Source organism: Delphinus delphis, chromosome 1 (assembly GCF_949987515.2).
Source record: "Delphinus delphis chromosome 1, mDelDel1.2, whole genome shotgun sequence".
Lineage (NCBI taxonomy): Eukaryota > Metazoa > Chordata > Mammalia > Artiodactyla > Delphinidae > Delphinus > Delphinus delphis.
The window spans coordinates 24,818,487-24,876,970 of record NC_082683.1 but is presented as its reverse complement, the minus strand read 5'-3'; the positions used below and the strand labels follow the sequence as shown (position 1 = coordinate 24,876,970).

General features: G+C 58.6%; 1 protein-coding gene across 12 annotated transcripts; it reads left to right on the top strand.

The window, feature by feature from the left end:
• Positions 1–20,887: 20,887 nt before the first annotated feature.
• Positions 20,888–57,094, top strand: ADGRB2 (adhesion G protein-coupled receptor B2). Of its 12 annotated transcripts, none has more exons than XM_060018043.1 (31): positions 20,888–21,106; positions 27,926–28,730; positions 39,559–39,642; positions 39,897–40,061; positions 41,272–41,436; positions 42,041–42,205; positions 42,288–42,455; positions 42,530–42,631; positions 42,791–42,897; positions 43,684–43,878; positions 44,052–44,120; positions 44,197–44,305; positions 44,633–44,963; positions 45,331–45,436; positions 45,606–45,649; positions 45,925–46,051; positions 46,510–46,613; positions 46,729–46,831; positions 47,521–47,671; positions 47,847–47,916; positions 48,293–48,359; positions 48,490–48,575; positions 48,880–48,978; positions 51,076–51,247; positions 51,566–51,661; positions 52,007–52,046; positions 52,669–53,288; positions 55,649–55,684; positions 55,947–56,042; positions 56,142–56,198; positions 56,612–57,094. In XM_060018043.1, exons 2-31 carry the CDS (start codon positions 27,941–27,943, stop codon positions 56,795–56,797), a joined length of 4,710 nt encoding a protein of 1,569 aa, XP_059874026.1. In that variant the 5' UTR covers positions 20,888–21,106; positions 27,926–27,940; the 3' UTR covers positions 56,798–57,094. The 12 variants fall into 12 exon arrangements, with proteins under 12 accessions (XP_059874026.1, XP_059874017.1, XP_059874062.1 ...); XM_060018034.1 differs by having other exon boundaries at positions 55,944–56,042; XM_060018079.1 differs by lacking the exon at positions 39,897–40,061 and having other exon boundaries at positions 55,944–56,042.
• Positions 57,095–58,484: the final 1,390 nt, after the last annotated feature.

The following is a 58,484-nucleotide window of genomic DNA, read 5'->3' as shown; positions in this document are numbered from 1 at the left end:
AGGTCTGGGTAACTGTGTGACGGTACCTCAAAGTGGCTTTATGTGTGTCCTGTCTCTGTGCTGGGGCAGATGAGGGAATTCTCTATGGGATGCTTCCCCGGGGAACCTGCGACTTCTGCTGACCCCAGGGTCTACCTCCAGGGATCGAGGCTCAGAGACTGTCAAACATCCTCTAGGCCTCCTTGGTTTTCCTCACAGGGACTTCCAGCCCCTCTAGTGGGACTCAGCACCATTGGGCCTCACCCAGGTAGGAGGAGAGAAATGAGAACAGTTTCTAAAGGAATGGACTTGGAGGTTAATTTTTCCTGGTTGAAAGCCAAGTCAGGAGTTCACTGAGAATGCTCACTGTCCTCTCAAAGCCACAGCTCCAGTCCCCACCGGGCCCTTCTCACTCCAGCCTCCACCTTGGAGCTTCCCATGGAAAACCCCCAGACCCAAGACTCATGCACTTAGCTCCCAGCCTGGGACATACGCCATCATACACAGAAACCCCAGACCACAAGGATACAGTCATGCAGACACACAAACAGAGACAGTCATGAATATAAATACATAAAATTCGACTCACAGTCACACCCAGACCTATCTGCCCACGCACAGTCTCACCTCACACACAAAATCACACACACGGGCTCCCACACAGCGATGCCCACACACACCTGCACTCCCACGTGCCCACACTCCCATCCCTCTCTGAGATGAGCCTAGTGCCAAGCCCGAGGGCCCAGAGGGTCGTCCTGAGACAGGTCCCCCCACTTGCCCCAACACTAGTCTGGCCAGACGGCGGAGGCCTCCAGGCCCCAGGAGAATTCTCCCTCACTGCTAACCCGCCCGGCTGACAGGCGGGCACATTGAGGCCTGGCTCTGCCAGAGGGGTCATGGTGTAAATAAGGGGGTAATGAGGCTCACCAACATCCCCCATCCCCCGCCCGAGACCCAGATGCGGCCTGCCCCATCTGGGTCTCGGGATTTACAGGGATTTACACAGCCACCCACACAGATGCAGACCTCCACAGGACACAAAAGGACCCAGACACACGCAGTGTCTGGCGCTCCCCCTTTAGCAGCCCGTCAGTGGCACCCCCTCCCAAGGCATGAGCCACTCGCCAAAGCCAGGGCTGACCTTGCAGATCGCCTGGCGAGGCCCCTCACTCCCCCTCGGCCTCCCACCATATAATGAAAGCAGACAGGAAACAGATCTGAGGGCCCCCAAAGCCAAAACATCTGCCTGTCAGTCTCTCCTTTTGTCAGTCAGTCGAGCCTTCTGTTTGACTTTTATTCATTCAGTCTTTGTTTTTCACTTGTTCATTTGTTCACTCACTCATTCAACCAATAAGGACGTTAAACAAATCATTACTTTCAGGCTAATAACCTGGCTGGCCTCCTGGCCTCCTGGCCTCCTGGCCTGGGGATGCAATTGCTGGGAAGGGAGAAAAGGTGGGTCTGAGGGAGAAGGGGAAAGAGTGGAAAGGGTATCCCCCATCCCCTACTTCTTCTTCAGTCTCTAAAAGTGAAAAAAAAGGTGTTTCTTCTGCAGCTGGAAGGAAAAAAAGCCAAGTCCCAGGATAATAGATAATAATGGCTAACACTTACAGGCTCTTACTCTGTGCCAGGCACCGTTCTAAGTGCTTTACATGAATTAACTCAGTTCATCCTCATAACAACTCTATGAAGCAGCTACTATTATTAACCCCACTTAGGGGCACAGGGAGGTTAAGTAACTTGCCCAAGGTCAAACAGCTTGTCAGAGCCACCCCAACTGTTTGAAGAGCCTAGGGCAGAGTACAAAAGGAGGCCTCTAGCCCTCTACCCGGTTCCCTTCTCTCCCATCCCTGGGCTCCCTGTGGCTGCACGAGGGGCCTTGTGTGCATGCCTGTTGATGCCCCGACACTCGAGACCCTGCTTGCCACACTCCTGGCAAAGAGCCGCCCTTCTGCCACCCTTCAAGCTTGAGGAGAAATGACGTGGGAAGAGGCCACCAGGCCCTGGCGGCCAGTTTAGGGCTGTTTGGGGAGGGAATTCCAGGATCCTGGGTCAGAGTATAGTTTAGAAGGGGGCTGGGGCTCCAGGTGGGCACAGCCCTGTGGCACTGTGGACCTTCAAATTCTTCACCCCATGCAGAAGAGGGCCAAAGTGGGGTCCTCTAAAGTGGGGGGTCCAGGGCAAAGGTCTTGGTTGCCCAGGTCTGAAAATATTGGAGCTAGTAAATGGCAGACCCAGCATACGATCCCAGGCTCTCTGGTTAGAGGCAGCTCTTAACGGACTGATGGGGGCTGAGGGGGGCAGGGGGCTGGTGGGATGGGCAGAGGTTGCTAAATTTTTACTTCTCCATCCCCACTCCCAACCCTGCCCTGACCAAATTCAGGCCGTCCCCGCCATGGGAATGCTCTGTGCCCAGCTCCATCTGGGCGTCGGGGGCTCCCAAGGATGACTTGATTCTCAGTCTTGTTGCCCCTCGCATCCCATTCTCACTGACATCCCCACCTCTCCTGCAGCAGGGATTAGGGAAGGAGTGGAGGCTTCTGGGATTGAATGGGTACCAGTAACACCAACACATCCAGCTCCCTGCCTCTGTTTCCCTGGCCCCAGGATTCCTGCTGGTCTCCAGAGGCTTTTTCACATAATTACCCAGGCTAGGAATTTCAATCTCTGGTGCCAGCCAGGTCCTTGTTATGCAAATATAGGCAAATGAGATGCAAACGGAGCAGTCCCAGATTAACAGAGAAATCCCCAGCAGCTGGAGGAGTCGCCATGAAGTCAGCTCACTGGAGCTTCCCCGAGCTCCCCTCATCCAGCCTCTGTCCACCTGGATGTGTCTGGTCCCTCCCATCCTTGACGCCACTCTTTCACCCCCCTCAGGAGCTATCTGCGCAGACACAGAGAGGGTCTGGACAAGAGGGGACACCAGGGCCCAGGCCCCCCACGACCTTTCCATCTGAGGTCTCTGCCCTCTCCCCACTCTTAAGACATCCAGGCAGGGGTGGAGGTTGGGGGGGGTGAGTGGGGCTGAGAGAGAGGGAGAACTCTGTCTTGCCCCTGCAGAAGAGAGAATTCACACACACACACACACACACACACACACACACACACAGGCGTGCAGAGTTGAGTGCGAGAGTCACCCTTAAGATGTACACACGTATGCACTATTCAGACACAGGTGTCACGCACACCACCACACAAATCTGGCCAAGCTTCCCACCCTTTCTTTCCCCAGCACACCAGAAATTAAGCCAGAGACATCAACAGGCTGTGGTAGGAGGGCAGGCTCTGTCCCCATTCCTGGGGCCTGCAGGTTAGATGCTAGTGCCGGTAGAAGGAGCCTGGGTCTGCATGAAGACAGAAGGAAGTAGAAGATCCTGCCCAGGGCACGTCCCTGCGAAGGAGGCTGGGTGTATGTGGAAGTCTCAGCAGGAGCACTGCCCACCTGAACCCCCGGAGACAGGGTTGAGGCTGGTGTCTATACCATCAGGCGCTGCCTGGGGGAACCTGGCCCGCTGGCTGGTCCAACCAGCCCAGGCCCAACTTCTAAAAATAAGAGTCAAGAATCTAAGCTCCTGGTTGGTTCTGCAGGAGCCTGTTGCCTTGGCAACCCCTTCTCAGAGGCCTCCCTCCCGGCTGCCCCGTTTGGCTGCTGGTCTCTGTGCCAGTCCCCTCTGCTGGCCCCTCTGTCCCATCCTCCTGGGGAGGGAGGTGGGGTGGTAGGGCTGGGGGTGGAATAGCCTGGAGGCCCTTGGGGGCTCCAGCTGAGCACAGTGGCCTGAGCGTGAGCCCTGTCTGGGGCTGACCGTGTCGGAGGCTGTCTGACTGTGGATATGCGGCTGTGTGTGCGACAGGACCCGCATCTGACAGCCTACATCAGGCTGTGCCTCTTGTATCTCTGCCTGTGCTGTCTGTGACTCTCAGAGTCCCTGTGGACGACTGTGCCCTCTCTCTGTGGATCCTGGTCCATGTGTGTGGCCGTGTGTATCTGAGTCATGAGGGAAGGCCTAGCCTTGGCCTTTCTGTGCCTGCCCCCGCCCACGGCCCCCCTCCATGCGGGCTTCCCCTTAACCCTGCCCACCTCCATGTTCTGGCGCAGCAGGCTGGGCACACACAGGGGCACAGGGGTGCCCGGCATGAGCCAGAGGTCAGGTGGCGACTGGGCCAAGGTCAGCTTCTTCCAGGGTCTGCAGCCGAATATTGACTAAGCCCCAAATCTGCCCCTTTGGGAGAATGGGGGAGAAAGCCCCCCCTGAAATCGTGCGATCTAAACCTGAGTGCCTGCGTGTGCGCTACAGTCACGGTCAGAGGCAGAGCCTCCCCTCCCCCACCCTGCCTCCCCTCTCCAATTAATCACCGAGTCCTGTCAAATCTCCTCATGATCACTGCCCCAGCCTGCCCCTCCTCTCTTCCTCTCTGTCACCACCGCCCAGCCCAGGCCAGCCCCCTCTCTCACCCAGATGGTGCAACAGACTCTGAATGGCTCTCCCCAGTTCCTGGCCTCATCCTGTCTCCCATGCCCCATTCTGTGGCCACAACAACGATCTTTCTAAAACACAGCTTGGATCTTGTTATGTTACAGCCCCTGCAGAGGACCATCCACTTTATTCTCACAGCAAAGCGCTAGCTCCTCAACCCGGTCTAGGTCTCTGCTCACTGACTGGGTTTACCTGTTGCCCCTTCACTCAGCTACACAGCTACTAAGAGTTGCCAGAAGAGGTAAGGATCTCTCTTTCCTCTGTGCTTTTGCACATAATGTTTCCTAGCCTGGGAACAATCCTCCCTCCTTTTTTTTTTTTCAAGAGGAAGACAAAATATATATTTCTTATTATAAATCACAATTTCACACAAACCAAAAGAGTTTATAAAAACACATGAGATAACCCCCACATCCCTTTTATACCTTCTTAAGTGGCAGTTTGACTGGCACAAAGAACTAACTACTTCACAACATATAAAAATAAGAAGCGGGGCTTCCCTGGTGGCGCAGTGGTTGAGAGTCCACCTGCCGATGCAGGGGACAGGGGTTCGTGCCCAGGTCTGGGAAGATCCCACATGCCGCGGAGCGGCTGGGCCCGTGAGCCATGGCCGCTGAGCCTGCGCGTCCGGAGCCTGTGCTCCGCAACGAGAGAGGCCACAACAGTGAGAGGCCCGCGTACCGCAAAAAAAAAAAAAAAAAAAAGAAGCAAAGCTAGATATAGACTATACCTCATGACCAATGTTTGAGCATCCTATCTTTCTTAGAAATTACCCATATATCCAAAATTATACTTACCATTTATACTAGCCAATCCTCCCTCCTTTGGATAAACTTTCACATTCTGAGACTCAGCATAGGCATCACCTCCAGCAGGAAGCCTTCCCTGACTGCCCAGGCTGGGTTAGGAGCCTCTGTGTTCTCATGACATCCTGGGCTGCCCCCTTCCTCCCCTGCACACACACTGCACATATTTCTAATGACTTTTCCCCAAAAATTTTGTAGAAGATTTAGAAGAAACAAAAAAGTGTTAATTGAAACAAAAAAATCACCGATAATCCTCTCTTCAGATTTAACTCTCTGTTTATTTCCTTCCAGACTTTCTTTAAATGAATTGATTGAATATTTTCGTTATAATATTTTCGTTATAAAATTAAGAATATCCTATATGTACAGTTTCTTTTCCTGCTTTGTTTCACTCATCATTATATAATGAGCTTTTCCCCAGGTTATTAAAAATTCTTCAAGAACATGACTTTTAATGTTTGTATAATATTCTTATATATGGATATATCATAAGTTATTTAACCAACCCTCTATTGCTAGACATTTATGGTGGTTGTGACTTTTCACGGTTATAAATAATGGCAATAAGCATCCTTATGCATGGTTCTTTTTCAACATCTTTGGTTACTTCTTGGATTGAGTTCCTAAAAGTAGATTAAGAGCACCAAGGGGTCTGTCTGTTTTAAAAGCTCCTGACACCATAGCCCGATGGCCTTTACCCTTCCATCAATGGAGGCTGAGAGCGCCCCAGATTTCAGTTCTCATCAACACTGGTGCTATCTTTAAAAACAACTATTCATTTCAATAGGTAAAACTACATCATATTGTTTTAATTTGCATGTCTTTGATTACTGGTGAGGATAAAGCTTTTGTATCTCCTCTTTTGTGTCATGCACAGATCACAGTGAGCTATAATTATATTTTTACATCCTGCCTCTCCCTCACCAACCTCAGCTCTTGAGGGCAGAGCCTGTTTGGGTCCAATTCTCTGTATCAGGAGCAGGGACAGAGGAGGTGTTCCCAGTGTACTGGATGGATTTCACTGAAGACTCTGTCTTCAGCCTGAACTTTGATGTTGGGAAGACCTGGAGTCAAGCTTTAGCTCGGAGGATTGAATTTGGGCAAATTACTCACCTCTCTGGGCCTCAGTTTCCACATATGATAAGTGGGTCTGAGTGAGGGTTAAACACGATGAAGAGTGTGAAGAGGCATATAAAGGGCTGTGAGGTATTGTCTGAGGTCTGCTCATGTTTATGTACACGGGGCCGAGGGAGGAAGGAATGTGTGGCAATGGCCAACTCCCCCTTCCCAGAGACAAGATGGTGCCCAGATGCCTCTTGGTCCAGAGGTGGGCAGGGAGCTCAGAGCACAGAGTCCAGGTAAGACGGGGAAGGCTTGTGGCAACCGTCAGGCCTGAGTTCAAGTTCAGCTGACTCAAGGACGTTTGTGTCCTTGTGTAAGTCCCAGAGGGGAATTGCTGGCTCTGTTCACATCTGGCAGGGTTTCTGTGTTGTGAGCTGTTGCCCACACCATTGCCTGGTATGGTTTAATCACCATCACCAGAGAGGGAGAGCACCTCTGCCCTGGTGGCATAGCATCTCTTTCTGAGATCGGCCCTCTGCCACATGGAGTGTCTTAGAGACAAGCCCTCACTGGGGGCACCCTCACCCATTCTGGCTCAGGAAACGTTCCAAGACAGACACACACAATTTCTCTGAACATTACCAGCCTAATGATACTGTCATTTGAGGTCTGGAAATGAGGAGAAATCAGCTTTTTCTCAGTAATTAATGTGAATGATGGGCCTTGAGATGGAGTGGCAACCCCCCAAAGTGAGAACCAAGCTCTCAGAAAAGTCAGCCAGGTATCCCCCTGCCTCCAGGAAGGTCTGCGTATCCATCCCTGGCGTCTGTTTGGTCTCCCTTGGATGGGCCAAGGCCCCCCGCCCCTTTCCCTTTGTCATTCCTTTAGGGATCACTTTAGTGGTTGAGCTCTGATGGTCAGGAAGTTCCTCCTTGAGTCTGCCCACAGTCCTTCCTGCTGCAATTCAGTTTACTGTGCCATTGCCCTCCTGAGAACTGCCTTTTTTGGGGGTGGGTATCCTTGGGTTAGTAGGGGCTGTCTTTATCTCATGTGTTGAAAGCAGAGGTGAAAACACCTGGGTAAGAGTGGACTGAAGTGAGGTACTCCAGGCTTTGTAAGGATGGAGGGATGGGGGCAGGGCTTGGCTCTAGCAGACAGAGGGCTAAAAGCCGACCCAGCTTTCCTTTCTAAGTGAAGTATCACCAGATTCATGAATATTACTCTGGGGCCCGCCTCAGCTTCCCTACCACCCTCAGGGGAAAATGTTTTTCTCCCATCCCTTTGTCTTCTTCATTTGTTCACTTTTGGTGCTGAGGAAGGAGACACGGAGTAAATCAGCTCCAGGCCCTGCCCGTGAGCAGCTCTGAGTCCAGTGGGACAAGCAGACGCTGGTGCTAACAGCTCTGAAACAGAGTTTACGGTGTCACAGAAGGAGGTTACAAAGGGATCCCAAAGGAGAGAAGAACTGATGCTTTCTGGAGGAATCTGGGAGGTAGAGGAAGGGTCCTGGAAAGATTCACTGAGAAGTCCAGGCAGAAGGAATGGCACGGTCAGAGCCCGGGAGGTGAGAGAGAGGCTGGTACGATCAGAAAATGGGGTCTAGATCCTGGGACATGGGGTGGAGGCAGGAAGAAAGGGAAAGCTGGGGGGTCTACAGGGGTCAGATGGTAAAGGGCAGTGAATGCTGAGGTGAGGAGTTTGAACTTTATCCCGAGAGCGCTGGGGAGCCAGTGGGGGTTTAAGCAAAGGAGGAATATGGTTGAATTTGTTCTTCACTTCACTTGGGGAAAATACTGTCAGAGGCTGAGGGACAAGACTAATAGCTACTGTCACATGTCTGTGGTCCTGAACAAAGGCAGTGGGTTCCAGAGATGTTAAGAGGGGAGATCAGATGGGACCCCACAGCAGCTGTGGGTGAGATGGTAGTTGCTGGTGGTCCAAGGTCAGGAAGCCAAGATGAGTCTCAGCACAGTCTCCTCCTCCTCCCCTGAGCCCCCAGTGGCTCCCTAGGCCTCCAGGAGAATGTTTCAGTCCCTTGGAATGGCATTCCCAGTCTGACCCTACCTACCTCTGTGGCCTCAGCTCCTCCCACCCACTGTGCTCTGGCCCGACTGGTTTCTCCATTAGTCATGAGCTCACATCACCCACTCCAGCATCCAAGCCTTCGCTCATGTTAATTAGTGTCCCCCCCACCCCCCGCCCCATGTCTCCCCTCCTCCCTGCCTCCCCAAACCCTCCCCACCTCCTCAGTGAAGGAGGCCCTGTCTGCCTCAGCTCCCCTCCGTCCCCACTGCCCACTCTCCCTCCTTTCCTCTATAACCGTCACTTAGCAAAGGCCTGGGCAGACCATGTCATCAGCACAAAGTTGTTCAAAGAAAGATCCTTAAAGGAGAACTGTAGTCTTGGGCTCAGGTCAGGGCTAAGAGCCAGCTCCCATCCTGCAGGGGCTCTGATGGGGCCAGGCCTGCTGAGCAGTCTTGTCTGCAGCTGTCTCGCCTTGGCCAGTGGAGATGTCCAATGGAATTGCTGTTATTGCTTCAAATTAGGCACCAATTTTCCCGTGTAATTGCTTGCTAATTGACATGAAATTCTAATATAATTAGTTGGGCCCCTTATCGGGGAGCCTGGGGAGCCAGAGGCAGTGGGGGGCCACTGGAGCCGGGAGGGTCTAGGAGGCTGGGGAAATGTGTCTGAGAGAGGAGGCCCTGAGCTGCCATCAGGGCTGAGACAAGGAAAGGTAGAGACTGCAGAATCTCACAGTTGAAAGAGCCTTTGGAGACGCCAGCACTTGCTACCTATCTTTCAGATGGGGAAACTGAGGACAGGTAGAGGGAAGAACGTCCTGGGAGCTGGTGGCAGAGCTGGACCAGATATGTGGGTCACCTGTCTACAGTGACCACAGCTGTGGCCTGACTACGGGTCCTTATGACATGGCCTGTGGCTGTCTGGCCTCTGTTTCCAAGTAAAGGTGCCCCTTTGAGAGGGAGGAGGGGAAAGTGGGAGAGGTCGTGGGTACCAGACCCCTTCTGAGTAGGAAATGCAGTAGGTAGAAAGCCTAGGAAGGATGTCAAATGGTTAAAGTTGGAGGAGAAATGGGGGCAGACAAGAGGCTCTGAGCCTCTCCCTGAGGAATGACTTCGGTGTGGAGAGGAAGATGGGGAGGCTAGAAAGCCCAGCTTTTCTCCCTCCTCACTTGCCGGCAGATACCACACACACCCCCATGCCCCACCCCAGGCTTTTTGCCTCTTCCATCGCTCTGGAAAGGGTCTGGCAAAGGTGCGGGAGCCAGCTCGTCCAGCTTATGAGAGCCCATTGTAAATGTTCCGGACTTTTGCCAACCAGTTGACTTCATGTTAGTAGTTGAAATTGACCATCACGGGAGGCTTTACACCATGGAAATTGACAAATGCTACAAATCAAGGCTACACCTCCCTACTCCCTACCCAGAGCCCGTTAAACAGTTACCAGCACACCACTGAAACCATCTGAAATGTGATGCAAGAGCGTCAGAGATTCTAATCATGTTAGGGCTGGAGGGTCTCTACAGATCCCAACACAAGGGAAAACTGAGGCTCGGGAGCCACCCAAGACTTCGTCTGTGGCCCCCCAGACTCTCAGTCCAGGCTCCCCTACTCCCCAGGACCAATACCATCTGGGAGGGCTGCAGAGTTGCTTGAGGATTCAGCCTCAAGGGAGAGGAAGGAAGCACTAAAGGTGGACAGGCTGGGTCTGATGGCCAGGATGGGGCAGACGGAGCCCAGGGGACCACAGGAGGTCATGTCGAAAGGGGCTCCTGTCAACAGCCCAGCTTGTTTCCCTGGCTCTCTCCCAGGCAGCAGGGTAATTTGGCAAGAGAGGAGAGGCTGTGGGCCCAGGCAGGACTGGGAGGAGGGGCAGCTAGTACCCAGGACCATTCTGGGGATGCCATTTTAGTCACCTTGTCCCCACGCCCACTCTCTACCCCTAGCAGCCGGTCTCTCCAAAATTGACTCTCACGCCTCAGGTTGCTCTCCATTCTCCTCCCTGCAGTGTATCCTTAATCTCTCCTACTGCGTTAGCTCCCAAGGTTCCATTCTCTCTAATCCCTATCTTTACCCAAATCTCTCCTGTTTCTTGGTCACCATCCCTGGATGTCCTGAAGGCGCCTCAATGCAGTGTGTCCAAAATAGAAAATATCGACTTCCCACAAATCCTTCCCCATCTGAGTAAATAGCACACTCCCCCTTAGGGCCTTTGCACTTGCAGTTCCCCCTATTTGGACAGCTCTTCCTCCAAATATCCCTCACCTCCTTCTGCTTGGATGTCACCTTCCCAGAGACACCTTCCCTGACCACCTTACCCCAAATCACCCCCATTCTCCTCTACTTCTCCTGCCTCCTTACCCAGCACTGTCCTTCCTTGTACTTAGCAACACTCACATGCCATGTATTTATGCTTTTGTGTCTGGCTCCCCTCCCCCACTGGAAGGTAAACTCCACATAACCACAGCAGTTATGTGGTTGTCAGGTTCTAGAAGTTCCTTGAGATCCTAGGTTGTATCCTTGTCACTCGCTCAGTGCCAGACATTTTTAGTAAGCTCTCACTAAATATTTGTTGAATGAATGAATGAATGATCAAATGAGCCTCTAACCAGTTGCCTTCTCCAATCCTGACTCCTCAAATCCACCTTCCAGTTGCCCTGTGTCCTTCCTTAAACAAACTTGACTATGATTGTTCCCTGTCCAACGCTCTTCATAGATCTCTTGCTTTCAGAATAAAGTCTACCTCTAGTTTAGCTTACAAGACCCTCAGTGATATATTTCCAGCTTAATCTCCAGCTTCACACATCCTCCCCCAAACAACTGCACACACACACACACACACACACACACACACACACACACACACACACACAGGTACAGAGCCTGGATATGCTATTTCTGCCTTTGTGTAGGGCTCCCTCAGCCCTCAGGTGGTCCTCTGCTTTCTCTGACTCATTTATTTCTTTTCTTCATTCTGTCCCTAGTGTTTCTGGAGCAGCCCCTTGGCGCCAGGCCCCTTGTTGAGGCTTACTGGGAGGGGTTGGCCCCTCCCCTCCTCAAAATGCTCCCCATCTGTCAGGGAAGGAGGACCTGAAATCATCTTCTCATCCCTAGTTCCTCTTGTCCTTTGGGCATCCTGATGTCACCTCCCTGTCCCTAGTAAGGCCTCTGGAGGGCCCCCAGGAGGAGGCAGCAACTGGCTCTCGTCTGCCTCTGGCTATGGGACCACACATTATTGGCATGACCAGGAATAACTGGATTTGGGGTCTTTGTGCCCCTCCCCCCCGCTTCTGGGAGATAGGGTGCAGAGTGAACCCTCCCTGTCAGGGCCCAAACTAGGGCCTGACGGAGTAAAGGGAACATGGAGTGATTCAGGCTGCCGCTCTTCTCTAGCACTTCTGAGCCACGGTGCTCTTCACCCCACAGGGTCCAAAACCCAGGGAGAGTTGAGGCTGTTCGAGTGAGTGGAATGTGCACACACACTTGCTGGTCTCTGGGTGTGCATCCGTGGACCTGCCCTCTGAGCCCGGTGTCAGGGGCCTGTCTCACACGCCTGGCTGTGTTAGGCGTGCTTAGGGATGTGCCCAGACGCGTCTGAGTTAGGGCTCGTGTGCGCATGTGCTTGTTAGGAGTCGGCACCGCCTTGGTACCCTGGTGGACCTTCCTGCGCTCTAGCTTGAATCTCAGTGCAGCCACATGTTGGCGAAGATCTCAGAGCCGCGCAAGCCCATTGCCCAAGACGGATGAGCTCCCCCCAGGGCCTCAGAAGAGCGCGAGCGTGAAACGGGCGCCGCTCCGCCCTTCGGGCTAATGGCTCATCCTCCCTGGCCATTGCCTCCGAGAGCCCATTGAGCGCCGCGTGGGTCGGCGAGCCGGGAGGCCGGGGTTGGGGGGAGGAGAGGGCCGAGGCGTGCTCGGGGCTGGCGGCCCGGGCTCCCTGTGAGGAGAGGGCCGTTCCCTCAGCCTCCCGCGGGTGCCCAGAGAGGCCCAGTGGCGGTGTAGAGGACACACAGCGCTGGGGGCACGGGCGCTGTGAGCGTCGGGCCTGCTCCCCAGAGCGCTGTGCCCCCAGTGCACGCTCACGGACACCCACTCCTGCACCCTTGCACAGACACACCGACACTCGTGGGCGCCAACGCCGGCGGAGGCACTATGATACAGACACCTAAGTGCACAAATGCAGGGACACGATCGCAGCTTTGTGCAGGGGCTGGGCGCGGACACACACGGACAGACACACTCAGACTCCTTCCTACAAACACCCGCCCCCTAGGCTCACTGGGGCAAACGCTCGTCCATACGTGAGCGCAGACACACCGACACACCCTCAGTGACATAGGCAGCGAGCACCCAGATGCACTGGCACACTCGCAGACACACGCAGGACCGGGAACACGGACACACACAGACACAGACACGCTCGAGCGGACTCGTCCTGGAAACACAGGCTGGAAACAGGCTCACAGAGGCAAACGTTTGCCCACAGCGCGCACAGACGCGCGACACGCTCCCGTGGATGTTCACGCAGTGATGGAGACCCTGACACCCGTGCTCCCAGTTACTGGCTCGCAGCCCACGCCGGGCTCGCCCCGTCCCCGCAGAGACCCAGTCACAAAGCACGTCCACCCAGACACACGCCACACACGCAGGCGCGTGAGCGGACACACCAGCGCCGCACACACAACCGCACAACGCAGACGCACTTGGGCCCCAGCTGCCTTTGAAATTCAAATCCGCGCTGCCTTCCTCGGCTTTGCGACCCTGCGGCCGGCCGGCACCCCGGCCTCCACGGAGGGCCCCGGAGGCCTTACCGCCGCCCGCCCCAAGCGGAAATGAAAATTCATTTCAGGGGAGACCTGGGCGGGGCGCGGGGTGCGCGGCAGCCTCAGCGGGAGTGCCTTTTGTGAGCGGAGGGGTGCGGGGAGGCCGTGTTCCTCCAGCTATGTGACCTTGCCCCGGTGGCCGGCAGTTTCTGGGTAGCCTCAGGAGGGCCCCGCCTCCAAAAGGCAGGCGCAGAGCTCACCAAGTTGGTTGGGAGTGGGGAGCATCGCCAAGGTCTCAGGCTGGGAGTGCCGTGTGTCCCCGGGGGACTTCCTGGCAAGAATTAGTTCAAAAAATCCCCAATGACAAGAATAACCATGTCATGAGTACAGATCAGCAGACACACGCAACACACTAATGCACATCCCTTATCTAGGCATATACATATATATAAAACACCCAGGCCCACAACCGCCCACAGACACACACCAAATAGTATCACACACACAGGCCCCCTGGGAAATTGAAGGCCTGCCCACAGCTCCAAGTGCATGCAGGAACACACACCACAGGCTGGCACAGACACGTACCAAACACTGACACACAGATACGCACAGGCCTGAAAGCACTTTCTCCCCCCCCCACACACACAGACAGGCTCGAGCACACACTAAACAGAAACACCACACCCTCTGGTTCCACACAAACTCCAACACCACCAAACACTGCCCTGTCAACACCCAGCACATTCCCCCAGACACTGAGGGGGTGCACAGATCCCAGTGTCACACACAAGTATGCGTTCCACACCACACATACACCCAAACAGAAAAATCAGTGCACAAATACCCCACACACCCTGCACGCAAAGACACACACACACACACAGCAGAGATCCCCGGAGCCAGGCCCCGGCTTCTGACGTACAAGGCCTAGGCAGACACACACAGAACCTGCAGGCAGGCATACCGTATACACACAGAGACTCTCCCCCCACGCATTGACGCATACAACCACCCACACGTGTACCCGAGCTCAGCCCCGCTCACTCCCACTCTGACATGCGGAACGCTGGCTCAGTGATGCATCCCAGGGCCTCTCCCTTCCAACCACAGCACTCAGGAGCCTTCTTTCCCCTCCTCCCCTGACCCCCAACCCCTGCCTCAGCCACAGGCCTCACGTCCAAGCCTGGACCCCAGAGGTCAGAGTCGCCAGGGTTGGCAGTGAGGTAGGCCCGGCTGCTCACCTGGCAGTGATTGCTCTCCTGCCAGCACGAGGTGCTGTGTGCTTGAGCATGAGGGATGTCCTCCTGGGGTGAGGCCCCATGCGGTGGTGTCTGCGGCAATGGCGGTGCTACTTGCCAGGCAAGTGTGTAGGTGTCAGCAGGCCTGTGCCATGTCCTTCCCAACACCTTCAGCAACTCTGGTTGTCTCCCCCAGATCTAGGTGTCCTGCTTCAGCCTCTCCCTTCAGGGAAGAGGCCCTGGGAGTCAGACCCCTCTCAGATCTCTCACCCTGAGGGAGCTGGTCTTCTCTGGAAGATCAGCTCTAATCCTGAAATAAATTATTTTCCACAGTTGGCATTTGGTCTGTCCTCTGGGGGGTAGCAAGGAGGCTAAGGATGAGGCAGGATTCAGGCAGGGCCTTCCTGAATGAGGGGAGGCATGGGTTCTATCTCTGCCTCTCTGTAAGCCACAGTTTCTTCATCTGTGAAATGGGAGTGACCCTACCAACTTAAAGGGTCGTTCCAGGGGCTAATTGTGACAATAAGTTAAAAACAGCCGGCACAGTGTCAGGCCCACAGAGGGGCTTTGCAGGATGAGCTGGTCCCTCTAGACCTCTAGGTCACCCCCACCCTGCCTGCTATGCTTGTGGGGTCTGACTTGACACAAGCCCAGTTCAGCAGGATCCAGGTGACACGGAGCCCACCTGGGGGCAGGGAGAGAACCTGGGGCATCTCAGACGATGGGAACACATTGACCCCCTGACTGCCAGTGTGCCCCGTGCCTGCCGAGTGTCCCAGGCCCTCCCCAAGGGACCCCCCCCACCCAACCCCGAGTCGTTGCCAGGGCTCCTAGCCTCTCAGGCCTGCAGCAGCGGGGAGTGTGGGAGAATTTAACAAGGGGAGTGCTTGGGCTGCCTCCTGTCAACTGGGAGGGATTGTCTCTGACCTCAGTCTAGAGCAGGAGGTGACAGGACTGATAGGTAAGCCAGACAGGTCCCCGCTGCACCAGAAAAATGGAGGGGATCGTGTCCTGGGGTTGGGTGTATTGGTTAATTATATACCTGTGTACCCCAGTCAAGTGTATATGTCTGTGGGACAGCGACTGTGTAAAGTGTGTGGATATGCATCTGTGTGTATGTTTGTGTGTGTTTACACAGACAAGGATGGCAGAAAAGGAAGAGGGGCTTCCAAATAAGGAGAGGAGGTGCTGCAGAGAAGTGGATCCGGATTCAGTTTCTCTGCAGGGGTCACGTGCGCACACTGTCCTGGTCACACCTTGGCTCCCGCTGCCTCCTTCGCTGCAATGATCTCAGCAGATGAGAACTCCAGCTGGTATGGGGCTCAGGAAGGGGGCACTGGGAAGGCCTCAAGGTCAGGGCCCCATTCTGAGTCATCTCCATGACCCCCAGAACCGAGAACAGCCTGCAGCCCCGAGTAAGTCTGAAAGGGGCCCACATTCACGCAGATGACACCTCCCTGTGTCTGACACTGCGTGAAGCACTTCATCTTTACCGTCTCATGTGACTCACATCAGCTCTGTTAGGTTGGGATCATTACTTCCATTTTACAGAAGAGAAAACTGAGGCTTGGAGAGCATAAGTGACTTGTCCAAGGTGACACAACCAGTGAGGAACAGAAGCAGGAGTCCAGATCTGTGTGATCCCAGGGCCTGAACTCTTTCCAGTTCATCACGTGGGAAACTGTAAAACACAATTTTATTGGACAAACATTGATCGAAGATTGCAGACTGGAAGCTCTTTGAGGGCAGGGTCTATGCTTGTCCTTTCACCATTCACTCCCTCAACATTTGCTGAGCACCTACCGTGTACTTGGCATCATGCTTTGTGCCAGGGGATCCAATGGTGGATGGATGGACAAGGTCCTTGCCTTTACAGAACTCATGGTCCAGTGGGGGAAACAGATGACATGGGTGTAAATAGACAACATATTTTCAGAGTAATGTGTGCTAGGAAGAAAATACAACAAGGCAATGGGATGGAGCGACTGGAGCGGTGCAGGTCGGGGCGGGGAGGGGGGAAGCTGCTTTAGAAGTGTCATTAGGGAGGCCTGCAGGAGGAGGCGATATTGGAACTGAGATCTTCCTGCTGAGAAGGAGTCAGCCATGCAAAGTGCCGGGAGGAGGAGGGTTTGGAGTTTTACAAGAACAGCAAGGAGACCTGTGCTACTTGAGCATAGTGTGGGCGGGGTAATGGCCCTGGAGAGGTTGGTAAGGGCCTGGTCATGCAGGGCCTGGAAGGTCATGGTGTTAAATGCAGTGGGAAGCCATTGGAGGACTTAAGAAGGGGTGCTCCAATTTACAAGTTAAAAAGATGGCTCAGTGGGCTCCAAAGAATGGGTTGGGATGGAGAAGTAGAAGTGGGAACCCGGAGACTAAATAAGGGAGAGTTCGGGCACCAGATGTCAGTGGCTTGGATCCTGATGTTGGCAGTGGGGATGTGAAGAGCGAATAGATTTGGGATATTCTGGGAGGTAGAAGCAATGGGACTTGCTGACGGTCTGTATCCTGGTGCCTAGAACATAGTAAACGTTTAATAGATATTTGTTGAATGAATGAGTGCAGGCATCTTCTTGTGCATACCCTCCAGGTGTCTTGTGCACATCCTCCAGTATAAGACATGTATGTAAATATCACCCAGGACCCTAAAGTTCTCTATCCTCTGCCCCAGGGGCTAGGGGCCGGAGAATGCAGGCACTGCCCTGAGGGCTGTACACAAACCAGGCATTGACCTTCTGGGAAGATTTAGCTAGGAAGCAACTAATCCTCCCTTTTCTCCCTAATTTATAGCACCAAGAAAATGACAAACCTCCAGCCTGGGTTGCCCCAGGCTCCTAACGCATTTGGCATCTGCAGCAGGAAGCTAGACACACAGGACTTCCTGCAGGCAGAGGGGGCCCACCAGTCCATCTTTTCCAGTATACCCCGCCCTGGCAGCCAGAGCACTGAGCTCTGGGGCAGACCCTGGTAGAAGACGGTCACATGGATTTGGGTGTCTTTGGGGCCATGTTATGATCTCCTGATAGGTGTCTGCAGTGGGGGTGGGGGTCTGGAAGGAGACCTTGGTACCCAGAGCTTTGGGTTGCTGTAGGTGCCTGGCTGGGTGGCAATGGAGGGCAGGGGCTGAGGGAGGGATGCTCCTAGGTCCCACCGGCTGGAAGGAAACCTGCCCAAGCTCTGGGCCAAATAAATCATTGCGAAGGGAAGAAGATTTTCTCATCTGTTTAAAGGGCAATGAAGCATAGCGGTGGCTGGCCCATCGAGAGGCAGAGCTGAGGCCAGGCGGGCGAGGCTGGGGTTGCTCCCCTCCTCGACCCGCCATCTTCTCCTGCGCTGCCCCACTAAGGGCTGGGCTGCCTCCCGACTGGGCTGCTGGTGGTGGTTACTGTTAACAAAAATACAAATTAATTGGTAATCAAACAATTATTTTTAAAAGGCCCTTTTCAGGGGCATAACTCTTGCTAATCCGTATCTTTATCTTACTGGAGTGCAGGTGAGATCGTTTATACCACTTCGCAGATACGGAAACCGGCTCAGGAAGCTGAAGGGATTTTCTCGAGGTGCCCTGGCACGGCAGCATGAGAGCAAGCGGACAGCCTGACTTCTAGTTGCCCTTGTGGGACTGGTCCCCGCCATCCCCTCAGAGGTCCCAGAAGGGGCCCCAATGGGGATAAAGAGCTGGAGTCATTGTCCTTGTCCAGTCTGTGTGGTGGGGAGCTGCTGGGAGCTGTTTCTTCACTCTGCGCAAGCTCTCTGTGCTCAGGCTCTGGCCGGTGCCCCTTACCTTGCCCAGGTTTTGCCCCAGGCTCCCTGGAGGCCCTCTTGGGGCTACGACTTGCTCTTTCCACCCCCTGCCAGGGCTGTCAGAAAAGTAATTTCTCTTCAACCACCTGGATTTGAATATGGAAACGATTTGTAATTACTCCAAGTCCTCTCAGGCGGCATTATCACCAGAGTGAGTCTAGAAGGGCAGGGGCTCATGGGAAAGGAGGTGGGGAAGCCCCAGTGCAGGGAGGCACCTCGGGGGAGAGCCTTCCAGAGGTTTGACCGAATCTAGCCTGCTCCTGCACAACCCCTGGGAGGTCCAGCTCTCTCCAGCCAGCTCCCACAGCCCCTCCTGCCTTACTGATCTCCCCACCCTGCCCCGATGAGCCCCCAGGTATGGGGTACCATCTCTGTCAGTCCCTCACTCTGTCTGACCACCTGTCTTTCCTAGGGCATACGTTTCTGTGGCTGAAAGAATGGGGTCGAGAACTCTGAGGGCTTCCAAGGCACAGAGAAACAGACAAAACCCTGCTGTCTCTCCGGAGCCAGCCCTCCCATTACCCTGAACCCAGCTGGATCCTGAGGGGAGGGGGAAAGCCTCAGGGATCCAGCTGCATCACATCTGCAAGAGACCTGCCCGGGTTTCTCTGGGCTCTGGGTCTCTAGTATGCTAATGTCATGAATATTCATACAGAGGAAGGCAGACTCCCTGTAGGAGTGGAAGGGGCTGGAGCTGTGAAGGACAGGGTCCTGGAGACTTCTGAGGGCCTGTCCTTACATCCTTGTGGGTATCCCATGTCCTGACCACTCTCCTCACCTTTGCCCACCTCCTTAGGACCTCAACCCCAGCAACCCCACTGCCCCTCCCAGCGCCCGAGTAAGGAGGCCTGGGATCTCCCACTGCCCTTGGGGTGGCTCTCAACACACCATGCAGACAGCAAGGCTCGCCTGGCTTGGCTTTCCCAGCAGCAGCTGAACCTCCGAACCCAGAGACCCGGGGTGTGCCTGAGGGTGCCCAGCAAGAACCCAGGAGCCCTGCCTGCCAGTGCTCGGCCCAAGGCACAGGCCTCCTTGGGCTCCTGCTGGGAAAGGAAAAGTGCCAGCCCTCCTCCCTGCCTCATCCAGCCTCATAAATTCCCTGAAGGTGATGGGTGAGACTCCTTCATCACTCCTTATTACCTCCTTCCATTAAAGTGGGTAATCTCTCACAATCACTCACAACAAATGTCACTGAGACTGCTGGAGAGGTGAGAGACGGAGGGAGGGAATGGGGGCTTTTTCTCTGGTACTGCCCCTGGGGAGAGGTGGTCTTATCCTGCTCCATCTCCCGGGAGGCACAACTCAAGGGGCTTCAGTGGAGAGGTGGGGTTGGGATTGGGTGGACTGGGGACTTCCTTGCTCTCTAGGTTTGGCCCCCTCCTGGCCAGAGAACCTTCAAAAAGTAGAGTCCCTGAAACCATCCCACCCTCATTGCAAAGCTGCCCCCTGCTGGCTACTCCTCTGACCAGAGCCGTGGGATTAACCTACTTGTCTTTGGCGGAAGTGGTGTGTCCCTGGTCTGCCCACCTTCCCGGTGGCAACCTGCCCAGGCCACAAACCACCGGACCAGGGTCCTGAGCCATGGGCATCTCCCTGAGTACCGCCTTTACCATGTGGGCTCTGGCCCCACCCAACTGTTCCTGGGCGCACTGCCGGGATGGGGAGGGGGCGGGTCTGTAGGTTTCTGCTGCCTCTACACAAACATATGCAACATGGGGGCGCCCCTGGCACAGGGAAAGGCACTTGAGGGAATAGACAGGCGCTCAGGAAAACATGTAACACGCTGCACACGTGTAGCATACCCGTGCCTAGGGACATGCAACATTGCCGAGCTGACACCAGAGTATGCACCAAACATACCACACTGCAGTGTACATACGTGGTTCCTACATACAAGTGACGCACAGCATTCAGCACACGTGTGGCACTTGTAAGCTTGCACATATATAGCATCCCTACCCACAGGAACAAGCAACATGCATTCAGGACCTGAACACAAGTTAAAGGACTGTGCATGTGTGAGGCAGTTGCATGCACAGTCAGGCAACATTGCAGTGCACGCCTAGGGCACCTGTATGCATAAGCATATGCAAAGTTCAGCTCACACGACTGGCACCTGCATGCACAGGGATATGCAATTTGCAGTGCACATGGGGGAGGGGGGGCAAATGTTTCAGCCCTCAGGGCCCCGAGACCCTGGCTGCGCGAGATGCCTTACGCCTGGGATATCGCTGGAGGGGTGTCGCGGATCGCCTCAGCCTGCGGTCCAGGAGGCCGAGGGCGGGGCGGGGTCTTACCCGGGGCTTCTCCCGCGCCGGCGCCTGGGGCCCAGGGCGGGGAGGGGGAGGGTGCGCTTGGCTCGGCTGGAGCTGTTCCCCCTTTAACAGGAGGCGGCGCGCGTCGCCCCCACCCCCCCGCCCCTTCTCCGGCGGCTCCTCGCGCCCGGCCCGGCGCGCGCCTCCTCCCGGGCCCGGCCGGCGCAGGCGCCGCGTCCCATCTCGGCCGTCACTCGGCCCCGCGCGCGCTGCGGGAACCGGCCGGAGCGGCCGGAGGAACCCGGTTCGGCGGCGGCAGCGGCAGCGGCTCTCGGAGACCGAGGAGGATGCGGCGCCGGTTTGCAGAGCCCGGGGCTGCGGCCGCCGCCCGCGAATAGGAGGCGGCGCGCAGCGCGGGCGGTGCTCTGGGCGGGGGAGTGGGGAGCGGGGGGGTGGGGGGCGGCGTGGCGAGGAGGCGGCGGCAGGAGCCCTCGCCCGGCCCGGCGCCCGCCCGCCCCGCGCTGCTCCGCGGCGCCTTTTCTGCACCCGCCGCTCCGCGGAGCGGGAGCCTCGGCCCTCCGCGCGGCTGCAGCGAGCTGCCCCGCGCCCCGCCAAGCCCCCGCCATAGGGATGGCAAACTTGCGCCCCGTGGCCGCCTCCGCCAGCGCCGGCCCCCGCTCCTGCTTCTGACGGCGTCCAGGTGAGTGCTCGGCCCCAGACCCCGACCCGGCCCCGCACCGAGCCCTCCTGTCGCGGTCCCGATTTCCGCACCGGCCCGGACTGGGGGCGATCCCCCAACCCACCTCTGCTGAATTCTCCCCCGCCCCAACTGAGTTCGTTCAGCATCTATTTACCCACTCTCGTCTCTCTGGGAACTAACAAGCCTGGGGCCGAGGTCCCCTTCATCTCTGGTGAGTCCCTTTTCTGTCCCCCTCCTCCTTACCCATCTCTGCCAAAACCCCTCGCCCCCGCCGCCAGTCCTTACCCACACCTACCCCCATCGCTGTCTCGAGTCTCTCCCTATCTAAGCCTGGATCCAGGGGTGCACCCCCCACCCTTGATTAGAGCCCCTGTCTCCAACCTGCAGCTCGCCTGTGTCTCCCCCCTTAATTCCCTTCCTCGTCTGGAGCCGGACCCTGCTCCTCCCCTCCACTTTATCTCTGCACAGAGTCCTTCCTGTCCCCATCCATGCCTGCCTATAGTTACTGCCTTTCCCAGCGCCAGTAACCCAACCATGCTTCCCCTCTTATTTCTGTCCTGATCGCCCCCTCCCCCATATCTACCCGGAGTCCCGCTATCCCTCGTCAGTCTCTGCTGCAAGTCCCCTCCCCCTCAGCCTGGACTTGGGGCCGTGCTCCCCATGTCTGCTCTGAGCCCCCTCCTCTCCAGCCTGGGAACTCGACTGGCCTCGCATCCCTGCCTCTCTTGTCCATCTTTGGTCGGAGTATCTCTGTCCATCCCCCATCCCTCTCCTCCCACCCCCAGGGCATAGAGCTGGGCACCAAACGCACCCTCCCGCAGCCCCGGGGGCTGGCATGATGCGGGGGTGGGGGAGGGCGGGTTGTAGGCCGTGAAGTTGGCGGCCACTCCCGCAGTCAGCTCGGTCCGAGGGAAGTCCTCCGCGCCACGGCCAGTGCAGAGCTGGCGAAGGGTCTGGTGCCCTCGGGGGGAGGAGCTCCCGGGCCAAGAGATGCTGCCCGCCTGCCCGCCTCGCCAGCTGCCGGCCGGGCCCCTGGGCGTCCTCTGGCGCCCCCTGCCCGCAGCCCTGGACCCACCTTCCCCTTTTCCTCCCGCGGGCAACCCTAGATTTCCGCAGCCCGAGCAGCAGTGGTGGCTGCGGGGCGCTGGGAAGTCCCTGGGGAGAGGAGGCGGGTGGGCGAGGCCCGGTGCCCTCTCTTGCTAGCCGTGCCGGAACAGCCCTGGTTGTCTGGCCTTATGCTCCGGGGATGAGGTGTGGGGTGGGGTGGAGGGCTTATCCCAGCAGCAATTCAGGGCACAGACCAGCAGGACTGGCCCCTGGATTTGAGGTGCTCTGGTTGGGCTTGTTTGGGCTTGGGCAGGTGTCCCCACGAAGCCTCTATCTGTCTACCCCATGGCAGTACCCACTAGGTGGTGGGGCAGAGGTGGGCTCTGTCTGGCTTGGGCATGGATTAGGAAGTGGGGGAGTCCACTTGGCCCTGAGACAGAGCAGGGACCTGGGGAGCATCCCATGAGCTGCCACAGGGGTGAGGGTCAGTATGGACTCTGCAGGGCATGCCCTGGTTTGTGGGGGAGGGGGGCATGAGGGAGGGTCTTCTCCGGACCAAGATTGACAGATTTCCCCCCTCTTCTTCCCTTCTCTGCCTTCTCTTCTCCTTCTCCTCCCATTTTCTCTCTCCCTCCCCCATCGCTCTTCAGAAGGAAAGAGGTCCAGCCTGGGGTGGGTGTGTGCAGTAGGCATTTCTGTAACCCAGAGTGAGGTCCCAGCTAGTCTCTGCCCTCTTCCCTCCCCCCTAACCCCCAGGTAATGGAGCTGAGCAGTTAGGAACTCAGCTTTTTGTTGGATGACCTGGGTTCAAAAGCTGTGTGCCCTAGGCGAGCTATATAACCTTTCTGAGCCTCAACTGGCCCTCCATAAAATGGGTCAGTGATAACTGCCTCATATAGTTGCTGGGAGAAATGATATTAGGTTGTTTGTATAGAGTGTCTGGCACCCAGTAATGCTCAACAATGATAGGTGTGTTGGGCTGTTTCTCTTCAAGGCCAAGGTCAGGCCCCTCTCCACTCCACTCCTAATCCCAGAGTAGAAATGCAGAACAAGTTCTAGTGACATCGCTCCAACCTCCAAGATAATAAAGCCAGAGAATAGCTTCAGGTCCAGAATGGGTCCAGGGAGCCTGTGACCGTTAGTCTGCCCCCTCCCTCACCCATCCTTCAACACCCCACTAGATTCCTCCGGGATCAGAGGGGCATGAGTGAAAGGCCAAGGCCTCTGAGGGAATGGTTCAAGTGTAGAAGCTGGGGAAGTGGAGGAACCAAGTCAAGGTCCCCAAAGGTAGGCTGCTTCTTGGGGGGGGGCAGCCCACGTGGGAAATCAGTCACAGAGGAGCACATGGGGCACAGAAGCACCTCTACCTACCCCCATGAGGAGAGATGCCAGCAGGAACTTTCCAGGGCAGTTAGCGCTCCGGGTCAGAGTTAGGCGGCGACCTGGCCAGAGGGCCCCAAGAGTTTGAAGAAACCTGGCTTTGGCGGGCAAGGGGGAGAGAGGAGCCTCGAATTCGTGACGTTCTGTTGGCCTGGAAGCCCTCTGGGCAGTGTGGCTGGGCCTGGGTCTCACCGGGGAGTGGTAGCCTCCCAGCCTCCCGCCTGCCGGGGCAGCCCTGACATTGGGGAACAAAAGCTTTCGGTTCCTGTAGCAACGGCGGCTCCAGCTGCTGCAAAGTTCCGGGGAGGCGGGCGGAGGGCGGCTGAGTCACCGACCCCTCCCCCGCCGCCCGCGCGCACGGCACCGCCCCCCCTCCCCGCGGGGGGCTGAGGGGCCCGCATCCTAGTGGTGTGTCGGAGGCCCCTGCCCCCCTCGCCAGACGGAGAGACACTCTGCCAGCCGGAGAGGGAGGGGCTGCACTGGGGAGGTTCGCCCCCTCCCCTCGGTCCGGCCCACCAGCTACCAAGGCTGGATGGAGGGTGTGTGCCTTCCTGGGTGGCAGAGCTCCGGGAGAGGGGTGCTTGAGGACCCCGTCCCCGGCCGATGCAAGGGCAGGGGACCTCGAGGCCCGGGGGTCCCCGCCCGCGTGTCGGTCTGGGCTCCGCCGCGCTGCGAGCGCCCGGGAGGCGGAGGGTGAGTGACGGGCAGGCGAATTGGGGCTGCCAGGTGGATAAACGCGACGGATGTGCGCACCGACGCGCCCCCTCCCCCACCCACCGCCCCTCCCCCGACCGCGGCCGGGGCTCCCGGCTCCCGCCGCGCGGCGCCCCTGCTCTCAGCTAGCGGGAGGCTAGGGGTCGATCCCAGGGATCCCGGAGACCCAGCCCTTGCCCTGAGGTGCCCCTCCCCGCCGCACTACGTCCTATGCCTCCTCCCACCCCAGTCTTGTTTTGGCCCTTCCAGCTGCTGGAAAGCCTCGGAATCCCTCACTGGTGCAGAAGGGAAGCCCAGGCCTGCGGGATCTGGGAGGAAAGGGGCATGAATGTGTTTGGAGAGAGGGTGGGAGTCTCAGGTTTGAGGGGCGCAGGGGGGCATGCGGTGAAGGGGGCCTGTGGCTGGAGGAGGGGGATCCTGAGACTGAGACTGAGCTCCTCACCCATCTCTTCCCAGAGAGGTCCTGAGGGAGGTGGCCTACTGATTATCCTTTCCATCAGCCTCCTGACCCAGGAAGTTCTTGCTCGGAGGTGACCTCCATACCCCTTCTGTCTAGCTCTGTGCGTGGAAGGGTCTGTGGTCTTCCTGGGCTTGCAGGTGGCAAAGCTACTCTGAGGTTTAACCCAAAGAGCCTTCAGAGGTACCGACCTCAACTTTAGCAGGAAACAGGAGAGTCTGTGAGGTTCTGAGAAGAGGGAGGGGGAAGGGGAAAGGATGGTGTGAGCGCTCTCCCCGGGGCAGGCTCTGTGCTAGGAACTCACCAGGAGGCTGAATGAGAAGGTTTATGCAGTCCTGAGGGCAGGGATCATGTCCCTACTCCACAGAGGGGGAAACTCAGGCTCAGGGAGGCTAATCATGGCTCATAACCACCTGAGCTGCCTGTGAGGCCAGGATCCTTCTAGGTCCCTTCCCAGGGGAGGCGGTCTCTGACTCAGCTTGGAATTGGGCTCCTTGCCTTATCTTGTGGATGGAGACTGATATAAAAAAGGGGCCCCTAGAAGGTCTTATGTCACAGCAGGAACAGTGAGAGTCACATACACCCAGGGTGTAATTCCAGAACTGATGTGAGGGGAGGTGTCTGAAGGAGACTGAGTGGAGGACGGGGCTTGGGCAGGGTTTGGGGGTGGCTCAGTTCTGGAGAAGCCAGGCTGTGGCTCTGTGGGATATGCACCTAGTGCTTCTTGATGGGTTGGAGCTACGGACTAGGGAGCAGGGGAGGCCCAGGAGATGGGGCTGGGGGCCCGAGCCCTCAGTTTCAGGAGCACCAAGGAAGGAGCAGCAGATCAGATCCTGCCTGATGCTTAGCTGTCATATGCTGAGCTTCAAACACCCAAATACCTGTGTGTTCACACTAGAGAGTATATTTGCATCTCTGCACGTGTGTATGAGTGTCTGGCTCTTGACAGCCTTGTACATGTGAGTGTGCGCACCTCGTGTGCATTGAGTTCACTCATCTGTGGTTTACTCCGATCTCTGTGCATGTCTGTGTGCATGTGTATCTCTCCACAGGCAGAATGCCTGGCTACACACGTGTCTGTGCATCCGTGCTTTTGTGTGCATGTCTGCAGGGCACAGGGGTGTCGGTGTGTTTGTGCGTGGAGATTCCCTGCCCTGCTCTAAGTGGGGGAGACAAGGCCAGTTATAATGAGGCCCCACCTCGCCTCCACTGAGCTACGGCCATGGCCTGAATTTTGCAGCCTGCTTAGAAATAATTGGGGGCAGCGGGGGGATCGGATGTCACTCATCATGAGCCGCTGGCTTTGCTGGTGCTGCAGCAGGCTGGGCAGGCTGAACGGTCTGGCACCGTCATGATGTGGGGTGGGAAGGCCAGGGGTCTGGTCCCTTTTCCAGCTCTGTGCGGGTCAGAGGAGACACAGCCTATACTGGCTTCTGCTGAAAAACTCCAGGCAGGTCTTTGGAGGAGGGTGGTGTGGCTCCTTCCTTGTAAATGCGCCTGCCCAGAGCCTGCCTCCCCACCCCCCTGTGGCTCAGGAGGGGCAAATGTGCGTTTGCGCTTGGGGCTTGGGCCTGGCTCAGAGTGGCAGCACGTGGGATCTGGGCCAGCGAGGAGTTCCCTGGATGCTGCACAGGAATTGGAATTCTGGGATTCTCATTCCTTTCCCACCCCCCGCCCCCCACCTCTGACCACTCTTTAGACTCCTGAACAGCCATGGGAAAACCTGTCCCTGGGGAGCAGCTGTGTCCTGGCTCTATCTAGCCACACCCTGTGAATTATCCTACGTTTGGGATTCAGTTCCCAGAGCGTGAGGAGCAGAGAAGGGGACAGAGCAGGAAGCTATGGGTGGATGCGGGAGAGCCCGGGCTGGGGCCTCAGGTCCTGGACTCCAGTCCCAGCCTGGCTTCTCTGAGGTGATCTTGAGCAGATTGCCTCCCTTCTCAGAGCCTCATCTTTTCTCCTCTAATGCGGAACAACCAGGCTCTGGGGGCCCATCCAGTGCTGTGAGCTATGCTTTGGGCGTGGAGGAGGGAGGGAGCGTGGACCCCGCCTGGGGGCAGGGCTGGAAGCGGGGCTGAGCCTGGGCACTACCCTCCACTACCTGGACAGCTGGGGCGGAGGCTGTGGGCAGTGGCTCTGCCCTGGCCTGGTAGGTGCGAGGCACCTGCAGCGCCCCCCCCACCCCCATCCCTTGTCCACTCTGGCGTGACTGCTTTGTGTGTCTGTCAACTTGGGTCCTGGTTGCCCTTCCACACCTGGAGTACATGCACAGCTGCTGGGAGCTCAGCTTAGTGCTTTGGGGGCAGTTAGAAACCAACGGACGCTGGTCTCCACTCCTAGGAGCTTGAAGACTCATGAAATGAGTGAGCTAGCCCTGGCGACATAGCAAGGGCTAGTGGTCATGATTGGGTGACGCAAACTTTCAGGAAAGGGCTGTGGGAGCTAAGAGGAGGGAAATGGCTTGGTGGCCTCCCCGGGGGTAGCAGGCCCTGCGCCAGGCCTTGGAGGATAACACCATGGTGGGAGGGGAAGAGGGGTTAGAGGGGAACAACTGCACCCATTTTGCAGATGCCTCTCCCCCTGTTTCCAGCAGGAAATCCACAGCAGCGATAGTCATGACGTTCACACTTGCGATGCCCTCCCATGGGCATGGCTCAGGCTGCGCTCAGTCCCCAGCACACCAGCGGTAACTCCTCCCCTTTCTCTCCCACTCAGTAAAGCAAGTGAGTGAGAATGACATTGTTCTGGGAATAACCTTGAATTGCTGTGATTTATAAAAAAGCAAATCGTTGTCAAACATCGCTACTTCGACAATTACCTCTGGATTGTGTGTGCCACGCCTCACAGCTGATCACGACACATTGCGGCTGAGAGCAGCAGTTCTGGAGGGTACAAGTTGCGTGGTGGGGCCGGGGCCGGATCTGAACGTCAGGCCGAGATGCTGGTGGTTGATGGAACCGATGGAGGAACCACGGAATAATAGTCACAACTCATGTTTCTTAAGGGTTTACGAGATTGCAGACGCTCTCCTGAGGGCCTTCATTTCTCAAGTAAGGGGCTCAGAGAGGTCAAGTCCCTTGTCTAAGATCACATAAGTGGACCTGGGTGACTTAAAAGAACATAGTCTTCACCACAAGGCCCACGACCTGCAGCTAGCCACAGGAGATTCAGAGCCCATGCTGGCTGCGCCCGGGGCCACTGACCACTGTCTCTCTCCACAGGGCAAGGGACATAGGATGACCCCAGCCTGTCCCCTCTTACTATCTGTGATTCTGTCCCTGCGCCTGGCCGCCGCCTTCGACCCCGCCCCCAGCGCCTGCTCTGCCCTGGCCTCGGGCGTGCTCTACGGGGCCTTCTCACTGCAGGACCTCTTTCCTACCATCGCCTCGGGCTGCTCCTGGACCCTGGAGAACCCGGACCCGACCAAGTACTCCCTCTACCTGCGCTTCAACCGCCAGGAGCAGGTGTGCGCCCACTTTGCCCCCCGCCTGCTGCCCCTGGACCACTACCTGGTCAACTTTACCTGCCTGCGGCCCAGCCCCGACGAGGCGGAGGCCCGGGCGGAGTTGGGGCGGCCAGAGGAGGAGGAGGAGGCCGCGGGGTTGGAGCTGTGCGGCGGTTCGGGCCCCTTCACCTTCCTGCACTTCGACAAGAACTTCGTGCAGCTCTGCCTGTCAGCCGAGCCCTCGGAGGCCCCGCGCCTGCTGGCGCCCGCAGCCCTGGCCTTCCGCTTCGTCGAGGTCTTGCTCATCAACAACAATAACTCCAGCCAGTTCACCTGCGGCGTCCTGTGTCGCTGGAGCGAGGAGTGCGGCCGTGCAGCTGGCAGGGCCTGTGGCTTTGCCCAGCCGGGCTGCAGCTGCCCTGGTGAGACAGGGGCCAGCCCCGCTACCACCACGCCTCCGGGTCCTTCTGCTGCCCACACCCTGTCCAATGCTCTGGTGCCTGGGGGCCCAGCCCCACCTGCCGAGGCCGATTTGCATTCGGGGAGCAGCAATGACCTGTTCACCACAGAGATGAGATATGGTGAGTCTGAGCAGGGCCCAGGTGAGGTGGGTGTGTCTGGAGGGCTGATGGTGCCCATCTTGGCGGATACTGGGCCATTCATGTGGTTGTTCACCAGTGTCTCCACTGGGTCCAGCCTTGTCCCGGTGTTGGGGTCACCAAAGTGGATTGGGGTCAGACCTCCCTCTTGAAGAGTTTGCAGTCTGGGTGGATGAATGGGGGCATAGACCCCCATAGACAATGCAGTGTGATAAACCCCGGGAGGGACCCCCTACCTGGGCAGTCAGGGAAGGCTTCCTGAAGGAAGTGATACAGGAACAGAGATCAGAAGGACAAGTGGAAGCAAGCCAAGCCAGAGGAGTGGAGGGCACTCCAGGCAGAGGGAGCAGCGTATATACAGGCCCAAAGCTGGGAATGACGGCGGCAGGCGCTGGCGCTGCAAGTTGACAAGTGTGCCTGGAGGCTGGAGTAGGCAGGGCGCAGGGACATCTTCCTGCCCACACGGGTCAGTGGTTTTTGGCTGTGGCCCCAGGGTCAGGGCAGAGGAAGGCACAGAAGAATGTGCCTGGGTGAAGAGGCCTGAGCTTCGAGGCTGCCTTGGAGGGCTGGCCTGGCTCAGCTCCCAGCGTCCCCTGTCTCCCCCGCTCTGGGCCCACGTCTTATGGGACCAAGGCCGCCAGCTGCTAGAGCTTCCTGCTGACTGGGCAAAAGCTCTTCAAGCCCTTGAGTCCTGCCTGCTTCTGCTCCCACCCAGCTCCCTCAGCCACGGCCACCTTCTGCCGACCCTCCTTCCTGCAGCTTCAAGGCCCCAAGATCCTTGGCCGGGTCCTAAGTGTCTGCTGAACAGGGCTGGGCCAGGGACTGGCCAGGGGGCCCAGGACGTCGGGCTGGGAGGGAGGCAGATTTGGGATCTGGTTTCCAGCTCTGGTACTAACAGGGAGTTCCCGCCCCTCTGGGCCTCAGTTTCCCCATTTGGGATAACAGGTGCTCGCCTACCATTGTGAGGTTGTCACGCAGGGGTGGGTCAGAGGGGCATCTGGATCTGGCTGAGAGCTTTTAAAGAACACAGGGGCTCTCGTGTGAAGGCTGCTAGGAGTACTGGAGGGGGGTGATCTGTTCCCATGCCTGCTTTGGAGACAGAACCCGAAAGTTGGGAACTGTCTTTGTTACGTTGAGTAGATCCTTTTTTCTGGCATCAGTTGTTTTGTCTGTAAAACGGGGAGCTAGCCCTGGTTTAATTAGGGGAGGTGTTTATCATGACAGTATCCTCTCCCAAGGCTTTGGGGAAGAGGCTTCTCAGCCTCCCTCATGAGACATCTGGCATCACACCCATCCATGGCAAGTGCCCAGTGGCCTTGTTCTGGCCTCTCCCCTAGGCCAGCTTGGCCTCTCACAGCAGTCGATGAAGCCATCCGAGTGACAGCCAGGCCCTGGGCAGGCTACGGGCCCTGGAGGCTGGCCTGGGATTTAGTGCCTGCAGGAAGAAATTGAATTTTGCTTCTTTGTGGAACATCGGCGGAGAGCGCCAGGCGTATATCAGGAGGTTTATGGCTGTTCCTGCCTGGCCGCCACTGCCTGTCACTCTGTGGGGGCCTCCCCCATTGTGCTCGGCAGAGGGCGGGTTCTTTTGTCTGGTTTTCTCTGCGGTCCATCAGCCCAGTGGTCCACAGTGGATGGAGTGAGGCTCTGCCCTCCTGGGTGGGCACCATCTGGGCAGGCTGCCAGGTGGAGCACAGAGCCAGGAGCAGCCAGCTGGGCTTGGCTGAAGTCGGAAGCGGGAGTTGGTTGGTAGCCGGGGTGTCTTTAGGGGTCAGAGTGGGCTCGTGATGGGAAGGGCACCATCGTTCCCACCATCATCAGAGCCTCTGCAGAGGCCTCTGGGACTGAGGATGGGTGGAGATTAGACCCTGGTTGTCCCTGGGTGTGAAGCCTGGTATCTTCTCTGAGTAGGGAGCCCTGGGCTCCCAGCTCATGCCCCTTGTCCTGCTTGACGTATTGCCAGGCTGCTCCATGGGTTGGCCTGCAGGGAGGGCTCTTGTAGGGAGTTGTGGGGGGCAGGGGTGGTGGGGAAGTGGCGTCAGCCGTTGGCTCACAGGGCACACTGGTGCCCAGAGTTGGGCTGGCACGGCCCCTTCCTCTCCCTTGGCAGGCAAGAGATTCTTCCTCTTTGCCACCTTTTACCTTCTGCCCACCCTCTCTGGGGCAAGAGATGATGGGCACACGACTCAGTTTGTTCCATGCGGCAGGGGGCATCTGAGGGCCAGTGGCATCATAGGGCCTGGAGCACTCTGTGCCTGGTGGCAGCACCACCTTGGCCAAGCCCTTGGCCTCGCCTCCATGCTTCCCTTCACCTCCTTCCCACTGGGCCAGTTGGACACGTACCAGCTGCAGGAGAACTGGCTGGCACATGGAGCTGCCAGCTTGAGGACAAGATTGGTGGGATGGTGGTGAACAGGTGAGATCCTCATCCCAGCCCCTCTGCCAGGCACTGGGGTAGGGGAGCTGTGCTCGGCTTCTCTGGGGCGTCCCAGGTAGGATCAACGCAAGGCCAAGCGGGGTGGAGCTGGGTTGGTACTGGAAGAGCCATGAGGCTGAGAGCGGAGGGCCTGGGCCCGCCTCAGAGCTGAGTGCGTTTGACAAGAGGGTACAGACGCCTGTTAATTTCACGCAAACTGCCTTTGATAAATCTCTTGTTATTTTTGGTGAGTTGAGCCATAAATTTGTGCCATCTTGCTGCCGCAATCTGTTAAGTGGGGGGAGAGGAAGAAAGGGAAGGAAGGCAGGAAGGAGCTCCACGGAGGACAGGCACGGAGGCTGGCCGAGGCCGGGGCCGGAAGGCAGGTGGTAGAATTGGTACCAGCTCCAGAGCCCAGCTACAGGGAGCCGGTCGCCAACCTGCAGTTCCTGCCTGCTGACCCTCCAATCCTGAGATGTGGCTGTGCGGGGTGACATCTGGGAGAAAGTGTCCTTCACTCTTGCGGCCCCCTCCCTCCTCTGCCACACTGCCTGCCTCCCCCCAGGGGCACTGTCCCACCCTTGGCTGGTGGCTACTAGCCCACCATCTCCATCATCCAGGCTCCATTCCAGAGGCATGGGCACCAGGTGACCCTGCGGTCCCCTGAGTGTCAGGCCTGGGAGGCAAGAATGGGTTCAGATCCCCCCTCTGCCACTGCTGCTGTGTGACTTGGACAAGGCGCTACCCCCTTGGGGCCTCAGGACCCCCCGTTGTCTGTGTGTCACTTCCCTGATTCAGCCCCCAGGGACTCCCCAACGTGGCCCAGACTCCTCAGCCTGGCATTCCAGTCCCGCCCCTGACCCAGCTGCCACCTGCTTTCCCTCTGGTTCTCTCCCACCCTTTCAACTGGGGCTCCTACTGGCCCCAGAACCCCCTGCTTTCTGGCTTCCCTGCCTTTGCTTGGGCTGTTTCCCTCACCTGGAATGCCCTTTGCCCTGGGTTATCCTTTGCCCCATCCTTCCAAGCACAACTCAAGCCCTGTCTCCTCTAGGAAGCTGCCTCTCACCTGCCTGACCCAGTCCTCGATTGGCTTTCTCCTTGACCATGGTCTGGTGGCAGGAAGAGAGGCCCTACCTTACCTGACTGTTTGGGGTGCAGACATTGGGGAGGCAGGGCCTCTCTCAGAGTGGGGTGGGGGAAGACCTAGCACATGTGGTACGATTCCTAGAGGATCCTTCCAGCCCGGATCTCTGCTGCCAGAAATCTGTGTGCTCCATCATGGGATGGGGAGTGGGGCACAGACCACCCCACCCCCCACCCCCAGACATCTCAAAGGGGACTGAGTCCCAGCCCATCCATCACACACGTCTTCATTTCTTTATCAGAATGGAGTTTACACCAGGCCTTCAAGTGGCTCTGAGTGAATGAGATCCGAGGTGAAGCAGACACACCTTCTGCCCTCTGGTGGGGGAGAGTGACCACTAGTGTACAGTGGTGGTCAGGGCCACAGGCTGAGGTCACCCAGCCCCAGGTTCAACCCCTGACCCCACCACTGACTAGCTGTGTGACGACGGGCATGTTTCCTCATCCCTATGTCATCACCTATAAAATGGGGATAGTGGAGTTATTCTAAAGAGCAATGGTGAGGATTAAGCAAGAGAATTCGGGTTAATGCCTAGCACAGTGCCTGGCACATGGTAAATCCCTGGTGAGTAGTTGTGTGTTGTCATAACTCAGCGTAATAGGTATGAATGTATGTGCTGGATGTCAAGGGAGGAGGAAGAGTGAGGGATTAAACCACAAAGGGGTGGGAGGTTGGTCTAAAGAAGGTGATTCTGAGTTGGGTTTTGAGGAGTGAATAGGAATTCACTAGCCTGTGAATTTTTTTTCTTTAAATCGAATCGCTTTTGAAATTTCATACATTAAAAAGAAATTTCATATCATCAATGGAAAAAGAGTATCACTTATCTGGAATAGAAGATAACCAGAGAAACAACAAATTCCAGCTAGACGCTCATCCCTCCTCTCAATCTGTTAGAAAGGGAAATTAGCACGTACTGGGGATGTGTTAAAGTCTCGGACTGCACGGAGACCTTCTTTCTCATGCACTTGGAAGGATTAAAAGTGAGCTGGCCATATAATTTATCATCTGAGCCGGCACATTTTCGAGGTTATAAATGGGGGGAGGGGTACTATTAATTCCATCAGGGTGATAGGCCTAAACCAGACTATCCCAGGCAGATTGGCAGATAGTCACTCTACTAAAATGAGACCTGGAAAGGGGATCACTTCCTCAGTCCATGACCCAGTGTTACTTTATGGCGCATCTGTGAGCCTCCCCAAGTCATTTCCCGGTGCAAGGGGAAGGGCTTTCAAGGTGAAGGAAGCAGCCCGTGCCAGGGCGTGGCATGTGAACATGCTGGGGACAGGGGGCTGTGGTAGACCAGCCTTTACCAGACGGTAGCCCCAGTGGTGGGAGATGGGGCCAAGGCTCTGACTGCTGCACCCAGACACTGGGACCTCACCCTGCTGGCCGAGGGCTTTAAGGCAGCAGGAAGTTGGGCAGCGTGGGGGAAGAAGGATGAGTGGGACGCGGTCCCTGCTCTCAAGGAGCTCCTGGCTATGTGGCAGAGACCCAGCTAGCTCTGTTGGGAGGCTGGGCAGATAGGCCAGCAGCCTGGGGAGGAAGTCATTGGAAGGGGACTGGCATTCTGGCTGGGTGTACCCAGTTGCATGGGACTGCACAAGTAGAATCTAGAATTTACGAGAGCCACCTTCCTCTGCCCTGGCCCCCCTGGGGTCCTGATGTTCTGCTGGGGCTGGGGAGCCATGGAGGGACATGACAGAACGGTGTTTCAGGGGGATCAGTTGGTGCCTACTTGGGGCTCTTGGGCCAGCCTCAGGGAGGATGCAGAGACCCTGGGGAGGGAGGACTGCTTTGTAAATTGCACTGCTCTCTCCCCATGGAAGTGGTGATTATCATGGTTGTTTTTAACACATTCATGACAAAGGAGGCTGAGGGGGCTGGACTATGTGGAGTTTGGGCCGCAGGGTAGCAGGTGTGTGCAGTCCTGCTCAGATGGCAAAGTGCCTTTGCCCACCCTGCCTGCCAGTGTCAGGGGTGAGACCAGAGTGGTCCTGTGTGGTTGGGGTGGAGGAACCCTCAGGGATAGTTGGTGTTTGCTGAATGCCTGTCTTGTGTCTGGCAGCTCAGAGCTGGGCCGTCTGTGCAAGAGGTCAAGGGAGACTGAAACCCTCCCTCAGGGGCCAGGAGAGGGATTAGCACAGGATACTCACAGCTATAGCGGAAGAAGGGACCTGCACACCCAGACCTCTGTGTAGTCATCCTAGGGAGGCTTCCTGGAGGAGGTGGCATTTGATTGAGGTAGAGGAAGGGCGTTCCAAGAGGAGGGAACACCATTAACAGATGAGTGGAAGGAGGAAAGCATTTGCATGTTCAAGGGATAACAAGAAGAGAGTGGCAGCTCCTTTCATTGAGAGTTTATTATGCTCCAGGTGACCCATCTCTCTCATCATTTAATTCTCATGATGAATTAGGAAGTGTCACCTCTATTCTCAGTTGGAAAATTCTAAGCTCAGAGAGGTGAGGCGACTTGTCCAACGGCACACAGCAAGACTATGCAGACTTGGGGATCAGACCTGCATTTGTCTGGCTCCCAAATCTACGTCCTTCCCACTGACCCACAGGGCCTCACAGTTTCGCTGCCTGGTGGGGAGGGGAAAGCAGGACTGGACACGTCAGCAGGGACCAGAGCATGCCAGGCTCGGAGGTTTACTGTGGTGGTAGCAGTGGGGAGCCACTGAAGGTTTCTCAGCAGGCAAGCGTGTGGGGCTGGGCTTCCAGAGGACCACTTTGGAGCCTACAAGGGAGAATCAGTCTCGCTTGGCAGAGGCGGGGCATAGATGCTCAAAGGAACAATTAGGAAGAGGTGTGAAAACAAGAGAATAGAGGCAAATATGTGGGGGGCTGTGGGGAGGCGGGGGAGTAACTCGGCGTCCCATGGGAATCAGGGAAGCCGTCTCTGAGGAGGTCCAAGTTGAGTTGCATTTTGTCAGAGCCAGCGCAGTTCAGCGTAAAGTGGCCTCTGCAATCAGGCAGGCTGGAGTTCGAATCCCACATCAGCCTCTCTCCAGGATGAGACCTTAGAGCCTCATTAGTGCCTCATTAGTAAAATGGGAGAACCTGCCCTAATGAGGATTAAATGAGGTAACGTAGAGCATGCAGTGACTGGCACATAGGAGGTGTGTAGTAAATTATCTCCTGCAAGGTTATTCAGAACAGAACAGAACAGTTGAGAGTTCATCCAGGGTTGAGCGGGGAAGCGGGTCCCAGGCAGCAAGCAGACAGGTGGGAAAGCTGATGGGTGGTGGGGCTGGGAGCATCAGAGTCCCTGGTCCAGTCAGCTCACGGCGCCCACTGAGTGGGACGCTCAGGAGGTCTGGGGGTGCTCACACCCCTTCCTGGACCCCTCCTTGTCCTCTTGGCCCATCTTCCTCTCACACCTGCCCTGGTCTGGGCCCGGAGCTGGCAGGGGCCTGCACGTGGTGTATGCTGAATAAACGTTTGTTTCAGTGGCTGACACCTCTGGTCTTATCTGTCTTCTTCCCCGGCAGGGAGAACTGGCTTTCCTCAGAGGGGGGTGGGGTGGGGGTGGGGAGGGGAGGGCAGTCAGTACAGGCCCCGGCTGTGTGGCCTTGGGCGTGTCCCTTCCCCTCTCTGGTCCAGCCCAGGAGGCTAGGAGAGGGGCTCAACAGCTGGACCTGGGACATGTTCTGATTTTCAAATGGGGTGGATTCTAGAAACCACCACTCTGGTTATATGGCGGGGCTGGCCAGCAAGCGGGTGGTGAGTGGTCAGTAGAGGACGGGGGCACCAGAGGAAGCAGTGTGAGTCCACGACAAGCAAGTCAGGCTGGTCTCTCACGTGGCCGCATTTGATGGGCTTACTGGATGCCAGGCCAGGGATGGGAGGGGTTGCCACCCACAACAGTAATGGCCACGACGCCGAAAAGGAGCTGGATTTGCAACAGGTCAAATGGCATCTCCAGAGCGCTTATTAATAAATGGATGTCAAGCTTGGGGTGGTCTAGGTGGCGGGCTGCAGGTCAGAGCTGGTACTCAAGATGACAAACGACCATTTCCAATGACCCCCATGGGGTGGGGGAAGCTAGGAGCAACGTGTTCATTGGTGTTTACTGCTGTTTCTCTGGGCCGGATTCTGTACTGGTGTTCATGTGGTCAGGGAGATGGCTCACACAGCCTTTCTTCAAAGGGCTCTCGGATGGGGGGTAATTCAGGCAGTCAGCAGATGGAATCATCTGTGATGAGTGGGCACGTAGAAGAGGGGGCAGCCAACTCTGCAGGGGAGTGAGGGATAAGGAAGACTTTGCCTATAAGAGGTCATTTGAGGTGGGTTTTGAAGGTCAAGTAGGAGTTTTCCAGGTGAAGGTGGGGAACAAGTGGGTTTGAGAGGTTTGAGAGGAGATGATGATCCTATTGTGGACACGCTGAGTTTGAGGGCCTTCCCCCCGCATCAGGCGACCTGTCCAGGAGGCAGGAAGCTATACAGGAGTGAAGCACAGGTTCGGTGGGTGGTGCAACGACTTCGGAGCAGCCATTCAGAGGGGGTTAATGAAGCCTGGTGGGGGGTGGTGTTGTCCTGTGAAAACAGGACAAAGTGTGGATGCCAGACGTGGGAAGCAGCAGGAAAACAGACCGGCCAAAGAGGCAGGGCAGAGGTAGCAGGAAGCCAGGCGAGTCAGGGAGGGGAGTGTTTCAGGGCTGGAGAGTCAGCAGGGCGAAACGCTGCCAAGGGCTGGGGCAGGACGAGGCCTGCAAAGCCCATAGGATTTAGCAACAAGGAGGGCACTGATGACTCTGTCAAGAACGGTTTCAGCAGAAGATGTGGTCAGAAGCCAGACTGCAGTGGATTTACCAGGCAAGGTGACATCTGAGCCAGGACGTGAGTGGCAGGTGAGAAACTGGAGTGCCATCTGTGGACCACTCATTGATGGTGAAGAGGAGCCGAGGGCAGTAGCCAGAGAAGGCAGGAGGGTCAGAGGAGGGCCCCTCTGAGAACGGAAAGGGCCTAGATCTGTTCCCAGGCTGCCGCGAGGAGAATGCTGACGAAATGCTGATGAGAGGGGATGATGGGTGGAGCCCTCCGGAGAAGGTAGGCGGGAGGAATAGAAGGCAGCACAGGGATGAGGGGCTGGTCTTTGTGAAGAGGAGGGCTTCAGGAAAGTTGGGAGTTGGAGGGGTGAGGCAAGAAGTCGGGGTGGGGGGGCTCCCGTGTCATAGCTTCTGCTTTCTCTGTAAAGGAGCTTGTTGCAGAGAGGGAGTGGGCGGAGATGGGCTTGAGCAGAGAGGTCAGCCCGCCGAGGCGGGGGACGGGGAAGGCAGGGAGCCCTGCTCGGCCATCGGACGTGCATCCCTGAATCCGTCGTGGCGGCAGTTGGCACAGCTGTAGATTTCTTTAGCAGCCTGGGGGTGGGCGTGGAGAAGGCGGTTTGTCACAGTCTCCAGGGCTGGGGAGTGGCTGAGCGGGTGTGGTGGAAAGGCTGGGTGAGGGGATTCGGGAGCTGCCAGGCATGGTTCCAGCACCTTCTCTGTGGTCTTGATAGAGGCGGGGCCCAAAGTGAGGCCAGGAGCCATGGCAGACGCTGTTCAGAGGGAGGAGGCCCAGGGGGCTGAGGGGTGGTGGCACGTGAGGTGCTGAAGGGGTGGAGGTGTTGAGGGAAGGGAAGATGGTGAAAATAAACCAGATGGTTGCTGCCTTCTGAGCACGCCCCGTGTCCAAGCAGGGTGCTGAGGGCTTCGTGATCTCCTGTCAGGAAGTCCTGAGGTCAGCCCTCAGGGTAGGGGGTATTCTGAGTGTCGTTCTACAGAGGTCAGAAAACAGGGTCAGAGAGGCAAAGACACTTGCCCACGGTCACACAGCTGGTCAGTGTCCACGCCCCAGTTGGGACCAGGGTTGCCTGACTCTGAAGGTGTCCTGTGGGGTGGGGAGATGCAGGTTTCAGAGATGGTGGAGCAGTTTCGGGGATGATGAAGACCAGGTCCTGGGACTGGTGGCTGAAGTGGAGGGAAGGGCCCGGGAGTGGATGAGACCAGAGGCTGGGCTGAGCGGCAGCTCAGGGCCCTGTGGACAGCAGGTTTGCTCAGAGTGGCCACTCTTCATGCCTGGTGAGGAAGAGCTTTCTCTCAGACGCAGAGCCTGGACTGGGCGGCAGAGGGCAGGAAGAGTACAGCCTTCTTGGGTTCCTTCCGACACAGAGTGCCTGTTCGGTGCTGACCTGGTGTTCAGAAATAGGAGAGGGCATGGGAGTAGGGGAGAGGAATACCTTCTAGTCTGGGGACAGCGTAGGCTGAGCCCTGTACCAAAATGCTGTTCCGATCCCACCTGCCCAGCAGCCTCTACGTGAGCTGGGTCTTTCTCCCCCGTACTCATGTCTGCCACCATCCCTGCTACCCAGCCTGTGGGAGAGGGCCTGATGAGCTCACGTCTGAGCAGGAGGGCCTGGCTTTGGAGAATGGGAGCTCCCAGCCTCTCCTCCAGGGCTGGCAGTGCTTCCAAGGCCTAGACCAGACACAGAAATCGGGCAGCCAAGAGCCGGGTGAGGCGGGGCCGAGGCAGCAGCAGCAGATCCCAGAGAGCCTGCTGCTCGCTGGCCACAGGGCGGGGGGAGTAGGGTCTGCTGGACAGAGGCACCTGCCCCAGGCCCTTAGGTCTCAGAGGAGCGGCGTTCTGACCTGTGCCTCCAGGTCACGGTCCAGTGCTGCTTGGGGAGCAGAATCTGGGCCCCAGGCCCAGCCCCTGGCTTGGCATGAATCGTGTCCCGGAGGCAAGCTTACGGAGTGGTCACAACTGCTCACCTTGGCTGTTGTCTGCCTTAGGGTCAGCCCTGTGAGGGGAAAGAGACTGGACTTGAGGCTTTCCAAGCTGTGTGATCTTGGACAAGTCACTTCCCCTCTCTCGGCCTCAGTTTTCTCATCTTTAAACGGAGGTGATGGTCCCTACTTCCCAGGGGAGGGTTAAGGAGATAGGTAGGGACAGCACTTGGCACAGAAGCTTCCCAGAGCTCAGTAATATGAGCGGCCACTCCTCTCCAGTCTCCCCCAGTTTGGCTGAGGCAGGAGGAAAAGACAGTCGTGAGGCTGTAGGCAAGCCCTGCGTGGCCTTCTGAGCCTCAGTTTCCTTATCTGTAAAATGGTGTTGGTGGGGCAGGGGGCAGGACGTGATGCCCTTTCAGCGTCGCCTGCAGTTGGTTCCAGACCCTCTGGCTGAGGGCGAGCAAGGCTGCCCTCTCTGTGCCACCCTGGCGGGACTGAGCTGGCCTCTGCTGAGCCCCTGCCACCACCTCCGTGTTCCAGGTGAGGAGCCAGAAGAGGAACCGAAGGTGAAAACCCAGTGGCCGAGGTCTGCAGATGAGCCTGGGCTGTACATGGCGCAGACAGGTAACTCGGGCCCGCCTCCCTTCCTCTGTGGCGGGGGCCCGACTCTGTGGCGTCTGGTGGCATGTGTGCTTGGCGTGTGCCTGTCTGTGTCTATGTCGTGGAGCTCAGTCGTGTCTCTCTGCCATGCGAGGCCTGTGGGCAGGGCTGGATTGCCTCCTGAAGAGCCTGTCACTTGGGGTCAGGGTAGGAGGATTCCTATGAGACTGAGTGCTTGGGAGATGCCCCCTGCCGCCGACCCTGTCCCTCTCTCGTAGGCGACCCAGCGGCTGAGGAGTGGTCCCCGTGGAGCGTGTGTTCCCTGACGTGTGGGCAGGGCCTGCAGGTGCGGACCCGCTCCTGCGTGTCCTCCCCCTATGGGACCCTGTGCAGCGGGCCCCTGCGGGAGACCCGGCCCTGCAACAATTCAGCCACCTGCCCAGGTATGCCCGTCCTCCCCGCCCAGTCTGCCTGCAGGGTCGGGTCCTGCCTGGGACTCGGGCAAGTTCATCTTCCAAAGATGGTTGGTTGCCTCTTCCTTTCATTCAGCAAACTTGACTGTCCCCCCACCCCCCGCACCGTGCCCAACCCCACACAGGGCATCGGGGACACAGATGAATCAGACCAGGGCCCGCACCAGCAGGCTTGGTTCTGGGCACATCACTCCCCTGATGCCTACGTCCTGGTAATCAAGGCTTGTCTCTTTACCCTCACCGCCTTCCGTGTTCCCTGTGCTCTGGCCACACCAGCATCTCTTGCACTTTTCCACCGCCCTGCACTTGCCTATTCTCATCCTATCCCCTCCACCTCTACCTTGGCTATTAAAATTCAGCTTGTCCTTCAAGATCTAAAAGAAATGCCACTTAAAAAAAAAAAATGAAGCTCTCTCTGACCATCCCCTCCCTCCTCTGACTCCCTATCCCACTCCCCTGGGAGCCTCCCCTAGACCCTGCAGCCTTCCTCAGTTCAGCATGGAGTTGTTGAGAATGTGCATGTGCCTGTGGGGACAGCCTGTCGGTCAGGAGGGGCTCAGCAGCTTCAGCGGGTCCTGCCCCTTGCACCTGAGGGAGCGAAGTGGTGCCTAGGCCAGATCAGCTCCTGGCTGGGAACTTAAAGTAGGGCTACCTGGGAAGGGGTCTTGGCAACTGGGGGTGTGCCAGGAGCTTGCAAAGGGGTGGGGCAAAGCCGTGTTCCAATGTGAGCTTTTTGTGTCAGTGTCCACGTAGAGGGTCGTGTCTATTTGTGTGTCCCTGCGCTTGGGGTGGGGAGGGGCATTCTCTTGCCCCAGGCCTGCCATGCTGGATTCTTGCTCTGGATCTGGGGTGGGGAGGGATGGGGATGGGGTAAGGTGGGGTAGATATTGAGCCCTTTCCTGGGCTTTACTGTGCCCCCAGGAGAGGAGGACCCCTGGCTCCCCTCCTGGGTTGATTCTAGTCTCCCTGTCCCGGTGTCCACAGGCAGTGTCCTGTGTGAGTTGGGACTAGAAGTCTGTGTCTTCCACATCCCCCCACCCCCAAAGGGCGGAATCCTGGGGCCCAGGGAAGAGCCAATGAGGAGCGGTGGCAGAGCTGCCGGAGCTCCTGATTGGTGGGCGGGTGGGCAGTGGGCGGGGCCAAGGTGCCGCCCAGCCACCGGCCACGTGCTTCCTTGCAGTGCACGGCGTGTGGGAGGAGTGGGGGTCCTGGAGCCTGTGCTCCCGCAGCTGCGGGCGGGGGTCCCGGAGCCGGATGCGGACCTGCGTGCCCCCCCAGCACGGCGGCAAGGCCTGCGAGGGTCCCGAGCTGCAGACTAAGCTCTGCAGTATGGCCGCCTGCCCGGGTCAGTAGCACCCGTGGGCTTTCAGGCGGGCGCTGCCCAGCCGGGGTGGGGGTCGGGAAAGGGGAGGAAGTCAGGTCCAGTGCCCTGCCCCCGGGGGAACCCCAGTGAACTTTGACCAAGCATGGGGAGACTGGCAAAGTCTACCTGCCAGCGTGGGAGGTGACCTGGCCCAGCCTACTTGGAGTTGGCACCCTGTGATTCCATCTAAAGGGGGTGCTCGCCAGTGCCCCTTCCCCTGAGCCCTGGACTACCCTTGTTGTTCATAGCACTTTGGTGCTCATGGCCAGCTGGGCTGTGAGGGGACACAAAGCTGGGCTTACATGTGGGCAAAGATCAGAAGGTGGCCCGGGGCCCGTTTCCCTAGCCGGAAGAGAGCTATTGCCTCAGTGCTGAGTGGAGAGGAGTCCTGTGTTCCTGGAGCTGGTGGCAGGCAGGCAGGCCCAGGCCCAGGCACCACCAGCTCCCTCCAGCCCCCCTTCCTCCACCCCTCTCCAGTGGGTCTGGCCTTATTCAAATCTGAATGCCATCTCCCTGTGGTGCTCTGCCCTGACGCATCCCCACACCCTTGCTCAACAGCCAACCCTGCTTGTGTCTCCCCGTGCAGTGGAAGGCCAGTGGCTAGAATGGGGTCCCTGGGGCCCGTGCTCCATGTCCTGTGCCAATGGGACCCAGCAGCGCAGCCGGAAGTGCAGCGTGGCGGGCCCAGCCTGGGCCACGTGTACCGGGGCCCTCACTGACACCCGGGAGTGCGGCAACCTTGAGTGCCCGGGTGAGTGCGCGGCACAGGGGCGGCAGGTGGTGGCCCTGGCCCAGGGGGCGCCTGGGGCCACTCACGCCCCCCATCTCTGCAGCCACAGACGGCAAGTGGGGGCCGTGGAACGCGTGGAGCCTGTGCTCCAAGACATGTGACACAGGCTGGCAGCGCCGTTTCCGCATGTGCCAGGCCACAGGCTCTCAGGGATACCCCTGCGAGGGCACCGGAGAGGAGGTGAAGCCCTGCAGTGAGAAGAGGTGTCCAGGTATTGCCCGCTGGACCCTGGGGCTTTGCGGGCAAGTGCCTGGGCCTGGCTGAGCCCCTCTGCTGTACCAACAGCCTTCCATGAGATGTGCAGGGACGAGTACGTGATGCTGATGATGTGGAAGAAGGCGGCTGCTGGAGAGATCATCTACAACAAGTGCCCCCCCAACGCCTCAGGTGAGGAGCGGGTGGCTCTCCCTGCACGCCTCCCACACCCGCCATTCTTGCCGCTCCCTTCTGGGCCCCCAGCCTCTTTGAGCCTCCATCCTGAGGTGTGGAGTGAAGTGGGTGAGAGCTCGGGCCCCACACCCAACCCTCTGTCCTGTCCCCCTGCAGGGTCTGCCAGCCGCCGCTGTCTCCTCAGTGCCCAGGGCGTGGCCTACTGGGGGCTGCCCAGCTTTGCCCGCTGCATCTCCCACGAGTACCGCTACCTGTATCTGTCGGTGAGTGCACCCTGCTGGGCTGGGGCGACACAGGATCTGTCCCAGACTCTGGTGGGCGTGGAGGGAGCTGGATTCTTGCTCGTGCCCATGTGCCTTGGCGTACATACGATGTGCCCACTTCTGCCTGGCTGTGCCTCTCCTTGTCTGACAAACTCCTACTCATCCCTCAAGGCCTGATTCTCAGATGTCTTCCCTTATCCCCAGTGCCTCCCCCTGTGCTCCTACAGCCCCCTGAGCTTCTCAGTCATTAGGTGTTACGAGTGCTCATCACAATGTCTGTGTCCTGTGAGACTGGGAGCTCCTTGAAGGCAGGGACAAAGTTGAAATTATTTTTATTGTCCCCAGTGCCCAGCCCAGGGCCTGCCATGGGGTAAGAATGTTGTTAGCGAGCGTGGCCTGTGTGTACTTGTCTGACTGTAACCGGTATTTGTTGTGTTTGTGCTTGGAGCTCGTATTTGAGAGAGCGAGCGAATTACACTCCAGCGTGTGATGGCCTCTTTGGACTAGGGAGGTGCCTTGTCCCTCAACTGCGCTTATCATCTTTTATACTTATATCTGAGCTCCTTCTTTCTTTTGCTGTTCCTATTTCAGTCTTTACGTAACTTTGGGGATTCTCTCTCTTTATGGGTCTCTTTCTTAGACTCTGTCTCCCCATGATCTCTTTGAGCATCTCTATCTGACCCTTCCCCTCTGGCTGCAAATGGTGGGTGGACTGGAGTGGGATGGGCCAGGGGCGGGTCCCAGCTCTTGACACTCTGGTGACAGCAGCCTACCTGTCACTGGCAGCTTCGGGAGCACCTGGCCAAGGGGCAGCGCATGCTGGCGGGCGAGGGCATGTCGCAAGTGGTGCGGAGCCTGCAGGAGCTGCTGGCCCGGCGCACCTACTACAGTGGGGACCTGCTCTTCTCCGTGGACATTCTGAGGAATGTCACTGACACCTTCAAGCGAGCCACCTATGTGCCCTCGGCTGATGACGTGCAGGTACCCTCTACCCTGTCAAGAGGAAGGAGGGCTGAAGGTTCAGAAGCCCTAGATTGAAGGGGGAGGCCGGGCCCCTATAGCAGAGTCTGTGGGGGCATGGCAGGTGTGGCTGTGGCGGGGAAGCTCCTCGCCGTGGGGCTGGGACCTCCCAACACCCGCTGCTCTCTCCCCAGCGCTTCTTCCAGGTGGTGAGCTTCATGGTGGACGCAGAGAACAAGGACAAGTGGGATGACGCTCAGCAGGTGAGGGGCTGGGCTTCCAGGCTTGTGCCCCATGGCCCACCCCTGCCTTGGTCCCTCACGCCCTGTCTGTCCCCAGGTGGCCCCTGGCTCTGTGCATCTGCTCCGGGTCGTGGAGGACTTCATTCACCTGGTGGGCGATGCTCTCAAGGCCTTCCAGAGTTCTCTGATTGTCACAGATAACCTGGGTACAAGGAGGCGGGCAGGGGAGAGGGTGCTGGATGTGGCCAAACCCAGGACGCCCTGGGGGAGGGATGGTTTCTGAGGGCTTTTCCTATCTTCCTCTCTCTGTCTGGGCCCTGCCTTTCCCTCATTTAACCCCTTATTTGTATCTCTGTCTCCACGTTTCTTCCCATGCTCCGTCTCTTTGTTGTTTCTCTGTATACGTGTCCCCTGCCTCTTTGTTTGTACCAACCTTGGTGTCTGCATCTGCCTTCCTGCTGTCTGTCTCCCCCACATTCATCTCTTCCCCTGTGACCTTCCCCTCTGTTTCTGTCTCTGTGTGTCCTCTGCAGTGATCAGCATTCAGCGAGAGCCCGTCTCGGCTGTGTCCAGCGACATCACGTTCCCCATGCGCGGCCGCCGGGGCATGAAGGACTGGGTGCGGTACTCAGAGGACCGCCTCTTCCTACCCAAGGAGGTGCTCAGCCTCTCCTCCCCAGGGAAGCCGGCCGCATCCGGGACAGCAGGCAGCCTTGGCAGGGGGAGAGGCCCAGGAACCGTGCCGCCTGGCCCGGGCCACTCCCACCAGCGCCTCCTCCCAGCAGACCCTGAGGAGTCGTCCTCCTACTTTGTGATTGGTGCTGTGCTCTACCGCACCCTCGGCCTCATCCTGCCGCCCCCCAGGTGAGTCCCTGGGAGGGGTGGATGGCACTGCTGCGGGTCCAGGGAGACCCAGGGAAGGGAAGGAGGGCTGAGCCCATTGCTGGCCACAGAGAGATCCATTTGCAGCCTCAGGGACCCCTCGCCTGGCTCTGGACACAGGTGCTTCTCCAAGACATCCGTGCAGCTCCCAGAGGCTTCACAGGGGGTGCAGGGGGTGCTGGACTGAGCTCTAGGCCTCACCCAAAGTCCTGGGCCCCGCTGACCTCTAGGCCTTCCCCTGGCCTTGGCACCATGGTAGCCTCCTGCCCTCGATCCAAAGCACCTTCAGGGTTCCTGACTGGGTGTGGGCACCTGCTGGCAGGAGCTGACCTCAGCATCTGTCCCCCAGGCCCCCGCTGGCCGTCACATCCAGGGTGATGACAGTGACTGTGAGGCCCCCCACCCAGCCGCTAGCTGAGCCCCTCATCACCGTGGAGCTCTCCTATATCATCAACGTGAGTGGGGCCCTGGGTGGGGACCCTGGGTATGCCCCAGCCAGGGCAGTCGAAGGCCTGTCTGATGGGGAGGTGGTCTGCCCTGTGTGGGGCCTGCCATGGCAGGATGGGGGTGGTCACATGTGGGCAGCTTCCCACCCACGCTGCACTTAGGTCTTCTGCTCCGCAGGGCACCACGGATCCCCACTGTGCCAGCTGGGACTACTCCAGAGCGTGAGTTGGGCAGGGGCTCTGTGTGGGGAGGGCTGCAGCCCTGGGACTCCTCCCTCAGGAGGGGATGTCGTGCCTGGAAGGCCAGAGGGAGGGCGCCTTGGCACCATCCTTGGCCTAAGGGATCAAGGGCAAACCCTGTGGCTCCCGCTGCCTGCCTGCCTGCCTCTTGGATGTGGCCTTGCTCTGGGTTTCACCTGTCCTTGGGCAGTGGCCAGCACTGGGGGTGGGGCCGTGGAGCTGGGCTGGGGCTCATTCCACCTCTCCCTCCACCCAAGAGATGCCAGCTCAGGGGACTGGGACACTGAGAGCTGCCAGACCCTGGAGACCCAGGCAGCCCACACCCGCTGCCAGTGCCAGCACCTGTCCACCTTTGCTGTGCTGGCCCAGCCGCCCAAGGACCTGGTGAGCGGGAGGGAAGTGCCTGGGCTGGGCCGGAGGAGAGGCTCCTGGGTGCCAGCGGCCGTCTGTGACAGTGCTGGCGGGGATCTGGGTGATCCCACGTGGCGTTTGCGTGGGTGTACTTGTGGGATTGCACGTGGAAGTCTGTGCCCCTGGGATGCTGCTCACAGCGATGCCACGTGCCCAGGGGTGTGTGGCGGTGGGTGATTGCATGTGTATACACACACACGTGTGTCTGGTTGTGTGTGGAAGAGTGCGGGTGACAGCATAAATACACGTCCACGTACGTGACTGGGTCTGCTCTGTGCATGTGTGGAGGCAGTGGTGAGTCCCCTTACGTGTGTGGGTGTGACACAGGTGCAGGTGCCAGTCTGTCCTAGACAGGAGGTGGGGAGGGCGATGGGACCCCTGTAGCTGCCCTCTCCCAGTGACCCATCTGACGGTCTGCCCCTCTGCCCCAGACCCTGGAGCTGGCGGGCTCCCCCTCGGTCCCCCTTGTGATTGGCTGTGCTGTGTCCTGCATGGCACTGCTCACCCTCCTTGCCATCTATGCCGCCTTCTGGAGGTAGGTGGGACGGTGGGGGGTTGGGGGGACGAGGGGGCGGGGCTGGAGGTGGCCGGCCACCCGGGGTTGGGCAGGGCGGCTAGCTCCCCTGTCTCTGCCCACTGTGCCCCACCAGGTTTATAAAATCGGAACGCTCCATCATCCTGCTGAATTTCTGCCTGTCCATCCTGGCATCCAACATCCTGATCCTCGTGGGCCAGTCGCGGGTGCTGAGCAAGGCAGGTGCAGGCTCACAGGGGGGCTGGGGTGTGAGAGTGGGGCGAAGGGGGGATGGCGCGTGTGCTCGCGTGTATGAAACTAAGTGCCGGATGTGTGTAGACACTCGAGCCGGGTGTTGGGTGAGGGTGTGTGTGGGAGATAGTGTGTGTGAGCGTACATGAGGGAGCTGGAGAGGGGGTGTGTGTACTCCAGTGAGGGATGTCTGTGTACATCTGTGAACGTGTACGTGAGCTGAGTGCCTGTGTGCACGTGTGTTGGGCGTGTCTGCGGGCATGTGGGAGCCCCAGCGGAACCTCCTGTGCCACGTGCCCGCGTCTGATCTGTGTTGGCTGTCCCTTATGCCCCCTCGGCCCTCTCTGCACAGCGCCAGCCCTGCTGGTGCCAGACGTGGGGCCCACCCGGCCATGACGTGGCAGGCACTCCTGTTTGTCCCCCTCCCTGCCAGCCCCGTCTGTGCGTGGGCAGCCTGCCTGCCCGCCTCCTGGATGCCGAGTGCCGTGTGCGTGTCACCGGGCCTGTGTCGTGCTGTGTGTGGGTGCAGGAAGACGGGGGTGCCTGGCAGGGTTCTGTGGGAGGCGGAGCTCAGGTGGGCGGCCGTGGCAGCGCCCAGCAGCGGACGTGGGAAGCCCGGCGCCTCCCACCCTGGCGGCTGCTCAGGGCCACTCCCTCCCTCTCCTTCTCCCTGCAGGGTGTGTGCACCATGACAGCCGCCTTCCTGCACTTCTTCTTCCTCTCGTCCTTTTGCTGGGTGCTCACCGAGGCCTGGCAGTCCTACCTGGCTGTCATCGGACGGATGCGCACCCGCCTCGTCCGCAAGCGCTTCCTTTGCCTGGGCTGGGGTGAGCAGGGCTCGTGCTGGACCCTGTCACTGGGCCTTGGGGGCAGGGGCAGCAAGAGAGCTACCGGCCCCGGCCCTGCTCTCTGGGCACACGGGTCAGCTGGGCTGGGGGTCTGGGAGGGTGAAGGACCCTGAGGACGGGTGGCCATCTCACTCTGGCTCCCCTGCTCCCCCAGGTCTGCCTGCCCTGGTGGTGGCCGTGTCGGTCGGCTTTACCCGCACCAAAGGATACGGTACATCCAGCTAGTACGTGGGCCTCCCGGGGTGGGAAGCGGGAGTCAGTGGACCTGATAGGGCTCCAGACTTCTCGGGCTGTGATCCTGGCCCACTCCTGCTGTGGGACTTTGGGCAGATTCTCCCGTCTCAGCCTGTTTCCCTGACTATAAAAGGCTGTGCGGGGATTGGATACTCTCAGAACCATTTAGGTCAGGGATCAGCCTTGGTGGCCCCAGGACCCTTGTTAGAGGGGCTCAGCAGCAGTCAGTGGCTCCCTCTCACCCTGTCTGGGTCCCTGCCCCATGCGTAACGTGACCTGGCAGCTCAGGGAGCCCTGAGGGATGGTGGTTGAGCGTCGGGGCGGGCCCGCTGGTTGTCTGATACCCCCTCTTTCCCCCCTCCCCAGCTGCTGGCTCTCTCTGGAGGGCGGGCTGCTCTATGCCTTCGTGGGCCCAGCAGCCGTCATTGTCCTGGTATGTGCCCCTGCAGCGTCCTGGGAGGGGCATGGCCCAAGGGGGTCTACCTGCTCCACCTGGGGATTTCCCTGCCAGGAGGGCATCTGGTGATCCTGTCTCCCCCTACCCCACTCCACCGGGCCCCCAGGTGAACATGCTCATCGGAATCATCGTCTTCAACAAGCTCATGGCTCGGGACGGCATCTCAGACAAGTCCAAGAAGCAGAGGGCTGGGTAAGGGGAGGGGGGTCGCTGGGACTTGGCCTTGTGGGAAGTGCTTCAGGGAGGGTGGGCCGCAGCCACTCCTGGAGACTCAGGGCTTGATGATGCGACCGGGGGCTCCCTGACCTTGGGGCATCAAGGGTGCCGGCAAGGTGGGCACCCGGTGTGCTCAGCTGCAGCCCCTCGCCCACCCTAACCCACCTCTCTCTCTCTCATCTGCCCTCCCCTTCCCACCCCACTCGGGGCTCACACTGCCCCATCTCTTCCCACTTCCTGTGTGTCTCCCCCCTTCTCCCATGTCTGTGCCGCCCCCGAGGTCGGAGCGGTGCCCCTGGGCCAGCCTGCTCCTCCCCTGCTCAGCGTGTGGAGCGGTCCCCAGCCCCCTGCTCAGCTCAGCCTCGGCCAGGAACGCCATGTTAGTTGTGCCCCCGTGGGAAAGGGGGTGGGTGGGTGGGGGCAAAAGAAGGGGGGGCAGTGCCCATGGTGGGGGGAGGAGGGGTATCAGCCCAGTGCCCTGGAAAGCTTGCCCTGCCCCGCCAACTGCCATGCACTCTCAAGGGCTCGACATTGTGATGGCAAAGAGGCCACGGGAATGAATGTCTGTGCTTTCCAGAAAATGCCGTATTCCCGTGCCCACCCCTTGCTCCCTGCCCCTGCCCCCCACCCAGCCCCGGCTTACATTTTATCCAGGCACAGACACACACTCCTCCTTATAGCCCCAACCTACAGAGGCTCATAGAATCCTCCACCCTTAGAATTTTTGAGCCCATAGAACTTTAGAATTAGAATGGTAGAAGCTTAGAATAAGACAATCAGAAGCTAAGAATGTTCGAATGAGTGAATCATAGAGTCTTATCATCTGTCATAGAATCTGAGACTTAGAATTTCAGAGGCACTGAATCCTACAGTCAGTTGGAGGACAGAGAATCTTGGAGGGAGGGGATTATTTCACTGAGCTGTCCTCGGGCTGCTGAGACTTAAAATCCCAGCCGCACAAGAGTAGAATGAATGAATGAACTTCAGGGCTTCAGGCCCCACCTCCCACTCAGGGCCAGAAATCCAGCTGACCCTCCCTGAGCAGTGGGGGCCCAGCTCTGTCTTGCACACCTCCGGGATCAGGGAGCTCAGTGCCTCTGGAGGCGGCTGGCACCATCTCTGGGAACCTCTGTGTAGCAGAAGGCTCCCTTTCGCTCGGGCTCCCCTCTGCCTCTCTGACCCAGGCTCTCAGAACTAGTGGTTAAAAGCTTGGGCTTCGGAGGTGCCCCTTGGGGTTTGCATCCCGGCTCTGTCTCTGTCTGCCCAGCTGGGCACACTCCAGTTTCCTCATCTGTAAATTGGGATAATAATCCCCATGCCTGTTTACTGGAGTTGTTTTGGTCACAGTGTGATTAATGTATGAAAAGTATTTGGTGTAGGGCCTGCCAGAGAATTGGTGGTTAATCAGCGGTAGCCCTCGTGGCTGTGATTAGGTCCTCTCTTTAGTCTTGGCTCTGCCCCCGGGGCCTGTGGAGACCACTGTGCCCGCCCCCTGCCGGGCTGAACAGCCCTGGACCGCTCTTCCTAGGGCAGGTCTTGGCCACCTGCCCATCTCTCTGCCTTGACCAGAGCTGTGCCCACCCCTGCCTGACTCTCCCACTGGCGGTGTTCATGAGGCAGAGTGGGCAGGGTGCGGCACCTGGCCCAGTAGGGCAAGGCTGCCCTACTGTGCGCTCGTGGGTTGTTGCTGGTGGGGGCGGGCTGGCACTGGTGCCCGGATGCCCGGGCCCCTCTGCCTTTTTTCTCTGCCCTCCCTTGTCAAGGAGGTCGGGGATGTGTGGGTTTGGCCCTGACCCTGGCTTTGACCCCCAGCCCCAGCTATGATCTTTCTGCCCAGCTCTGAGCAGGCCCTGGGAGCCTGGCACCTCCTCCTTGGGAAGCTGAAGGGGAGGAGCCTCTGCTGCCCTGGTCCCCCCCGCCCTCCCCCCGCCCCGCTGTCTTCTCCCCAAAGATTTGTGCTCTGTGATGTCCTCTGTCCTCTCTGCCGATTTAACCTTCCTGTGTGTCTCTGCCCGTCTCATCCACTCTCTCACCATGTCTGTCGTCTCTCTTTGTCCCTCTTCCTCTCCTCCCCTCCCAGACTCTCTGGGGATGTGGCCCAGGCCTGTGATTCTGTGCAAATTGTGGCTGAAACTCACAGCATCTGTATCTGTCTCCCTCCTCCTTTTCTCTCCCACTGTTTCTTTCCACCTTCTTTGTCTCTGTCCGCTGATGCTGCCTCTGGCTCAGTCCCATTGTGTCTGTGTGTCTGTCCCTCTCCCTCTCCTTGTCCCCCAGTTTTCTGCTCTTGGTCTTCGTTCTGTTTCTCTGCCTCCGGCTCCTCAGCCCCCCTGCTTGGGGACATTACTGAGGTCTTGGCATTTGGGGCCCTGCCAGTCTTGGGCAGCTTAAGGGCCCCAGGCTGAGTGCAGGCCCAGGCTCAGCCCAGCCTGTCCCCTGGAGTGTCGCCCTGACGGACCCTCTACCTTGTCCTCAGGGCCTCGCTCTGGAGCTCCTGTGTGGTGCTGCCCCTGCTGGCGCTCACCTGGATGTCCGCCGTCCTGGCCATGACAGACCGCCGCTCCGTCCTCTTCCAGGCCCTCTTTGCTGTCTTCAACTCCGCGCAGGGCTTTGTCATCACGGCTGTGCACTGCTTTCTGCGCCGAGAGGTGGGCTGGGCCTCTCCTGCCCCTGTCCTCCCCACACCATGCCAGTCTCTCGCTTCTCCCCACGGTGCAGATGGGTGCAGATGGGGAAGATTGAGGCCCGACCAGGTCCCCAGCTGGGCAGCCCTTGGTGTGCGCGCTGATAGCTTGGGCAGCCTTGGCCTTGGCCTCGGCCCCCTGGGGCTCCTTTTCCCCCTCCCCTAGGCTGGATGCGCTTCTTTCCTTCCACACCCGCCCGGGTGCCTGGGGTGGGAGGCACAGCCAGCCGTGACCGGGGGCCCTGTGGCAGCCTCAGGTCCAGCAGGCACCTGCTGCCCCCAGGTGCAGGACGTGGTGAAATGCCAGATGGGCGTGTGCCGGGCTGACGAGAGCGAAGACTCCCCCGACTCGTGTAAGAACGGGCAGCTGCAGATCCTGGTGAGTGAGGAGGCCCGGGCAGGGCACAGGTGGGTTCTCAGTGCCCCCTGCCCTAGACCCCTCACTTGCCTCATCTATGGCAGGGAGGGAGCAGAGACTGGGTTTGATTCAGGCTCAGCCTCTGACAGCTGGGTGGCCTTGGGCAAGTCCTTCCCCCCTTCAGTCTTCCCGCTGTCAGGTGCGGCTGGAGGAGACCACGCCTGGGGCCCCTCTGCTCTGTTGGGCAGTGTGCCCAGCAGAGGCAGACCCTCTGGGCGGGTAGGGAGGGGCCTGCGTTCCCCCCCCCCCCACCCTGATACATGGATCCTCTCTCTGCCTGTCTGCTGTCTCCCTCTCTGCCTATAGTCAGACTTTGAAAAAGATGTGGACCTGGCTTGTCAGACAGGTGAGTGTGCCAGGGCAGAGCCGAGCATGGCCCCAGAGAGGGGCAGGAAGGGAGGGCCCCCAGCCGCACCAAGGAAGGCCCTGACAGGTGTCTGGCTGCGGGGTCCAGCTTTTGAGTCAGACAACCCTGAGTTGGATTCAAGGCTGTGAACACCACTCATTGTATGACTCTGGGCAAACAGCTTACACACCTACAACGGAGAGAAATGTGTCCTCCCAGGGTGGCTGGGAGCCTTACGTGAACTGGGGGACATCAAGTGCCTAGCCGGGTGCTCCGCACAAAGTGTCATGTCCATGATTCTTACCGGAACCTCCTTCAAGTTCCGTCTCCTGGGGAGGAGCTGCCCAGGGAGCGGGGAGGAGCAAGTCTCTTTTGACAGCCTTGGGGCTGTCGGGTCAGAGGTCAGGACCCGCACCCGGGCACTGTGGGAGCTGGGCCTTGGCTTCGTTCCTCGCCCTCCCTGGCTGTGGGCCTCTGGGATAGACACCTTCTTAACCCCTGTGTTAACCACCCAGCCATCACGCCAGGACTCAGTTTCCCCCACTGTCCAAGCTCAGCGTGGGCAAGGGCATCTGGGGGCTCCTCCTCCCCCGGACTTACCTCCCTCCACTCCTGCCCCCAGTGCTTTTCAAGGAGGTCAACACTTGTAACCCGTCCACCATCACGGGCACACTGTCCCGCCTGTCCCTGGACGAGGACGAGGAGCCCAAGTCCTGCCTCGTGGGTCCCGAGGGCAGCCTCAGCTTCTCACCGCTGCCTGGCAATCTCCTGGTGCCCATGGCAGCCTCACCAGGGCTGGGGGAGCCACCGCCCCCCCAGGAGGCCAACCCCGTGTACATGTGTGGGGAGGGTGGCCTGCGGCAGCTGGACCTCACGTGGCTGCAGCCTGCCGAGCCGGGCTCCGACGGGGACTACATGGTGCTGCCCCGGAGGACTCTGAGCTTGCAGCCCGGCGGCGGGGGCGGAGGTGGCGAGGACGCCCCGCGGTCCCGGCCCGAGGGCACCCCCCGGCGGGCTGCCAAGGCACTGGGCCATGCCGAAGGCTACCCCAGCTTCCTGTCTGTGGACCACTCGGGCCTGGGGCTGGGCCCTGCCTACGGGTCGCTACAGAACCCCTACGGGATGACCTTCCAACCGCCACCACCGACACCCAGCGCCCGCCAAGTGCCCGAGCCGGGGGAGCGCAGCCGGACCATGCCCCGCACCGTGCCTGGCTCCACCATGAAGCTGGGCTCCCTGGAGGTGAGGGGCTGCTGGGCATGGGCGGCGGGTGGGGGTGGAAGGCCTGACCCCGGGTGCCTGTGACTATGTCTGGCAGCAGCCGGGAAGGGACAGCCGGCAGCCTCCTCATACAAAGTCCTGGGGAGTATATCTGCTGTGCGTTTCTCCTCCGTTTGTGCCCATGGCGGCTCCAGGGGAATCCTGGCTCCTCTGAGCTCCTCAAATGGGCTTGGACACCACGCGCTGAGGGTGCACTTCTCGAAGGTGTTCACACTTGCTTTAGTGCCTGTTTTGGGGTGACCAGTTAGGATGGGCCCTCCTTTAAGGGGCCTGTGGCTCAGGCCCGGTGCTCTATTGCTAGGGAAGCCACGTCATAGGGGATGAGAGCCTGGGTCTCCGAGTCCCCAAGTTCAGATCTGGACGCTGCTGATCAGCAGTGAGATTTCGAGCATAATCTTCCCCTGAGGCTCACGTAAGCTCTCTTCGCCTTAATCTCTCTGAGCCTCAGTCTCCCCATTTGTAAAGTGGGGATAACACAGGAGCAGCCTCCTGGTAGAGTTGTTGCGAGGACTAATTGATATAAAACATGTATCTCTGTGTGGAGCAGGTAGAAAGTGCTAGATGATTGGGGACTGCTACTGGAAGCATTCCTGAAGTCAGCCTCAGGCACTGCCCGTAGGCCTGTGGTAATTGCCCCTCTCTCCCTGAGAAAATGTCAGCCCCTCTCTTGCCCTGCCTGTGTGTTTTCTGTGGCTGCCCCACCTTCTCTCTGACCTCCTCAGGCCTGCTCCCTGCAGGGAATCACTGGCCACAAGCAGTTGGTAGTGGCCCCCTGTAGAAAACTCTAGAACTTTCGTTGGAGGGATGAGGAGGGTGTGGATGAGGACAGGGTCAGGAATCACGGCTCAGGCACCACTGGCTGTTCATGTTCGGCCCCAGAAACCGGCTCCCCATCCTCCCCACGAGAAAACGAAGTTAGCAGCTAGAAGGTTTGCAAGTTTAGTTTTTCTCCCAAAATGTTTCTTGAACATTTGGTGCCTGCGCTTGCCGCAGATGGCAGAAACAGGAAGGCGTCACAAAGAAAACTTGACACGGGAACTGGGGAAGGGAGCGCTCAGCATGGTGGCAGGTTTTGTTCTGGGGACACCTGTCCGTGCTTGGGCCCCTGAGGAGGGGCCGGCCCTGGGCTCCTTGTGTGGGAGGTAGCAGAAAACACGGCGGAGTCTTGAGGGGTCAAGGATGACGTGCAGAATTCTGGTGTGGGCAACTGTGAGGGGCGGAGGAGTGTGTTGGGGGCGGGGGGATTTAGAGTTTATTCTCTTGGGCGCAGCCGTGTGTGCCTTGCCCGCGGGCATCGGGGAGCAGGGAGAGGAGTCCCGCTGCCTCCAGAAAGTGCAGTGTGGCTGGGAACGGGGAGGACACGTGTGTGTGTGTGTGTGTGTGTGTGTGTGTGTGTGTGTGTGTGTGTGGTGAAGGGCAGGGGAGAGTGCAGGGCAGAGTGCGGGGGCTGAGAGTTGGAGACGCCAGGGTGGATGGCGAAGAAAGAGCAGGCAGGGAGGTGGAAGGACCAGGAGAGGGGGCGTGTCTGCAGGCCTGGGACTGGGGAGATCTAGATGGCGGTTTTAGGGGCGTCCTTGAGGACTGTGGGGCAGGTCCTTCACCCTGGACCTCAGTTTCCCCAGTGTGACCTGAGAAGGTCGGACTTGGCCTCGTGAGCGCGCCTGTGCCAACATTCTGAGACTCTAAGGCCTCCTTCTTGAGTGGCACCGAATGCTGCGTAGGCCACTGGGGCCTTGAAGGTGGTCTTGGGCAAGTGAGAGCCGGGAGAGGCATGAGGGAGGGAGGCCAGGGAGGCAGGGCCAAGTTTGGCAGGAAAAGGGGCAAAGTGCGGTGAAAGGAAGGTTTCTGTAACCCTGCGTCCTGTATTTGCAGGACAAGTGGAGGTTTCCAGGGAGAGAGGAGCCCGTTGGTGGCAGAGAGGATGGGGCAAGATGGGGCAGGACAGAGGGGTGGAATCCAGGACACAGAGGAAGGAGGGTCTGCTCTGTGATCCCATGTGGGGATCTGTGTCCCGCCGTGTTGGAAGTCTGCGCTGTGACATCTGGTCCACGTGCAGGTGCATGTCTACGCGTGTGCCAGCCTGTGTGTGCCCCTGGCAGTCCTGTGGTGGGGTAGCGCCTTGGAGCCTCGTCTCCCAGGCCCTAAGCCCATTTCCACAACCTCTAGGGCTGTCCTTTCAAGGGTTCCTAGCTCCTGAGCCTGGGCTGGGGGAAGGTACAGTGGGCAGACCCTGGGGGGCAGCAGATTTCCTCACTCTCAACCCCCTGCACAGGGTAAAAAGTTTTTTTCTCTTTCACTGCTTCCTTGTTGCTCCTTCCCAGCGAAAGAAGTTACGGTATTCAGACCTGGACTTTGAGGTAAGTGCTACAGTGTATGTGTGTGTTGGGTTTGGGATTGTGGGGGGCGGTTGGTCCCTGGAGGGTCCCTTCCTACAATTAGCCCAAGCCCCAGTGCAGAGCCTGACCCCAGGACAGTCCCGCAACTGCCCAAGCCCGTAGCTCTGGGGTGAAGAGCCAGGCCTTGTCCCAGAGGGGCCGGCAGCAGGCAGGGATGTGGGGACCCAGGTTGCTGAGCGTCCCGTGGGGAGCACCTGCCCTGACGCCCTGTGGCTCCCAGAAGGTGATGCACACCCGGAAACGGCACTCGGAACTCTACCATGAGCTCAACCAGAAATTCCACACTTTCGACCGCTACCGCAGCCAGTCCACGGCCAAGGTGAGGCCTCCTCTTGTGACTGCCCCTGCCTGGAGCTCGGGGCCCAACCCGGCACAGTGGCCCCTGGGGTCAGACCCTGACCCGTGGCCCCCGTTGCAGAGGGAGAAGCGGTGGAGTGTGTCCTCAGGTGGGGCAGCCGAACGGAGCGTGTCCAGCGTAAGTGCCCCAGGCTGGGGTGGGGTGGGGTGAGGTGGGCCGCGAGGTACTCATTCCCTCCCTGCCCTCCTCCCCGGCCTGGGCAGCCTCAGCTTGCCTCACCAAGGGCCTGCCCATGGCATAAGCAACAGTCTGGGGTTTTTAGGAGCTGGGGGGTATTGGTGGGAGCTCCATCAGGATCTTGAGGAGGGTGGGCAGCAGGAGACATGGTCTCAGGGGGCCCACTCTGAGCACAGGGATGAGGAACCCCACTCTGGAGCCAGGCGGGTCTGGATTTGAACCCCACTTTGGCACCCGATTGCTCGGTAACTTTGGGCATCACTGGCCCTCCCCGGGCCTTCTCAGTTGGTTCTCTGTACAGTGGGTGAGGGTATTGGCCCATCTCCACGGGCCCTTCCCTCTCCCCCGCACAGGAGAAGCCCAGTCCAGGGGAGCGTCCCGGCTTGTCCCAACAGCGGCGACATCAGAGCTGGAGCACCTTTAAGTCTATGACGCTGGGCTCGCTGCCCCCCAAGCCCCGAGAACGGCTGGCCCTGCACCGGGCAGCAGCCTGGGAGCCCACAGAACCACCGGATGGCGACTTCCAGACAGAGGTGTGAGTGCCACTCCGGACTGCCCACTGCGTATAAATATTATATATCTCTCTATTTTCACACTCCACTTTGGAACTACCCAGGAGCCAGCGCCCCCTCCCCTCTCCCGAGGGCTGGGCAGGGAGGCACAGTGGACTCAGCTGGGCTGGGGGAGCCAGACACGGCGTGGCCGGGGGACCAGGGCCCTTCCTTGTTTCTCAGAGGCCCCTCAGCCCCTGGAGCCCCATCTTCACCCCCAGGCTGTCTGTCCCTGTCCCGGGCTGGGGAGGGGGGAGGGAACTTTCTTGGGAATAAACTTCACTCTGTGGATTTTGCTGCTGAGCTATTTGCTTTCCCCAGGGGAAGGCCCAGCCCTGGGACCCCAACTTTGTTCCTCCATCTCTTTGGTTCGCCTCACTTGGTCTTGTCAAATTGTGATGGGGTCAGGCTGACTCCAACTGGGAGGGGGTGGCCTAGACTCTGACTCCATCCTTGCCCCTGACTCCCCGGGTGACCCTGGACACAACCCTTCCCCTGTTGGGGCCTGAGGTAAGCAGATTGGGAATGTAGGGCGGAGCCCCTTGAAGCAGGACTTCCCCATTGGCTGTGTTGGTCACGGCTGCCTTTCACTGGGGCCCAGAGGCCAGGCAGAGCTTAGTGACCTCAGGTTCCCCATCTGTGAAATGGGGATGGTGACAGTACCTACCTCATAGGGTTGTTACGAGGATGAAACAGATTAACATGTGTAAAGTTAGCTCGGCGAGTGAGTGCCTGGCACAGAAGTAGCTCTTTTAGTATTACCTGTTGTCTAAGGCACCTGGTCTCCTGCTGTGCTCTGTGCTAGGAATTCCACACTCTCGGCCTGGACCCATCACAGCAACCTCGCAGGAAAGTTTTAGGTGGCCCATTTTGTGGATAAGAAAATGAGGCCCGAGATGGGAAGTGACTTGCTCAAGGCCACAGTCAGAGACAGGGCTGGGACTTCACCTTTATCAGTACCGTCCTGGTAGGACTGGAAGCTGGAGCTCAGCTTCCAGGGACCTGACCTTCATGGCTGCAGAGGAGCAGCGGGAGAGCTCAGGTTCCAGGGCTCAGGGTGGGTGTGGGGTGGAGGCACCGGGGTGGCTTGGGGCCAGAGGGCAGTTTCTAGGGCGTAGTCTGTATAAGCCTGAGTGAGTGAACCCTTCTCAGTTCCTAGGAATCCAGGCAAAGAAGGGTAGAATCAGTGTGGAGACATGTTGCCACGGCTCTTCTGTGGTCAGGCAGCCACGGGAGCAGAGGCCACAGGTGCAGCTGCCGGCCTGGTCATTTAGCAGCATGGGCACCTCTGGGCCCCTCCCCAGAGACTCTGAGACACAGATGCAGGCCCCTGGAGAGCTGACTGACTCTGGAGGTGGACGTGTCAGAGGGAGGGTTAGGTGCTATAGGAGCCTGGATGGGGGAGAAGGAAGAAGGGACTGGCTGCTGGGGTGGGGGTGGCTGTCACAGCTAACGGCCTCCTGGAGGGGCTGGAGGAGTGGGTGTCATGGTGGTACCGGCTCCCTAAGTCTTCTCTGAATCCTGCCAGCTGCGGCCCGGTCAGAGGAGGGAGCAGATCCCCACCCTCCCCTTGGGCAGCCCCAGCACTTATGGGTACAAAGCGATCACTCAGGCACCGTCTCACTTGAGTCTTCGAGGTAGGTGTTGTGACTCCCCCATTTTACAGATGAGGAAA

What these genes read in the sequence shown, in the direction of transcription:
- ADGRB2 (XM_060018034.1), top strand. Translation starts at nt 27,941, where the DNA reads ATGACCCCAGCCTGTCCCCTCTTACTATCTGTGATTCTGTCCCTGCGC. An exon ending in GCTGTACATGGCGCAGACAG is followed by an intron (nt 39,643 to 39,896) that starts GTAACTCGGGCC and finishes CCTCTCTCGTAG; the next exon opens with GCGACCCAGCGGCTGAGGAG. An exon ending in TGAAGCTGGGCTCCCTGGAG is followed by an intron (nt 53,289 to 55,648) that starts GTGAGGGGCTGC and finishes GCTCCTTCCCAG; the next exon opens with CGAAAGAAGTTACGGTATTC.